The 71,277-nt window shown below is 35.9% G+C and overlaps 6 protein-coding genes, 3 non-coding genes and 2 pseudogenes across 10 annotated transcripts; 5 read left to right on the plus strand and 6 right to left on the minus strand.

Moving 5' to 3' along the window:
- Window positions 1-9,223: 9,223 nt before the first annotated feature.
- Window positions 9,224-11,713, minus strand: LOC140176848 (serine/threonine-protein phosphatase 7 long form homolog). Its single transcript, XM_072208402.1, has 4 exons — window positions 11,636-11,713; window positions 10,183-10,604; window positions 9,724-9,814; window positions 9,224-9,604 (listed from the first exon to the last, which is right to left on the minus strand). Exons 1-4 carry the CDS (start codon window positions 11,711-11,713, stop codon window positions 9,224-9,226), a joined length of 972 nt encoding a protein of 323 aa, XP_072064503.1.
- Window positions 11,714-12,995: 1,282 nt separating this feature from the next.
- LOC112728093 (CASP-like protein 4B4) lies at window positions 12,996-15,778 on the plus strand. Its single transcript, XM_025778078.3, has 3 exons — window positions 12,996-13,522; window positions 13,905-14,028; window positions 15,388-15,778. Exons 1-3 carry the CDS (start codon window positions 13,269-13,271, stop codon window positions 15,577-15,579), a joined length of 570 nt encoding a protein of 189 aa, XP_025633863.1. The 5' UTR covers window positions 12,996-13,268; the 3' UTR covers window positions 15,580-15,778.
- Window positions 15,779-19,478: 3,700 nt separating this feature from the next.
- On the plus strand, window positions 19,479-19,687 carry LOC112731777 (small nucleolar RNA U3; annotated as a pseudogene).
- Window positions 19,688-20,284: 597 nt separating this feature from the next.
- Window positions 20,285-20,387, minus strand: LOC112731898 (U6 spliceosomal RNA). Its single transcript, XR_003167648.1, has one exon. It is a non-coding gene; the product is annotated as a U6 spliceosomal RNA (small nuclear RNA).
- Window positions 20,388-23,964: 3,577 nt separating this feature from the next.
- On the minus strand, window positions 23,965-30,118 carry LOC112728094 (WRKY transcription factor SUSIBA2). Its single transcript, XM_025778079.3, has 5 exons — window positions 29,713-30,118; window positions 28,876-28,998; window positions 26,534-27,051; window positions 26,058-26,222; window positions 23,965-24,709 (listed from the first exon to the last, which is right to left on the minus strand). The coding sequence occupies exons 1-5, from the start codon at window positions 30,055-30,057 to the stop codon at window positions 24,334-24,336; spliced, it is 1,527 nt and encodes a 508-aa protein (XP_025633864.1). The 5' UTR covers window positions 30,058-30,118; the 3' UTR covers window positions 23,965-24,333.
- Window positions 30,119-31,916: 1,798 nt separating this feature from the next.
- Window positions 31,917-32,019, plus strand: LOC112731909 (U6 spliceosomal RNA). The gene has a single exon (XR_003167659.1). It is a non-coding gene; the product is annotated as a U6 spliceosomal RNA (small nuclear RNA).
- Window positions 32,020-32,612: 593 nt separating this feature from the next.
- Window positions 32,613-32,822, minus strand: LOC112731776 (small nucleolar RNA U3; annotated as a pseudogene).
- Window positions 32,823-36,620: 3,798 nt separating this feature from the next.
- Window positions 36,621-39,499, plus strand: LOC112728095 (GTP-binding protein BRASSINAZOLE INSENSITIVE PALE GREEN 2, chloroplastic-like). 2 transcript variants are annotated; one of them, XM_029290820.2, is made up of 4 exons: window positions 36,621-37,349; window positions 37,536-37,636; window positions 37,903-38,071; window positions 38,911-39,499. In XM_029290820.2, the coding sequence occupies exons 3-4, from the start codon at window positions 38,012-38,014 to the stop codon at window positions 39,154-39,156; spliced, it is 306 nt and encodes a 101-aa protein (XP_029146653.1). In that variant the 5' UTR covers window positions 36,621-37,349; window positions 37,536-37,636; window positions 37,903-38,011; the 3' UTR covers window positions 39,157-39,499. The 2 variants fall into 2 exon arrangements, with proteins under 2 accessions (XP_029146653.1, XP_072065747.1); XM_072209646.1 differs by having other exon boundaries at window positions 36,733-37,349; window positions 37,536-37,640; window positions 37,907-38,071.
- LOC112731922 (U6 spliceosomal RNA) lies at window positions 37,002-37,104 on the plus strand. The gene has a single exon (XR_003167671.1). It is a non-coding gene; the product is annotated as a U6 spliceosomal RNA (small nuclear RNA).
- Window positions 39,500-53,090: 13,591 nt separating the features above from the next.
- Window positions 53,091-57,269, minus strand: LOC112728096 (F-box/LRR-repeat protein 3). Its single transcript, XM_025778081.3, has 7 exons — window positions 56,278-57,269; window positions 55,637-55,768; window positions 55,411-55,515; window positions 54,797-55,320; window positions 54,187-54,481; window positions 53,840-54,091; window positions 53,091-53,736 (listed from the first exon to the last, which is right to left on the minus strand). The coding sequence occupies exons 1-7, from the start codon at window positions 56,938-56,940 to the stop codon at window positions 53,671-53,673; spliced, it is 2,037 nt and encodes a 678-aa protein (XP_025633866.1). The 5' UTR covers window positions 56,941-57,269; the 3' UTR covers window positions 53,091-53,670.
- An 11,285-nt stretch (window positions 57,270-68,554) lies between these two features.
- LOC140176849 (protein MAIN-LIKE 1-like) lies at window positions 68,555-69,446 on the minus strand. Its single transcript, XM_072208403.1, has 2 exons — window positions 68,743-69,446; window positions 68,555-68,654 (listed from the first exon to the last, which is right to left on the minus strand). The coding sequence occupies exons 1-2, from the start codon at window positions 69,444-69,446 to the stop codon at window positions 68,555-68,557; spliced, it is 804 nt and encodes a 267-aa protein (XP_072064504.1).
- Window positions 69,447-71,277: the final 1,831 nt, after the last annotated feature.

The following is a 71,277-nucleotide window of genomic DNA, read 5'->3' on the forward strand; positions in this document are numbered from 1 at the left end:
ATTTGTTCAAATTTGTTATTATAATTTTGGTTCTAATTTATTATTATGATTGTATTCGTTATTTGATTCTGGTTTATTATTATAATTTTGGTTCTGATTTGTTATTATAAATTTTTCTTCACTATTTGATTCTGATATGTTATTATAAGTTATTATAATTTTGGTACTATTTGTTATTATAATTTTGTGTTTGTTATTTTACTTATGATTTGTTCTGATTTGTTATTATAATTTTGATTTTGATTTGTTTTTATAATTGTTTTAATTATTTGATTCTGATTTGTTATTATAATTTTGGTTCTAATTTATTATTATAGTTGTGTATTCGTTATTTGATCCTGATTTGTTATTATAAATTACTATTATTTTGGTTCTGATTTGTTATTATAATTTTGTATTCTTTATTTTGGTTCTGATTTGTTATTATAGTTGTGTTTGTCATTTGATTCTGATTTATTATTATAAGTTTAGTTCTTATTTGTTTTTATAATTTTGTGTTCGTTATTTGGTCCTAATTTATTCTGATTCTAATTAAAACATGTTTTGAAGTGTTATTGATTAAGTTATTAGTTTGATTATGAACAAATTAAAATACCCAAGTAATTAGGAACTCAACTAATTAGTTAACTGATTAAGTTATTTTGGATATGTTGTGGTTATTTGTAAGTTTTAATTCATGATTAAGGTTAGTTGGATTTGTATGAACTATAAAGATGGATATATGTTAAACATTAGGCACCACAAGAAAAACACTGAGTACCGTCGAAATTACCGTAAAAAAATGAATAAAATAATCTGACGATAAAATATTTACCGTCGGATTTTGTGTCGGTATATATCCAACGAAATAAACCTCATCGGTAACATATTACCGGCGGATTTTTTTGCGTCCGATGGTAATTTTCATCGAATGTAGTGACGGAATATAGATAGTAAGAAAACGGAATCTGTTGATATGTCTCTGCGCCATTTTACTGGCGGATTAATCTAACGGTAATGTCGACGGTAGTCTATTTCATTTTTTAATAATATTTTTTATCTATCTATAATGTACCCTAATAATTAATAATTGAAACAGTGTTTCAAACATGATGTGAAATATCAAATATACAAAGTAAAAGTACGGAATGATGGTAATTGAAATATCTGAAACAATGCTAGTTATCTTACATTCTTCTCAAAGTTTGGTAAAAAAATACATATCATAGAACTATATTTACATTAACCCTATTCAAATTCATCATCTTCTTCCTCTGGTTCACCATCCTCCTCTTCCAAGCTAGTTTCTTTATCATCAAACTCGTCTTCCTCTTCTTTGTCGGCATCGACCCCATCTTCTTCTTGAAGATCGTCGTCCTCTAGTGGTAGTGTGTCGTCATCTATTCCAAGGTCAATGAAAGGGAGATTGAGGTAGCAAACCATGCTGGTGCGTTCACGGTGGTGATAGGGAAAGATGCGAACGATGAAATTTGTGAGCATGTTGCTGAAGGTGGTGCGAAAGTTACTGATGATAAAATGGGTGTTATAGTTGATATTGTTAATAGTTGGGATTTTGATTCTGTCACCAGGGGAGGCGATTATTAAGAAGAACCACTTTTAGAGGGAAGAATATTAACACAGGGAGTGGGAGGGGATTCAATGCACGATGAAGATGACGTGGAAAGGGAGTGGGTGGTGATGGTGGTTTGAACAACAATAAAGGGACCAAGGATAACAAAAATGGTCAGTTTATGAAGTTGGAGGAGCAGATGTATGAAAATTAAAAAGCACGGGATATAATGAAGAGGATGATATCATTGCGATTCTCCAAGCTCAGAATGAAGACATTGCTCAGAAAAGGATATTGGCAAAACAGAAAGAGAAAGTAAGACATTGCAGACCCAAAAATAAAAAAAAGAATGTGTAATAAAATTTTAAAATGTCTTTTAGCTCTCTGAATGTTTAGGGATTGAGGGGTGATAGTAAACCGAGCATGGTGAAAGAACTAAAAAAAAAATATAAATGGAATATGTTAGGTATGATTGAGACTAAAAGACAGGTAGTGACTAAGTTTGATGTAGCACGACTTTAGAGGAGCGATGGTGCAAGCTGGGAATACGTTGGGTCGGATGGTGCTTCGGGTGGCTTGCTGTTAATGTGGGATGAAATGATATTTAAAATGAGTAGTTGTCATAAAGGAGAGAGATGGTTGTATGTTAAAGGAGTATTATTAAAAAAATAATTTCAATTGTGCTTTCTGTTTAGTATATGTGACTCATACAAGGGTTGAAAAGCTTGTTGTGTGGGAGGAGTTGAGTTATATAGCAAGATTATGTCAGACTCTTCTGTTTCATGGGGATTTTAATGAGGTTGTATAGGTGGACGAGAGAAAAGATGCTGACAGATTAACCGCGACTGCGGAAGAGTTCAAGAATCGGATACAAGATATGCAGTTAGTGGATTTACCGCTAAGTGATCGCAAGCTTACGTGGTTCCGAGGCCATTCTTGCAGTCGGATTGATAGAGTTTTAGTTAGTTTGCAATGGTTGTTGGAAGAGTTTTTAGAGATGCCTCTAAAAGGTGGCCCAATGAGATTATCAAACCATTGTCCAATGATTATGGAAGATAGTAAGTTGATTTGTGGACCAAGATCGTTCAGAAGTCTCGACTCTTGGTTTACACATGAAGAATTCTTAAAGATGGTTAAGGAGGAATGGAAAGGTTTTGGTGAGGGGCAATTCATAGATAAACTGAAGGCTTTGATGATTCCGTTAGGGAGATGGCACAAGAACCATTTTGGTGATTTGGATAAGAAGATCAAAAAGTTTGAGGAAGAGATTAAGAAGGTAGATGGTATGGTTAGCAATGGGGTATATGATGCAATGTTGGAGGCAAGAAGAAAGACACTAGTTAGCTCCTGTGAGAAATCGTATGTGAGGAAAGAGATACATTAAAAGCAGATGTCTTGGTCTCGACATGCAAAGGACATGGACAAGAACACTAGATATTTCCATAATATAACTTCGGAAAGAAGGAGAAATAACAGAATTGATGCATTAGTAATTAATGGTAGATTGGTCAGAGATCAAGCTAGGATAAAGATTGTTGTTAGAGAATTCTACAAAGATTTGTATCATTAGGAGTGGTCTTCTATGGTGGATTTCAAAGATGGTTTGGTGAATCGGATAGATGAAGAAGACTCTGTAGCTTTGGATAGGTTGCTGTCAGTTGAGGAGATTAGAGAAGCAGTATGGGACTGTGAATCATCGAAGGCACCAGGAGTGATGGATACAACATGGATTTTATCAAAAAATGTTGGGATGACACTGGGCCGGAGTTCACTACAGTCGTGATAGGTTTCTTTCAGACTTCTAAGTTACCTGCAGATGTGAACATTACCTGGGCTACGTTGGCACTCAAGTTTGTTGGGACTAAGAAGATCAAAGACCTTCGACCGATAAGTATGGTTGGTTGTGTATATAAGGTGATTTCGAAGGTTTTAGTTAGGAGGATGAGGTCAGTGATGCCGGGACTAGTGGGTGTGACTTAGAGTACATTTGTAAAGGGTCGAAAAATACACGATAGAGCTCTCACTACGTGTGAAAATGTCCTGCGGCCTAAGTTGAGGAAAAAAGAAGCAACAATTATCAAACTAGATTTCCAGAAGGCATATGATAAAGTCAAGTGGAGTTTTATGGATATTGTGTTACAAAAGATGGATTTTGGTCGGAGATGGAGCTAATGGGTCATGGAGTGTGTTGGCACAACCTCGATGTCTGTATTGCTAAATGGGTCACCAACTAAATGGTTCAACATGGAAAGGGATTTGCGATAAGGAGATCCACTATCACCATTTTTATTTGTTCTTGTTGTTGATGTGCTGCATAGAATAGTGGGAGAAGCAATTAGGAATAGCCACATATCTCCTTTATTGGTTGCGAAGGTTAATATAGAGTTGTCACATATTCAATTTGCTAATAACACAATATTGTTCTGTCCACCTAACGAAAAGACCATCAGAAATTATAAGAGGCTCCTGTGATGTTTTGAGATGAGGTCGGGGCTTAACGTTAATTTTGATAAGACCAATTTAATATCGGTTAACTGTGAGTAGTAGTAGATTTAGAGTATGTACAGTTTGCTAGGATGTAGGGAGGCTACTCTTCCAGTCAAATACCTTGAAATCTCATTAGGAGCTAACCCGAGACTAGTAAAGACTTGAAAGCTGATAATAGACAAAATGGAGAAAAAGCTCAGCTTATTGAGAGCTAAGGTGCTCAATAAAGCTGGTAAGTTGGTGAGTGTTGAATAGCTTACTGATATATTACTTGAGTTTGTACAAGATGCCAAAGGCTGTTGCAAAGAAGTTGATTTCTTTACAAAAAATATTCCTGTGGAGCAAGAAGCACGGTAGGAATAGTATGACATTGGTTAGATGAGAAGTGGTGCAAGCTCCAAAAAAGCTAGGTGGATTAGGGGTTGGAGATGTGGTGATTCGTAATACAGCACTTTTGTTTAAGTGGTGGTGGTGTTTTTCGAAAGAGGAATGTCCATTATGGAAGAAAGTGGTATACTCTTGTAATAATCTGAACCCTAATGAGATGTTATCCAATCAAATACTATCGACTAGAGGCAGTCTGTAGAAGGATATATGTAACCTACAAATTAAAGAGTAACAAGTTAAGGATAAGATTATAGCTGACCTATCTATAGAGGTAGGTAATGGAAGAAAGAATCGATTCTGGGAGGATGTGTGGTTACAATGTGGATCTTTGAAATCTCAATTTCCGAGACTCTTCTCAGTTTCAAACAAAAAAGGATCTATCATAGGGGATTGTGGGTTTTGGGATGGGTTAGAATAGATTTGAAACTTCTAATGAAGGAGATAGTTATATCAATGGAAATTGAAACTAGTGAATCAACCAAATCATATATTAAGGCTGGTTAAACTAGCATATGATAGAGAGGATAAAGTTGTGCAAAAATTTGACAAAAAAAAGTGTTTATTCTACTAACTCTTTCATGCAGATGTTACAGACAGAGACGCTCTAAGAGGATATAACAAGCTATAGCCTTACTAAAATATTTGGAAGGGGCTAGTTCCACCGAGAGTGGAATTATTTGTTTGGTTTGTTTTGATAGGTAGAGTAAATACTAAGGAAAGATTATGTAGATTAGGAGTGGCTAATCAGGCTTGATAATGTCTGTGTACTATATAAAAAAGATATTGAATGTGTTCACCATTTATTCCTTGATTGTGAGTTTACTTGGTAAGTGTGGTGCGCTTGACTTGTTAATTTTGGCAGACTATGGTCTATTCCTGGCACCTTGAAAGATCATTTTGAGAGCTGAATAGAAAGTCACCATAGGAAGGAGAAGCATAAAAAATGGTTAATGAGCTTTTTTACGGTTATTTAAAACGTCTGGTTGAAAAGAAATAGAAGAATATTTTAAAACAAGGAATTAGGTGTTGAGGAAATCATCAACGCATCATTACAGAGTTTCAAGGAGCGAAAGGGAGTGGATCCTTTTTGTTGTTAATAGTAATGCTTTATTCCTGGCGCCTTGACTTATTGGTTCTTGCTCCACTTGTTGTGTTGAACTCCTTTGTTTCAAAAAAAAAATTTCATAACACATAATTAATGCAATTATAGACACAATTTGTTTTAAATTGAAATTTTAATACTGAAAGAAAATAATTAAAAATAAATGAAAATTATTTTTAAAACTCCTTCCTATCTTAATTTGATTAATCAATCATACTTGAATTTTTAAAACTCCTTCCTTCATGTTTTCTTAATTTGATTTGCATACAAAAGTGCTTTCAATAGGTATTAAACCTAATTTTCTACAAAATAAAAATTAAATATTCAAATTAATCTCAAACCTTGATTTTATGACTTATGATATTTAAGATAAAAAACTAAAAAAATTTTTTTGATAAACATCAACTCAAACATTAATGTAACAATAAATTGAATTAAATAACGTATATTTAATCTAATTAAATTAAATAATTAATATAAAAAGTTAATTATAATTATTTGGCTCAATAAAGTAAGTTAGATAAATAAAAAATATTATAAATATGCCATGTAAAAATTACAATATTTTTAAAATTAGTAATCAAAATACAAAAGATGAAAAAATTAATACAAATTAAAATAGAATAAATTTAATTATTCCAGTCAAATTAAATAATTAATATAATTGATTAGTTATAGTTAATGTGGTCAAACAAAATATTAAATAATTTGATATTTATCTCGATCAAATAAAAACATAAGATGAAAAATTAATATAAATTAAAACAAAATTAATTCATTTATTTTAATCCACTCAAATAATCAATATAATTGACTAGTTATGGTTAATGTGATTAAATAAAATATTAAATAATTTAAAATTTATTCCAATCAAATCAAATAAATGATTAATTAATTAACACATTTAAATAAATTAAATAAAATAAATAAAAAATACATTTAAAAATATGTCACGTCAATTATGCTATTAATTGCATAAATTCAATTTTAATAATATATAATAGATATAAAAGATGAAAGACAAAAATCAAAATATATTTTTATTAACAAATTTCAAGAAGAATTTATTAATCAGATTTTACAAAAATATTATAAAAAATTTGAAACATTAGTAAACAAAATAATAACCTTCTTAAGAATTATTAATAAAAAAATATATACAAATAATATAAAATAAAATCATAAAAAATTTTGGAAAAATAAAGATAAACAAAATTAAAAATAAAAAAATTATAAAAATTATAACTGAAATACAAAAGATATGACCATATTTCGATTTCATATATATAGAAAATAATAAAAGAGTAAATTAAATTAAATTGATTTATTTTATTTTTTTATTTATTAAATAATTTAATATTTTTTTGGTCAAATCAAATAATTAAATATTTTATTAGTTATAATTAATATTATTCACTTTAGTAATATAAGAAAAACATGTTGAAATATTAAGAATAAAATTAAAATTAAATGTTAAAACAAAATTGAAACAAAATAATATTTCCTATCTTAATGCAGCTCAATTTTATGGAAATGGAAGGTATATGTGTGCTATTTTTCGATATGGATTCATGGGGACTAGACATATATGTAGGACAATTTTTTGGCAGTGTGAGGTAAAAGAACTGAGACCGTGTGAGTTCTTTGGTTTTAAACTTTTGCATAACAAAACGCACGATCCAATTTGTATGGTAAGAGAATTTAAATTTCGGAAGGTTGAAATCGGATCCTCCGTGTTGCTTAAGCTTGGTTTTTTAATATGGAATGGGGCATCAAATCGCATGGTCCGAGTTCCATGCTGAGAAATTGAATTTGGGAAGATTGAACTCGGACCCTCTGTTTTGCGTGAGCTTGACAATTTTTTATATGAACTGGTAGATGAAATCGCATGGTCCGATTTTATTTTTTAATAATTTTTTTTGAATCAGGTTAACCTAGTCGAAGGGTGCGAGTTGATTAAAGAGGCCTATATAAAAGTGTGAAGTGAACTGGTGGGAGCTTACTTGCGTCTTCTTCCACTTCTTGAATGGCTGCTTCTTCTGTTTCTTCTTTCTGGTTTCTTCATTTCTTGTTTTGAACCTGAAAATCTAGTAGCTAAAGCTATGCTTCTTTTTTGGTGATTGAGAAAAATGAGTGACAGAGTGTTACTAAAAGTGTATTATTTTGGTCAGATTTTGTTACAAACGTCTGAAGGAGTAAAATTTATTTGTGAAAATCCGCTAGATGTTGTTATTCCTTTTATCATCTCATTTGAAGAGCTCAAAGGTGTGATCTGTGAAAAGATTGATTCTAAGAGGGCAAAAAAATATCATGTATTCTATATAGATATCCCATACCGGTGTTTGGTGGATTCGTCCAGTATCAAACTAAATATGTGACGGACGAAGCGAGCATACAAGAGATGTTTTCAATGTATATTGAAAATCGGGCTCAGATCTCGTTCATCGAGTTGTATGTTGAGTTTGAACAATCTGAGGCCGACCGGAATATTCTACGGAAAGATTATAATAGTGACAGTGAAGAAGAGTTCGAAAGCAACTACGAATTTGTTGGTCCAGATGGAGATGAAGATCACGGTGAAGGAACTATGGCTCCAGATGTGACAGGGGTGACAAATGCGCTCGCAAACGAAGTGCCGTTTGAGGAGCCATCATTCATGCAAGTTTTGGACTTGGATGCCATGCATGTTCCGGAGTTTTCAGAATATATGACTGTAGGTATGTAATTCGTCGTATTAGTTTTTTTAGTTAGTTATTGATTTAGTTATGAATAAATTAGTATTTATTTACCATAATTTAATCATGCGTTGATGTGCAAGTTGTCAGGATCGAACCGGTGCTCGAACGGTTCAGGTGACTGGGTCACTGGTTCAACTGTTGGGTAAGTGGTTGAACCGGTTGACCCGGTCCTATGTAAATAAAAAATAAAAAATAGTACGAATGTTAAATAAGAAACTTCAAAATGTATGTGTTTGCTAACATTTTAAAAATATGAAGTTATTTTAAACCAATATGAAACATGAACAATAAATGTTTTATTTTTTTTACTGTTATATACTACAAGTATTTATTAGAAAATAATAATAAAATTCTCTACAATATGATTATTAAAAATTACGTGAGTTTGTAATTATTATTTGCACTGGTTCGATGCCTTGTACGGTTCAAATCCAATGAACCGAACCAGTTAAGGTCCGGTTCAATGGGTTTGACGGTCGAACCTGTCGGTCCGGTCCAATTTTTACATCTGAAGCTGATGTTCTTATTTTGTTTAGAGTGACATAATAACATGATGTAACTGGCCACCGATAAGGTATGGCCCGGATACCTCGCATCCAACGAATACCTACCTGCCATGAACTCAGGCTGATGGCCATATTGTGGTTGTCCTGCATCTGTAGCCATGAACTCAAGTAACTGGCTAAAAGAACCTCCTTATCCTGTTTCAAACTGTGACATACCCCAATATTGTTGATGTATTGAAAATGATGGGGTGAACTGTGTCTGAGGTACATACTGGCTTGAGGACTGAGGTTGTTCATGTGGAAGCGGATTTGGAGGTGATATATGCGGTGAATGTGGCTCCTGTTCTTCATTGTCATCATCCATATCCTGACTACCCTCAACGGTATCCTGATTACCCTCATCCATATCCTGATTACCTTCATCATTCTCTTGACCCATAAGATTCGACAAGTTCTAGCGGTCCCCAAATTTTGATCGGTACCAGTACATGTAACTATCCAATGGATGCTGTGAAGGCATCGGAAGCTCAGAAAGAATGTAGTTATACCTGTTTGTCCAATTCATCACCCAAATTGAATGATTCGGTGTCGTGGCCCAGTTAAGATTCTTAGGACCAGTTAGGACTTCTCCATGCGCCTTGTCCAGATTCCGCTCCTGATTAGGTACTCCCTGAACAAAACCGAACTGTCGCCTAAACCTATCGGTAGCATGCCACTCGATGCATTCAAATAACACCAACGGAACTGTAGCACTCCAAACAACCGACTGCATGTAGATTTCAGCAGGAATTATATTCGGATCCACGCGATCCACAGCATAATCAACCCACACAAACTGGGAAAAATAAAGGAAACTCATGATTACAACCCACAATACCAATAACAATAACAATGCTTCATAATTTTGTCCCAGACCCTAAACGCGAAACTAATACTTCTTTAATTAAAACATACCTGGCCTTCCTGAAGTTCATCAAGGGCCTTCCTAAAGTGAGCTAGATTCAGATATCTATATTGTCGGTCACCACGCTCCCAGTTACGCCACCTAATATGATATATTCAATTAGCTCAACTGAATATTAAATATCAAGATACGGGTATATTGTAACATAATATTACCTGTTTGCTAGCGAAAAACTGCGGGGTTCCCTAGGAAGCGGCAATAGATATGGCAGTCGGATCCAAGTCCAACCGAGCAGAAGTGTTAGTGGACCATCTATTTCCTTACAGTTAAAACGAGATGCTTTGCATAACGCCCTGTAGAGGTGTGCTAGGCATGCCGATCCCCAGCTATACTGTCAAATACTAACAAAATCACAAAGCAATGGTAGAAATTTTCAGTGCACACGTGCCCTAGACTTATCCCCAAACAAGATCGTCCCGATCAGCAACATAATGTGGCACCTCACATACCTCTGTATACTAATTTCATCAGTCAACTCTAAATTTTCTTTTAGATCCCGCAGCCAGGTCAGTTTTATGCAGCTACCTCTACAGCCCGACTTACGCGGTGCAACTCCAAATTGAAGCAAACACTCTGCCTCCAAAGCTTCAAAACTACTCATTGTCATCCCTGTGACTGGAAGACCATCTGTCGGAAGACCAAGAATTAGAGCCACATCTTCAAGAGTCACGATACATTCACCAATGGGAAGGTGAAACGTATGTGTATCTGGGTGCCACCGTTCGATTAGAGCATTCACGAGTGCTTTCTGACATTGTACTACACCAATCTGAGATGCATGATAAAACCCAGTAACTCGTAAATGCTCATCCACCCTATCGTTGTACCGATCCGGAAGAACTGGATGGTCACATGTCAACATTCTTAATTTCTACAAAAAACATAATAAATTATTAGTCAACTCATTCATTAACTATTACTAACTTACTACTAAAAGGTAAGAATTTTTTAACTACAGCAACTCATTAACAAAATTTGCACAACTAACTCAACAACACATATTACTTGAAACAACACAACTGTCATAAATTATTTGACTAAATCCAATTAAAACAAATAATTATAACTTCTAAAATGAAATGAATTATTAATCCTTAAAATTTTTCAAAACTAACTATTAATAACGTTAACTAATATATACATTCCTAATCAATTCTCAAGAATGTTACAACATTAGAGATGCTGTTTATTTATTTGTGGTAGAAAATTTTTTTTCTAATATATAACATTATAATTTAAAATATTAATTATCTATTAACTATTACTTAAGTAAAATTAAACACATATTTCTAAATTTTAAAAAATACTAATAATCATTCTTATTATCTTCCTAAATTCATTTTCTAATAACAATAATAATTAACTTCCTAACAATGATAATTATAATTAACAAAAATAAACTAACGTACTTTTAAAAATTAATACTAACCATTCAGTTTTTATTCCTAAATTCAATTACTCACAACCACAATAATATTTAATTTCCTAACAATTATAACTAAAAATTTAAAAAAGATTTTAAAAAATAAACGTTGTATAAAAAAATTAATAATAATTCGGTTTACATTTTATAATTAATTTTCTAAATATTAATAATTCACTTCCTAACACTAATAATTATAATAAAAAATATTAAACAAAATTAAAAAAATATTACATCATTCTATTTACATTTTCAGATTCAATGTCTAACAACAATAATAATAATTAATCCCCTAACAATAATATTTTTTATAAAAAAATAGTGAAAAAATTTCAGAAAAAAATTAAAAACGTTGAAGAATAGTCCTAACCATTCTATATATATTTTTAAGTTCAGATCCTAACAACAATAAGAATAATTAAATTTCTAACAATAATAATTATAATTATAAAAATTAAAAAAATTTAAAACAAACTTACATAATCAGAATGACTGAGATAGTGTATAATATGAAGCTCAGGGCGATCAACATCTTTAATTTTATATTTCTTTGACATTTTCCTTTTTTTTTCACCATGCACACCACTAGCAGCAGAGGAATGAAGAAGAATGGAGTTTTGAGGTTGAGAGTGAATGCTAAAAGTGATAACCCGAATGATGAGAGTCCTTATTGCATGGTCAATGTTGATATTCAGGGCACCATTTGAGAAGTGAGCTTTGCGTGACGCGTGTCCAGCATACCACAAAACGGACCGTCCGTTTTGGTAGCTACTTCTCGGACCGTTCGTGTTGCAACTTGGATGTCGCACGGTCCGATTTTCTTCGGCACCTGACACCACACTAATGTGCAGCCCCCTCCTTCCCCTAATCGGGTGCAACACCAGCCAAGCTTTCATATACAAATTAAAAAGTGTCTTAATGCATAAGGTATAGGGTGAACAAATTTGGTATAAAAATGTAAATAATCTCCAATTTGTATTTAAAAAAAAACCAAAAAAAAAAAAAAACACAAATAGTAAACAAACAAAACGTACGTACTTGCTTGAGAAAACCCAAAAAGAAGATGCGTAGAACCAGAAGTCTTGAGAGAAAGCATTGAATATTCGGCGACACCACCAACCAGGCTTACTGCCAAGTGCCAACCCTCATCTTACTTTTTCAGATTCAATTTTATATCTTTTAGCTATTAATTATTAACATTTAATCACCTCTTTTATTTACTTAAACTGTACGAAAAATTTATAAGAAAAGAAATTATCGTACAAATTAAATTCATTTTAACTTCCTTTTACATTTTCATTCAGTTTTTATACATAGGGTTGTAACTTTATGTCTTAGATGAAAAAATAAAAAAGAAGATTATATAACGAATAAAATTTATCTCTAATATTTTTAAAATAAAATAAAAATTTAATTTTAATTTATTTATTATGTAAAAAATTTTATACAATCATTTAATTATAATTTTTTAAGAATTTAGTTAACATGTATCTTTTTTTTTTACCAAAGATAAGAGATTCAAACCCACAACCTTCTAATTGAGTATAAAGAGATTATGTCATTTGAGTTATATCTCATTTGGCAATTAACATGTGTCTTTAGGACAAACGATAAATTTATTATTAATAAAAAAATTTTAAATTTTTTATTTAATAGATATAAAATAAATATATTAAAAATTAAAAATTTTTGTATTTTTAATAAAAAAATTTTAATTTATAATTTTAACATATATTTTTAAAGAACAAGATAATCATTTCTCGTGCTTATCTCTGCCCGCCATTTTTACATCCACGCCACGCTATTAAAAAGCTCGTGCCGCTCACGCGTCCTCTGATTGGTCCTTACTCTTACTCTAGAAGCTTCGTTAACTTCTATAACGATTCTGCATACACCACCTTAAAAGCTGCTACAAACATAAAATCTTAAATCTAAATCTAATTCAAACTAAAAAAAAAAGGAAAAAAAAAAATTTACATCGCATACCTCATTTGTCTTTGTCTTAGTCTTGTATAAAGCTCATCATCTGTTTTCTTTTTTCTTCATGAGCTAATCTTTTTTTTCACTTCACTCTTGTCAAAATTGGAATTTCTCAAATAAAATTCAGACAAAATGGCGGCTTCTAATGACTCAGAGACAAAGATAAATGTTCAGTCCGTGCCGGCAAGCACGGAGGAAAGAAGTGGTGGCGGCGGTGGAGATGGCATTGCAGGGATACTACAGCGTTATAGGAGGGAGGACTTGGTTGAGAGAGGGTCTTTGTGGTTGAGAAGGGTTGCTTTTGTTTTCTCTTTTATTTCTTTCTTCGTTGTGGTCACCAATGAACATGGCGATTGGAAAGAGTTTCACAAGTATCAGGAGTACAGGTGTGGATGCATAACCTCTTTTTTAGTCAATTTCATTGTTAATTTCAAGAGTATTTTTGAGAATTTTGAATAAAGGATAACAGGTTTTAATGAAAATTTGATTTTAAAACATATTATTTGTAAATTATTTAAGTTGATCGAGTATTCAATTAGAATCCTGCTTTATATATGTAGCAATTTATTGACAAGTAAAAATCCATAAATTTAAATTAACTTAGATTTAGATGCTATTTAAATTTGTTCAATGGGTGAAGAAACTGAATGATTGATGGGAGAATTTTGAATAAAGAATGATGGGTTTTAATCAAAATTTGAGCTTTGTTCATTTGGGATTTTGAAATTAAATTTGAATTTGTTGTTATTTGGATAATAATATATATAGGTATTTGTTGGCCGTAGCAATTCTTTCTAGTTTGTACACTGGAATCCAATGTTTTCGCCAAGTTATGGGGAAAAATATGATTCAACCAAATATTGCAGTTCTTGTTGATTTCTTTGGAGATCAGGTTAGACCTTTTTTTTTGTAATATTAATTTCTATGATGCTCTTATTGTTAATCCAATAATCAAGTTGAGTAATGAAATTGATAAGGTTGTGTAACTGTGCCTTTAAGGTTTCTTAAATGATTACTTAAATTAAATTTGGATGGACATATAATTAATTTTCAATGTATCATTTTATTTAAATAGATAGTTATTTTGAAGGAAAAAAAAAATACTAAAATTTTACCCATAGTAACTTCATTCTTCAGCCACAAATCTTGGTAAACAAGAGTGTATTATTCTATTTAAAGAGAGAGAACTTTCAAGTTCGTTCTGAAAGCTTCTACAACATTAACATAATAATCATGAGAAAAAGAGAATATTTATTGACTTCTTTAGGGTGTCTGAATATTTATTGGCTTTAAACCTTTAACCTAGTTTTTCACTAACCAAGTGGGTCCAAATTTGTGTAAACATAACAAATAAAAAACGTGTCCAATACAATAATTTATTTTTTAAATGCATATTATATCGGTATATTGCATAAATAATGTAGATCTGCAAAGTATAATAATAACATATGGATTAGGATATTTTGGTGGAAGTGAAAAGTATATTTTGGTGGGGTCGAAAATAGAGCATTTCAGCGAAAGCGAAAAAAGAGTATAATTTTGATCAACTTTTTTTTTTTTTTTTTTTTTTTTTTTTACAAAAATATTACTCTCTGTGTTAAAATGTTTAAATTTAACAAAATATCTCTATAATTTGTAAGGCTTTTTGTCCGATTAAAAAAACTTTTTACCTCCCCTAAAATTGTATACTCTCGTATACACGTAAATTATACAGTTAAAACCATTTATTTTATATACATCCAAAACTTTTTATATTTAAATTTTTTAGGATAAAATATATTTTTTATTTTTAAAATTTATTAAAAATTTTAAAAATATTTCTTATTATTTTGTTTTAATTTTATCTTAAAAGTTTTCGATTTGTATCAAATATATTTCTAATTACTATTTTTTAAAAAAATTTAAAATTAATCAACAACAATTTTATAAGAACAACACAAGTTAGTTAGACATAGTTATCATACATTATTGTTAATTTAGTTTTAAATTTTTTAAAAATTTAATTGTCAAAAATATATTTGATGTAAATAAAAAATTTTAATGACAAAATTAAAATAAAATAAAATTTTAAAATATTTTTAAAATTTTTGATAAATTTAAAAGATAAAAAATATATTCTATCGATTTTTTTAATCGTAGAATACAAGATCATCTAAGTTTAATTTTAAAAGGAAGTATGTATAGTTTACTTGTAATAAATTGATTTGAATTAGATTGAGTGAAGCTAGTTTTAAAATCTTTGTGGGTACAGATAATGGCATACCTGTTAATATCATCAGCATCAGCAGCAATTCCAATAACAAACAGAATGAGAGAAGGAGCAGACAATGCATTCACAGACACATCAACCGCCGCAATTAGCTTGTCCTTCTTTGCATTTTTGTGCTTAGCACTCTCAGCCATCATTTCTGGATACAAATTATCAACTCAAACTAATATATAAAATTCCCATAGAATTTTCCCTATTAATTAATTGTTTCATATATACATTTTCATTTATTTCTCTTTAAAATAATAAAATTTCTCTGTAAATTGATGGTTCAAGGAGTGCGTGTGTACCAATTGTATAGAAAAAGTGAAATATGAGATTGTACCAATTTTATAGACAAATATAAAATAGTTAGTATTTTTTTAAAGTTAAATATATTTGTGTACTTTCTCTTCTTCTTCCTCTATTGAAAATTTTGACAGAGGAGGGTGGAGTAGGCTAGAAAATTATTATTTTTTAATATTTTTATGAACAATACATATTATAATTGTAAATTAAATTATTTTACATTAAATAATTTATATAATAAAAATTTTATTTATTATTATAAATACTGAATAAAATAATTTATTATTATTTTTAATTTAGAATTAAATAAAAATAAAATTAGAGATACTATTTTATTTAAGTTTTAGGGTTTAATACGTGGTACACTCAAATATAAATAGTAATTTTAGAATTTTGGCCTCTAATACTTTAAAATCATTTCTATAATTCTTTTTCTATTAAAAAAATTACAATTTAGCCCTATCAAAAATTAAAAAAAACTTTGATTAAAAAAGATAAAAAAAATCAAACTCTTCTGATTATGCACATGAATTTAGATAGATTTCTGCATTCAAATATTTATTTTTAAATAATTTAACATAGATGATCTTAGGATTAAAGAAACCAAAAATTTTCAATAGAATGATAATTGATTAAGGTATTATTCTAGTGCAATTTAAAGAAGCAAACAATAGATAGGATAAGCTTATATATATTTTTTTTAATATATATTCAAATAGGTCCTAAGAAATTTTGCATCGGACATTTTTATCTCTAAAAAAATTTTATCACATAGAAGTCCTAGAATTATATAAAAGTAAGATATATAGATCTCTTTGTCACACTTTTAAAGATCTATCTGTCCAAATAAAAACAATATGCTTGATTAAGATAGAGACTTATATGTTCTATTTTTGTAAAGTTTATGGATCTCAATATAATAAAATTTTTTCAAAAACAAAAATATCGACGTAAAATTCTTTAGGGACCTATTTAAATATATACTCTATTTTTTTAATAATAATAATAAGTTAATTACTCTAATAATAATAAGGGTTAACTACAAAAAAAATATACCCGAATATTTTTATCATTAACAAAAATATACCCAAAATTTATTATCAACAAAAATATTCTTAAAGGATTTAAAAATACAATAAAATATCCAAAAAAAATATCATTTTTTTTCTAAGTGACAAACCATTTTTATATTTGACAAAAAGAAGGACTCGCTGCGGCCTTATGCTACCAGAGCAGCTTAGAGCAATTTCAATAGTAATTATCCCAAGTTCCTTCTCTGACACAAGGGCACTTTTGTCCGTTGGAGTGTGAACTCAAATGAGTTCCTTCACATGGATCGATGAGGAGAGTTCCTGCTCAGAGGAACTCTCAGCCTCCAACAAAAATTTGACACATGGAATGTCAATAAATAAAATTAAATTAAAACATATACATAAAATGATAATTGTATTATATACATATATATTATAACTGTTGCATGTTACATATAAATGAATTAAAAAATGTTATATATAAATAAATTAAAATATATATTACATACCTATTATATGTATGTTAATTAATTTTGTAAATTAGTTTAATTATATTTTTATATTAAGTAATTTTATAAATTAGCTTAAATTAATTAATAATTATAATAATTAAATAGGCAGTAGTATAGACAGTTAAAAGAGAATTTGTTGAACATATATGGCAATTTTATAATGTTTGTCGTCAACTATAAAATTTAACTATATTTTTCTTTGTATTAAGTAATTTTACAAATTAGTATAATCTCGAATTATATATTTTGTATTATTGTTATATATGAATTTATTTAATATTAGTATCTTTTAACTGTAAATTATTTTTAAATTTATAAATTTAAATTATATTATTGAAAAAAATAAATTATATTTATTTTAAGTATTTTAATTAATTAATTAAGTGGGACCATAACAGGAACTAAAGTTAGTTCCTCCTAATGGAAAAGAGAGATGTTTTGAGTATGACGTAAAAGCTGATGTGGAGTTACTTTTTATGACAGGTGGGCCATAAACAGGAACTGGGATGAGTTCCCTACTGGAGATGGTCTTATAAAACACATAGAAGCACGAGGTTGTGTGTTTGAATGGAGAGACAAAGTATTTCAGGTATATCCATTTCTGGTCTCTGTCTTAAGACTTGGAGAAAATACTAATTTAGTTAAGCAAGAGTATTGATCACTGAGGTTTTTATCATATATCATGGACAGGCCAAATTGGATCCCAAGTGTTGGAAATTACAGGTAGAAGATATAATGCCACATGATTTTCACTGATGATTTGAAGTTTGAGGGAGAAGACACTTGCATATGGCGTTTGATATGCGAGTTTGCAAAGAATTTCACATGTTGCTCAGTCTTGGATGATTAGCAGAACTCAACCATTTCCTCCTCGTCCCTGGGACCTCCACCTCCACCACAGAGTGAAATGGAAAAAAAGAAAGTGTGAATTTGTTTTGTCCATTGGAGGCTAGACATCCCCTAAGGAGGGAGGTTCAGATAGAAGCTTGAATTTTTTTAGGTCACAAGACTGGGGGTGGAACTGGGCTACACGACGGTCTGAAAGTGCAAAGGGTTCTTGGTAGATTCACTAGATTGTTGAAGAAAAAGGACAATCCTCCCTTTTTTTCCCGAGGCAGCAGGTTAATTAATGTGTAAAAAAACTGTTGTAAGTTGTAACCTCTTTCTTTAGTTTTTGTAGTAGTAGTCCTATTGAAAATGTTTGCATGATTGCAGGGCAATCCTTTTTTTCCCTCCAATTTTGGGTAATAATTAAATACTTTATGTCCTGTTAGTAGCAACATGAGAAATCAAATGTGTAAAAACATTGTAACTACTTTTCAACCTTCGAGTTTCAACCATTGTTTTGGGGGAAATGTTGTGCTCTTATTCTTTCTTGTAAATTTAGTGAATGACTTCGGCAACATAACTTTCATGAACTTATATCTGGAATACTTTCATTCTAACAAATTTGGTTAACATTTATCTGGAGACATAAATAAAAAACAATTATCATAAAACAGACACACAGAATCATAGAAAAAGGAGCGTCATGTTATGAAAAGGACTATACTATACAAGAGCCAAATTGAGTGTTTTTGAACCACCTTGTTTAATTGGGATAAACTACAATGAACAAACTATGCCACAAAGGGTACTAGTAGTTCAATAATAATGGCAACATTAGCATTAAAAGATATGAATAAATAAAATTGGTGGATCAGGATCAGGATGAGAATCAAAACTGAAAACTAATCAAATAGCATTTAGCTACTTTAGTCTTCCATCTCGTAATGTAAAATGGCAATGTCCTTGTCCACAATTTACGTTTATCCTCTCTGTCATAAACTCTTTTGACTTGTTCTTCACACAAAGTTTTGCTCTTTCCAAGTCGCTTTCAGCCATTTGAAACAAATGACAGATCAGTTTTAATAACACATCATTTTGGAAGACCTAAGAGGCAACATAACTTAACCCAAATACAAGACCAATTATTCATTTCCCTAAACAGATACACACCTACACTCGGCAATGGCTAATCTCATGTGTTGTTCACTTCATGAAGCAACAATGCTGTTCGGTGTTATCACCATCATTATACAGAACATATCTTCTCTGAGCCCAATTTATTTCGGACTAGAGGACTAAACACGTGGTTAAATTTTAAGATTTTCTGAATTTCGTAAACGTAAACTTAGTCACACATCGGCTGGCTTCACAAAAGAAAAGCATTTTTTATAATCAAACACAAAGAACACAGTGCACGACCTTACTTGAACAGGATCTGTTCTATAGGCTCGTACATCTGTATCCTTGAGTTCTAAGGAGACAGGATCTAAGGTCTGGTGGATGAATTAGGACCGTGCGATCAGATCGTGATTAACCGGTTTGTGGTGCATGCCATCTGAACGGTGGAGGATCGTTCTCGCTGCATCCTTGTAGTCGAGATGGTCGCAGGTGTTCTGACAGACTCAATTTTTTTTCCTTGGCCATTTAATTAGTTATTTTCTCTAAATATGGAACACCCAACCCAGATAAAAATATAAGGCACAAAAAGTGTCGTTCAATATTCCCTACCTGAAAATAAAGGAAATTTTTTGGTTTGCAACAACTTTCTTTCTGGACAACAAAACACAGACCCAGGTAAGAAAAGAAATTACAAATTAAAATTGAAGGCAGAAACAAGCAATGGAGACGTTCCTTTTTTGGTACCACAATCACAGAAACAAGAAAGTTTAGCCTCTGAGAGGTCAAAATCCACTGAAGAAGAATGCAAAGAAGAGGAGGACTAAAAAGTGTCGTTCAATATTTCTTACCTGAAAATAAAGGAATTTTTTTTGGCTTGCACCAACTTTCTTATTCGACAACAAAATACAGACCCAGGTAAGAAAAACAATTACAAAATAAAATTGAAGGCAGAAACAAGCAATGGAGACGTTACTTTTTTGGTACGACAATCACAGAAAGAAGGAAGTCTAGCCCCAAAAAGAGGACAAATATCCATTGAAGAAAAATGAAAATTGCAAAGAGGAGGAGGAGAAATCAGAAATCCATTGAAGAACAGCGAAAAAAAATTTGGACCATTTCTCGATTTGTGCGTGTCATCCTTGCGCAGGGGCCATGCTAATCTTCTCTGTATCGTTCCAATTTTATCGGATGTCCCCGAAGGGACGAGCCTTTCAATGCACCTCTTGTATATAAGACACGTGTTTTTTAAAACTTCAACCGATGTGAGACTTCTTTGCCATTGAAACCAGAAGCAGAATAGTGGAATACCAAGAAGTTCTCACTTCTCAGTTCTCACCCTCGCTTGATGAAAAATGAAGGGGAGGAACATTTTTTTTTGTTTTCATTGGCAGTTTGGCTAAATGGTCATTAACGAGGTGCTTCTGGCTTCAACGTGCATAGATCATAGGCCTTTTAGCCTTTTCAGGCTCTTCTCTTGTCTAGGCCTGCCATGACTTGACAATCAAATGATAATAGAAAAGAGTGGAGCAGGTATATTTAATACCAACATCCGCACTGAATATTAACTACTTGCTCCAATACACGTTTTATTACCGACTGATATTTTATTTATCATCCAGAACTCAAACCGGCAAATACCCCACACACACACACACACACATATATATATATATACTTAAATTTGTTTAATAATTAAATTAGTTTTTAAAAAATAAAATATTTTTTAGATTTGTCTCTCTAAAAGATTTTTTAATCAAATTGATCATTCAAATTTCAAAGATTGCAAATTAATCATATATGTTCTTTAGTTACTTTATTCACAATTTTTGTCAACGATTAATGATGTAAAATATTAATTGATAATATACATAACACATAACATATTTAATTAGACGTTAACTAAATATGTTTACGAAAATCTATCAATTTAATCACTAGATCATATTAAGAATAGAATTTTTTTAATTGAAAAAAATGACTAAATTAATAAATTTTCTTAAACATATTTGGTCAATATCCAATTAAACATATTAGGTATTATATATGTTATCAATTAACATTTTACAATATTAATCTTTGAAAAAAATTATTAATGGAATGACTGGAGGACAAATATAATTAATTCACAATTTTTGGAGAATCAATTTGATTGAAAAAATCTTTCAAAGATAAATTTAAAGAATATTTTATCTTTCATAAACTAATTTAATAATTAATCCGATCTATACCTACCTCACTCGAACGGCAATTTCTTCGATCTAAAATATAATCTATAACTTATAAATGCAAAATATTAAAAAGATCATGTAAGTTACAAATATAATTAAGACATCACATTGTAAATTTTAAATAATTTAAAAATAATTGTTCATCAAATTAAATTCATCAAATCTCATACTTTATTTTAAGATTAAATTTTTAAAATAGTCTATGAAGATTACAATTTTTATCATTTTAATTTCTTAAATTTAAAGTTTACTATACTATTCTTTGATATTTATTTTTGGACACCATATTAGTCCCACTAATATTTTAATTTGTTCCACCAATATTGAATCAATAAACAAAATGTTGAATTGTTTTTGACTTTGTTACGCTAAACACAAAGCTAAATAATATCATTTATTTTGATATTTAAACAAGACAAAAACAAAAAATGAAAAAAACTTATATGATATTCAAATCATTTTATTTCCTCTCTTTCTCCAAAACGATTTTGTTTTTGTCTTATTTAAAAGCTAAAACGAAACAATATTGTTTAGCTCTCTGTGCTAATCTAACAAGTCAAAGTCAGCAGAATACTCTGTTCATTGACTCAATATCAAAAAGTGTTCAAAAATTAATATGATGCTTGAAGCTAGATTTTAAAAATTAGTATAATAAATTTTAAATTTAAATGATAAAAATTGTAAATTTCAAAAACCAAAACTTTAGTTCTATTTGAAACATTCATATTATATATGTTCTAAGTAAGTATTGAATGAGATGATTATTATCCATATACCCTCTCATATCCAAACAATTATCATTAAATATGTACTCGTATTTACCCAAGAATTCAATCAACAATTAAAAAATTTATCCTATTCAAGCCAGAAACTCAACTCAAATTGTCATATGTAAGTTCGTTTGTTAGTTCATTTATCTCAATATAGAAATCAAAGTCTACCATATATAACAAACACACAAAGTTGAAAAGACCATATTATTAACATCATATCAAGAAGTAATAAATTAGGAAAAAATTACTATTTTTATTCACGAAAATTCTAAATATTGACAAATTTATTCACGAAACGAAAAAATTAAAGTTATATCCATAAAAGACGAATTCGGTACAATAAAATTATCTAAACTCTAAAAATTATCTAAAAGTTACAAATTTTCTTATTTAGTATTAATTAATTATCGCAACAATTAATGAATGCTAAATAAGGCAAGTTATGACTGTTTTTGGCTGATTTTCTTTGGTTACCAAACATTTTCGCTCAGTCTAACCTAATCCGTAACCCCTTTTATGGCTCTATCACCACTAAATTCTTCCTCTCCAACTCTCATCCACATCAACCACAACCGCCAGTATTACCGTCACCCCAGCCACAACCCTCGTCGCCTCTTTTTTCTTACCACCACCATCCTCCTAACAAACAACTAGATTAAGAGGTCAAAAGTTGGATAGAACTATAGCAACACCATAAAATCATAATCAAATACCAGTCACTGCCACCATCACAAAAACCACGATCTTTAATGCTGCCATCTCCATCGCCACTGTTTTTGTTATATCCACCTTCACAATGGCCATTACCGTAGCGAAATTCACCATCACCACCACCACCAGCATATTCACTATTGTTTGACATTGCCTCCAGCGGCGAGCTTCATCGACGATGACAACAGACGCAGCGGTGACGAAACGGTTCCTCCTCCATTGCATTCCTCCTCTTTTTCTTTGACTAACTCGTGCTCTCCCTCTCTTTGTTTTATGCGTCTCCAACTACGACGGCAACGACAAAGTCCTCCTCCAGTGACAACTCTGACAGTCGCGACTTAGAGGAAAGTTTTGACAGTGACAATACATCTCTTCCTTCTTCTCCCCGCGTTTTGTCGTTTTCTCTCTATTTCTGACTTTTTTTCTCTCACTCTTCCTCCCGATAATGACGGTCGCTCCCAGTCCCGTCAGCATCCCCTCTCTACTCTCGCTCCTAATCTGACAATTTTAGAAAAATGTGTTGCTGACGATATTTGCAGTAAGAATAGAAAGAAGGATAAAAAGTGAGAAAATAGAATTAGAAGAGGGATAATTTAAAATTTTTGAATAACTTTTTAGTATTTGAATAATTTTGTCATAGGTACCATCTTTGGATACATCTTCAATGAATAGATTTATTTGCATTTAAAACTATCGTTGATAAAAATAATATTTTATCCCAATAAACAATATTCAAAGAGAAACAATTTTCTTTTGTCCAAAATAATACCGAAAAGATAAAATATACTTTTTGTCTCTAAAATTTGACAAAAATTTTAAAAATATTCATAAATTTTATTTTATTTCAATTTTATCCTAAAAATTTCCTATAGACAAAAATAAAACCAATTCAACTGTCTCAATTTTTTTTAATTTTACTGTCAAAAATATATTTGATACAAATTAAAAATTTTTGAGATAAAATTAAAACAAAATAAAATTTAAAGATATTTTTAAAACTTTTGCCAAAATTTTTAGAAAAAAAAAATATATTTTACCCTATCCCCCAAAAAAAAAAAAAAGGCTAGAATTCATCAGTCAAATTGCCTTCAGCATCTGCAACTCTTAAATTAGAAGTTGACGCAAGTCCTACATTCTTGCCAAGCACAAGATTCCTACAGTTCTAGTCTACAATAATCTCACTGAGCTAACCAAAATGTCCATGACATTTTCTTTTATTCTATTCTAATATGAAAACAACCAAGTTCCTATGTGTTATTTCCAAAATATTGTCACTTTGAAAATCTAATACATTTATAATTCAATGTATCTTTATACGATTATATCAAGATAAATTGAATTATTACTGTACTAAATTTTAAGAATGACAAATATTTTATAGCAGAAACAACGCGACTTTATAACATATCTGAAATCCTACCAAACCTGAATTGAGTCACTAATCCTTCTTCTCTTCATTGTTTGAGCTTGGTCCCTCATTGGCATATGAAGTACCAATCAATGACCTACCGAAATTTGGAATTCCAACAATGAAGGGAAGAGTAGTAAGTTCTTGACTTGCTTGATTTTCATTGTTGGCCCTTGGTGAAGATAGTGATAGGCTTGTGTCATGAAGAGGAAGTGATGATGATGATGATGGGGTTGCAAAGTTGTTGGTGAGTGATGCTATGCGAGATGCAAAGGATGATCTTTCTTGAGGAACATCATGGTTGTGTTTGCCTTCATAGGTTGTCATCACAGACTTTATGTCATCTGCAGCTCTCTCCACATGTTTCTTCACGTTACAACCTGGACTCACACACTTATAGTAGTTCCTACACATATTTTGAACTATTTAGAACACAAGATACTAGCCAAGACATCGATGTTGTGTTTGACTTTTATTTCTAAGATGAAAAATACAACAATAGAGACAATAACAGGAATTTGGGACAAAAAATTGTGTCTCTGTCTATGTCTTCCAAAGAGTAAATATTCAGATTGATCCTAAACTTATATTCGTACTTCAATATGCTCTCAAAGTTTCAATTTATTTAATTAGATCCCCTAACTTAACATATGTGGCTCACATTAGTCCCTGGTGCTATTTTTGCACCAGAACTGTTATATGCTCAAATAGACTAATGGCTGCCATGCTGGACTCCTTGACGACTATTTGATGTAGTAATTAAAATATTTTACCTCAATTTGCTTCCTAAGAAGTTTTTAAAACTCTCAAGTGAAATTAGGATTACGATTTTAAAGAATTCGTAGGAAGAAAATTGAGGTAAACAAGTTTCAATTATTACATTAAATAGCTTTTAGAAAATCTAGCATGCCAGCCATCAATCCGTCGGAGTACGTCATTAACAATTCTGTGGAAAAAAACAAGGTCAGAGATGTGTATCACAAATGCTAAATTGAGAGATTAAATTAAGTAAATCAAAATTTCGATAACCAAATTGAAGTATGAGTATAACTTCAGAGACTAATCTACCAATTAACTTGTCTTCCAAATCAAATAAGTATATGTGTAGCTGCTGTTTACTTGTTTCTATATTTTTGTCTCATGGAAAAAATCTAATGGTAACTTGAGACAATAAAAAAAGATGTAATTAAAAAATCTTTCTCAAAACTATGATATTTTTGCATGTTTCCAAGCTGTCTATTTTTTTTTAAAGATTTTTTGTCTCAATTCTTTGTATTTTTATACAAAAATAATCTTCAAGGTGTGAAAAGTAAAACATATAACAAGATATTAATTTTAATACAATAACAATATATGAAAAAATTAGAGTGTGTTGGTTTGCATTTTTATTTTTTATTTTCAAAATGTTAGAAGAAATATAACCACGTGTATTTTCTCCTATCAGCTTAAACTTTTAGAAAAAGTGATATTATGACATAGTATTAGAACATGTATAAAAGATTTAGAGTTCGATCCTTATTGAATTACAGAAGAAAGAATTTTACCAAAAGACGAATAAAAAAAAAACCTATACAAAAGAAATAAAAAATAAATCACCCAAACGAATACAAAAGAATAGGAAGAGAAAACATAAAACAATAATGCAAACCAAACACCCCTTACATTGCCAAGAACTATATGTTTTAAGGTTGTAAGATTTTCAAATTAGTGAATGTTTGAGCCAAGTGGTTCTGCTAATTTTGAAAGTAATTTACCTTGGGTTTGGGTTTCCCTTAACAACTTTCTGGCCATATTTCCTCCACTTATAGCCATCGTCAAGAATGTCAATTTCAGTTGTAGTTTGAACTACAACTCTGGGTTCCTTTATAGCTTTGCCCCCACTCGGAAACAAATAGCTATAGATTCCATTCCCTCCTTTCCTTCAATAACAATCATAATTAGTTATAGTCAACTCAAGCTCACATTTTAATTTAGTTTCATATTATTTTTTATTTGGATAACTAACACTAATCTACTTACAAGTTTTATGATCAACACACAACATTTTGTATGTGTCTTGTAAAATCCGAAACCATTTTCTTTTTCTTTTTTAGAAGACTTGAAATCAAGACATTGGTAAAGACATATAGGTGGCAAACTATTTTTATAAACCTTTTTTTTCAATCACAATTCAATTTGATTTTAACAATGCAAATGGGGCACTAGAGTGAATATATACTATTGAGCTTACAATCTTTTGGTGTGTGCTCCAAGTTGATTTTCAACACCTCCTCCAACAGATTGTCGATTCAAATTCACCGAGTCAGTGTATGATGATGCATAAAGTTCATTAACTAATGGAAAATTTGCACTTCCAACAGGTTTAGAAGGCTTGGGATGGTTGTGATTTCCCTTGTACATAATGGCAATGATTTTTCCATCCAAGTTTCTCCCAACTTTCTTCTTCATCGTGCAATTTGGTTCTGCGCACCTATAATAACTCCGGGGATTTTCGCCTCCTTTCGTCCGTTTCTCTCCATATTTCCTCCAATTGTATCCATCTCCGTCCTCATCTTCATTAATAGATTTATGACAATTTAGTTGAGGAGCTAAAGTGCTATGTATTTCGGGAACGGCTAAGGCCATTTCAGAGAAGTTGCGGAGATACGGATCTTGAAAATTTGTTGTATTCGTCATCGGCGATGAAAAATCAACAAGCATGCCAGATTCAAGGATTGTAAATGTGTCCTGCTTTCTTTGTGGGTCTCCCTGTTCAAATTTAAACAGTATTAAAAACAAAACCTAAGCAATTGCAATTTAGAACTTCCAAATCATCAATGAATTATAGCTTGTTTATTGTGACTATGTAGTTTGACAATCATAGGAATAAGTTTGGGATTGTCAAGAATCCAAAACATAGAAATTAAATACAATTTCATTAGTTCAATTAGACCAAGTTTCGCATCATCCGACGGGTATCTAGATGTTTGATATGAAAATTTCATAAAAATTATGCATAAACTTATCAAAGAAAAGTTTACATAATAAAAATTCATAATACTACAATTAAAGAAAAAAAATTCAAATTTATTGGGCAAAAACTACTTAAGTAAAGAGCTAGAAACACGAAAGATAAAGATGTAAAAGAAGAGTTAAGAGACCGAAAGACTCATATCGTTGTCAATTGCTAGCAGCCGCCACCGTCTTCACTCTGTTCACTAAAGACTAGGCAACCTTTGTTAGTCACGGTTGACCATGAGAAAAGGTGAAATAGGACAATAAAGTTAAAGTGATAAAATGACATATTTTGGCATGAATACGATGTACTTATTTAAAGACAGTATTGAGTAAACTTATTAAGGAAAATTTACTTTATATAATAAAATACCATAATACTACAATTAGAGAGAAAACATTCAAATTTATTGGTCAAAACTACTCAAGTAAAGAGAAACTCAAAAGATAAAGATGTAAAATAGCAGAGTCAAAGACCGAAAGACCCATATCATTATCAATTGCTAATAGCCGCCATTGTCTTCACTCTATTCGCTAAAGACTAGGTCATGGGTTGTAACTTGTTGGCCGCCGTTTGAAATGAGAAAAAATGGAAAGCGATAAATTTAAGGCAATAAATTTAAATGACATATTTTGTTATGAATAGAATGTAGCTGTCTAAAGACTGTATTGAGTTGTACTTACGCGATTTTTAATAATAAATTATTACTAATAACAATAAACTTCTATACTTTGATCATGTCCAATTGTACTTCCATGTGTTGTAAAGCTAATTTATTTTATCACACTACTTAAGGCACATGTATAAACATAAAAAGCCTGTTTTAAATGATCTAAATGAGTGTATCCATGCTTCAAACCCCTTATGGTAAGAATTAATTATATAATTAATTTTAATCATATCAACTTTCCAATTGATAATAATTCCTATTTCACAAAGGCGCGCTCTATATATCCAAGCAAATATAAGTAGCCAAAACAATTATAAGAAGTCTAAGAAATATATCTCTAACTCACTTAAGTCTTTAACAAAGTATACTTGCAATGTTACACATCTAAGTCTTTTTATGAACTAAGTTCAACAAAGTTAAACAATAAGACTTAAAATAATACTAGTCATACTGATTTTTATTATGTTAGATCATTTTAATTAGACTTAGTTAACAAAAAAACTTGAATGTGTAACATTATTTTTTTTACAGATGTGTATTTCAAAATCAACGCAAATTCTAAATTAAAAGTAAAATATACACAATAGGCGGCCCAAGAAACTGTATTGGACCAAAAACTTGTTCTGTGACCAAAAAGATTGTCGTCCAAATCTATTTATACTTATTATTTTCTTCTTTTTTTTTTTTGATAAATGCTAGAAAAGAAAGAAATTATTCTATAGGGAAGATAGAAAACATCTCGTCTTTTCTAGTGTCCTTGTTTTATTACTTAAATTTAGATGCATTTATATAATTGTACACTTAATTTACCTTTATTAAAAAGTACACATTAAAAGAAATTGCTTAGTGATCAAATTATAGATAATCGATAAAACAGACAACCTAAAAAGAGGAAAGATTAAGTTACCTCTTCAAAAATGTTTGAGGAGGATTGTAAGAGAGACACATCAATAGAGGGGTCAGAGTAGTACTTTTCATCCTCTTCCTTACTTTGTTGATTCTCACTTGAACTGTTTCTCCAGTTTAAACTCTGGCCAAAAGAATACACATATGCATTTTAATTTAGTAATGAGACCTAAAATGGTATTCTTATATTAATCTAGTTTGAATTAATCAAGGGGATATGATCATTTTAGTATTAATAACTCGAGGAACAAGGGATGAATTACATGAATTAATTTAGGTGGTAATTTATCATATTATATATATCAATATATTATTTTTTTTTTACTTTACTAGTTCACTTATACTAAATCTGTTATAACTTGCATCTAAATAAAGGCTACAGAAATTAAAGGATAAATTCAACATCCTTATACATACAATTTTAAATTACAATTTGCTCCCTGAATTTTAACTCAGTTTTTTTCAAAGATAAGACTTGAAACTTAGACCTGTAGGTAAGAACGGGAAGATTATGGCATCTAAACTATAGTTCGTTGGCTTTAACTCATATAATTTACTTACTATTAAAATTTGCAATTTGATCAATAGAAATTACTCCAAAATAGACCTTATTTTACTAAATTTTGTACCATCTAATACCTTCATGTATGCGGTCAAATTATATATTATAAACCCTGAGGGTAAAACGCATTTTTTCCCTAATATTAATTATGAACATACACAATTTTTTTTTTTTTTAAATAAGCTTCATATACATCATTAGAGTATACAATAGCTATAAAAAAAAAAAAAGTATACAAAACAAGATATTGGACTAATATTTGGTTTGTAAACTTACATTTGATTCAGAAAGAAATGCATCCAAGAACTCATTGGGATTGAAACCAGGTGGGAAATCAGAGTAAGAAGGGTAAATTATTGATGAAAAAAATTCACCATGATTATCATCACTACCAGTTCTAGGTATAGAAGTTTCCCAACAATTATCAACCATGCTGATGTTGTTGTACCTTCTTGAAAGTAAGCCACTGAAAGTAGTGAAAGACATGTTCCTTTCTTTTTTGAGAAAGTGATGCATATTTTGTGAGCATATATATATGTGAATTGAAGTAAGAGCATGCATGCATGTGTTAGGAAGTTGCTTCTGAGAAGTTGAAGATTCATTTTCTTGAATATTGACCATGGAAATAAAAAACAAGGGAAAAAAGGAAGATAGGTCAAGGGTTGTGGGTTTGACTTGACTTAAACATAAAGCTAGTACGATATGATATATTTGTCTTATTTAATTTAATTTAATTTAATTTAATAGTTGAAGGAGTGCATAGAGCATAGAGCATAGAGCATAGGACATGTAATGTTGAACGAGGTTCTATATGTAGCCACGTGTCTCATTAAGTCATTACGTGGCTACCATTTTGATTCGGTGTCTCTATATATAGAAGTCGAAAATGAGTTGAATGTGTACTACTCTCTCTAGTTGTAAACAAGTGCCCCATGCACTAAATTAGAGGACGTCTCAGAATAAAAAATAAAACAGCATATATATATGCTTACGATATCTCTTAATTCCACACGTCATTGCAAATGAAAATTCTATTTAACAATTTATTATCACACAATGAGTTATTATATATATATATATATATATATATATATATATATATATAAAATAAAATTTAAATTTCGATATTTATTTAAAAAAATTATTAAATTAATCATTAAATCAATCTAAATTAATTAAATATATATATATATATTTTAATATATTAAAATATTCTCTTTCATCAAAATAACTAGCTATAAAAATGCAAAACGAAACCGCACATACATAAGAACAAGAAAATTTTAATAATATATAGTATTATTATATAAGTCAATAAAAGGATTGTACTATACGTAATTAATCATTTTTAAATGTCATTAAAACTAAAATTATGATTAAAATACACAATAATTATTTTCTTCATATTAAACATTGATAAAATTTTGATAGTAAATATTTCAGACTAAATTATAAAGTCTTTTCGATATCAGGAAACGAGCAGGTTAAATTTGGGCTTCTAGTTTTGTACATCTGAAAATTCAAATTAATTTTTTTTATGTATCTTTCAGCAAGACAAACTATGAATTAATATATTGTTGATCAATAAATTACTATATATATATAAAGTGGAATATTTTTTTTTTAAATGAATTAGTAAATTAATCACTAAATCAATTTAAATTGATTAAATTCAAACTTATTTTTTTTGGGTTATTAAGCGGGGGCAAATCCAAACCAAGTTTTCGTTTTTATCTTTTTGGGTGTGGGCTTGTGGCGGTCCAAGCGATGTGCATACCAACAACCCTACCATGCAATTTCACTCTACTTGGGAAGTGAAACAAATAATAAACCAAGTGAAAGTAGAATGTAATGAGTCCTTTTTGTTTTGGTAACTAGAATGTAGTGAGTCTTAACTCTTATGACACTACCAATGTTATTTTCAACTTACTATAGTGATTGTGATATTAGGTCAATCAAGTGGTGAGAATTTGTGTTGTCACTCCTGTAAAATGAAGAGACTTCCATAAAGAGCATGTCATGTCATGATTAGTCGCGTAAACATTGCAAAGTGATTAATCACTATTGTTACTTATTTATCTTGTTTATTCATACAAATTGAGAGCAGTAAGAATAAAAGAAGCATAAGTAAATCCTACTAGTAAATAGTAATGAATAATCCATGAGGTGTGAATAGTGATGTGTCAAGTCATGGCAGGCCTAGACAAGAGAAGAGTCCGAAAAGGCTAAAAGGCCTATGATCTATGCACGTTGAAGCCAGAAGCTCCTCGTTAATGACCATTTAGCCACACCGCCAATGAAAACAAAAAAAAAAATGTTTCTTCTCCTTCATTTTCCATCAAGCGAGGGTGAGAACTGAGAAGTGAGAACTTGTTGGTATTCCACTATTCTTCATCTGGTTTCAATGGCAAAGAAGTCTCACATCGGTTGAAGTTTTAAAAAACAAGTGTCTTATATACGAGAGGTGCATTGAAAGGCTCGTCCCTTCGGGGACATCCGATAAAATTGGAACGATACAGAGAAGATTAGCATGGCCCCTGCGCAAGGATGACACGCACAAATCGAGAAATGGTCCAAATTTTTTTCGCTATTCTTCAATGGATTTCTGATTTCTCCTCCTCTTTGTAATTTTCATTCTTCTTCAATGGATATTTGTCCTCTTTTTGGGGCTAGACTTCCTTCTTTCTGTGATTGTCGTACCAAAAAGTAACGTCTCCATTGCTTGTTTCTGGCTTCAATTTTATTTTGTAATTGTTTTTCTTTCATGGGTCTGTATTTTGTTGTCAAATAAGAAAGTTGGTGCAAGCCAAAAAAAAATTCCTTTATTTTCAGGTAAGAAATATTGAACGACACTTTTCAGTCCTCCTCTTCTTTGCATTCTTCTTCAGTGGATTTTGACCTTCTGAGGCTAAACTTTCTTGTTTCTGTGATTGTGGTACCAAAAAAGTAACGTCTCCATTGCTTGTTTCTGCCTTCAATTTTAATTTGTAATTTCTTTTCTTACCTGGGTCTGTGTTTTGTTGTCCAAAAAGAAAGTTGTTGCAAACCAAAAAATTTCCTTTATTTTCAGGTGGGGAATATTGAACGACACTTTTTGTGCCTTATATTTTTATCTGGGTTGGGTGTTCCATATTTAGAGAAAATAACTAATTAAATGGCCAAGTTAAAAAGATTTGAGTTTGTCAGAACACCGTGCAACCATCTCGACCACAAGGATGCAGCGAGAACGATCCTCCACCGTTCAAATGGCATGCACCACGAAACGGTTAATCACGCTCCGATCGCACGGTCCTAGTTCATCCACCAAACTTTGGTTCCTGTCTCCTTAGAACTCAAGGATACAGATGTACAAACCTATAGAACAGATCCTGTTCGAGTAAGGTCGTGTACTTTGTTCTTTGTGTTTAGTTATAAAAAATGCTTTTGTTTTTTGAACCCTGCCGATGTGAGACTAATTTTACGTTTACGAAATTCAGAAAATCTTAAAATTGAACGACGTGTTTAGTCCTCTAGTCTGAAATAACTTGGGCTCAGAGAAGATATGTTCTGTATAATGATGGGGATAACACCGAACAGCATTGTTGCTTCATGAAGTGAACAACACATGAGATTAGCCATTGCCGAGTGTAGGTGTGTATCTGTTTAGGGAAATGAATAATTGGTCTTGTATTTGGGTAAGTTATGTTGCCTCTTAGGTCTTCCAAAATGATGTGTTATTAAAACTGATCTGTCATTTGTTTCAAATGGCTGAAAGCGACTTGGAAAGAGCAAAACTTTGTGTGAAGAACAAATAGAGGATAAACGTAATTATTGAACTACTAGTACCCTTTGTGGCATAGTTTGTTCATTGTAGTTTATCCCAATTAAAAACAAGGCGGTTCAAAAACACTCATTTTGGCTCTTGTATAGTATAGTTCTCGAATGGCCCTTAATCCAGCACAGGTCTAATACGATTGATTGCAAGTAATTTACCTTGTGTTTGGGTTTCCCTTGACAACTTTCTGGCCATATTTCAAGAACGTCAATTTCAGTTGTAGTTTGAACTACAACTCTGGGTTCCTTTATAGCTTTGCCCCCACTCGGATTAAACAAATAGCTGTACAAGTTATATGATCCTATACACCACATTCTGTATTTGTCTTTTGTAAAATTCGAAATCATTTTCTTTTTCTTTTTTAGAAGACTTGAAATCAAGACAAACTATTTTAATAATCACAATTTAATTTAATTTTAACAATGCAAATGGGGCACTAGAGTGAATATATACTATTGAGCTTACAATCTTTTGCTGGTGTGTGCTCCAAGTTGATTTTCAACACCTCCTCAAACAGATTGTTGATTCAAATTCCCCGAGTTGGTGTATGATGATGCATAAAGTTCATTAACTAATGAAAAATTTGCACTTCCGACAGGCTTATAAGACTTGGGATGGTTGTGATTTCCCTTGTACATAATGTCAATGATTTTTCCATCCAAGTTTCTCCCAACTTTTTTTTTTCATCGTGCAATTTGGTTCTGCACACCTGTATTGAGTTGTATTTATGCTGTTTTTAATGATAACAATAAGCTTCTATACTTTGATTATATTCAATTGTACTTCCTTGTGTTATAAAGCTAGTTTATTTTATCACACTACTTAAGGACCATGTATGAACATAAAAAGCCTATGTTTTAATGATCTAAATGAGTGCATCCATGCTTCAAAGCCCTTTTGGTAAGCGTTAATTATATAATTAATTTTAATCATATCAACTTTTCAATTGATAATTCCTGTTTCACAAAGGGGCTTTCTCTCTCTTTCTAGAAAATGTATAGATAAATAATTTTTAACCAACCAACTTTAAACAACTATAATTAATAATAATTGATGTTGTGTTTTTTAAAAGATAAAATTTAAATAATTACTAATTAATAATAATTTAAAAAATTAGGATCACTAATTAATAATAAATTGGCTAGTAGTTGAAACGTTGAGTGTTAATTACCTAACTGAATTCGATATTCAAGCAAATACAAATGGCCAAAACAATTATAAGAAATCTAAGAGATATATCTCACTTAAATTTCTAAGTATATTCGGTTGGATTGTAATTCTAGTCAAGTTTTGTACAGTAAAAAATTTTACAATTGTGTATTTTATTTTTTGGAACAATACAATTATGTATTTTAAGATCAACATAAATTCTAAATTAAAAACAAAAACATATGAAAGGTTTCGTTTCATGGAAACGACTGCGTTTTTTGAGGATGTAAATTAAGGCAATTTACCATAATAAATAAACTGGCATCCAATATTACTAGATTATACAAAATGTAAAATAGATACCAAAATGCATTTTTTCATAATCTATGTAAACGCGAGAGGGATCCCGCAGTTTACGAATACACGTAATCCACTAAGGGGTGTCGCAAATTACGTTCTAGGAAAAATAAGCATGATCTGTGACAGGGGTGTCTCGGTTTATGTGTGAATGACGAGACTGCATAAACCGCGACAGAAGTCTAACGGTTTATGCGTTAGTATAAATACGGTTTAGGGGTTTCGCGGATTACATTTGTGGTGGTTGTAAGGTTTTTTAGAGAGAGAAGGAGAGATTTTCTAGAGAGAGAAAAAGAGAGAAAAGTGTAGGTTAGTTGAGTTGAGATGGCAGAGGCACCCAGTCTTTAGAGGTTCAACGGCATTGCTCACGTTGCTGGCAGCATAAACGAAGATGTTAGTTTGGTTATTTTTAGTTAATGTATTTCATATAATATTTTTCCAATGATTGTGATTTAGGTATTTAAATTTAGATTAATGTCTTGAATCGTTTATGCCTTTCATTGAATTTTGTGATTAGAAAATAGGAACTGTATGTTACCTGTTTAAATTTTAATATTGTATTTTTTGTGTTAGATTACTTTAAATTAGTGTTGAATTTTTTATATGTTTGGTTTCTTCTGTCACATGCTCCAGCCGATTGGGTGTATTTATAGTGTCCGGAGGCAACAGAACATGCCTCTGCATGACAGGATCGTACCCTATTTAGAGAGGGCTGATTTGTACCACCTGGCGAAACTCAACGCCAAGTGATTCTGGTTGGACGAGTCTTTAGTCAGCGTTTTCATTAATAGGTAGCGTTCTGAGATGCATACCTTTCATATGCTTTTTTTGAAAAGTGTACTATCACGCTGCACGGTGTAGCATACCAGTTGGGTCTGTCCGTGGATGATTTACGTGTATTCGGGTGCCTTATAGATTTTGAGAAGCTTATGGACAAATGCAAAACGAAACCACACATACATAAGAACAAGAAAATTTTAATAATAAATAGTATTATACAAGTCAATAAAAGGATTGTACTATACGTGATTAATCATTTTTAAATGTCATTAAAACTAAAATTATGATTAAAATACACAATAATTATTTTCTTCATATTAAACATTGATAAAACTTTGATAGTAAATATTTCAGACAAAAAAATACTGATATTTCGAATAATGAGACAGAGCAAAACCTAATTTCGCTTTTCTTCTTTACATGTATGTCACTAAAATTTCTCTAGTCGGATTTGAGTGTTGTTTATGAAGTCTTTCCAATAAATAACTTCAAAATTTTTTAAACAAATGTGGATATCCAATTATTAGCAGCATAAAATTCATGAAAGTTCCTGGTAAAGTTTTGAAAAAGAACCCAAAAAGTAAACGAGCAGGTCAAACTTGGTTCCATGTAGTGGTTAGCACTCTGGACTTTCAATCCAGCGACCTGGGTTCGACTCCGATTGGACCTTTTTTTCTTAATTCTTCTTGGGCTTTTGGTTGTGGGCTTGTGGCGGTCCAAGCAATGTGCATACCAACAACCCTACCATGCAATTTCACTCTACTTGGGAAGTGAAACAAATAATAAACCAAGTGAAAGTAGAATGTAATGAGTCTTTTTTTTTTTTCGTAACTAGAATGTAGAGAGTCTAATGACACTATGAATGTTATTTTCAACTTACTATAGTCAGGTTAATGTAACAGTAAAACTAGTGATTGTGGTATTTGGTCCTTTAATCAAGGGGTGAGAATTTGTGTTGTCACTCCTGCAAATGAAGAGACTTCCATAAAGAGCATGTCATGTCATGACTAGTCGCGTAAACATTGCAAAGTGATTAATCACTATTGTTACTTATTTATCTTGTTTATTCATACAAATTGAGAGCAGGAAGAATAAAAGAAGCATAAGTAAATATTACTAGTAAATAGTAATGAATAATCCATGAGGTGTGAATAGTGATATGTCAAGTCAAGTCATGGCAGGCCTAGACAAGAGAAGAGTCTGAAAAGGCTAAAAGGCCTATGATCTATGCACGTTGAAGCCAGAAGTTCCTCGTTAATGACCATTTAGCCACACCGCCAAAGAAAACAATAAAAAAAAATGTTTCTTCTCCTTCATTTTCCATCAAGCGAGGGTGAGAACTGAGAAGTGAGAACTTGTTGGTATTCCACTATTCTTCATCTGGTTTCAATGGCAAAGAAGTCTCACATCGGCTGAAGATTTAAGAAACACGTGTGTTATATACGAGAGGTGCAACCAAAGGCTTGTCCCTTCGGGGACATCTGATAAAATTGGAACGATACAGAGAAGACTAGCATGGCCCCTGCGCAAGGATGACACGCACAAATCGAGAAATGGTCCAAATTTTTTTCGCTATTCTTCCGCGGATTTCTGATTTCTTCACCTCCTCTTTGCAATTTTCATCCTTCTTCAATGGATATTTGTCCTCTTTTTGGGGCTATCGGCGATACGGATCTTAAAAATTTGCGGACATACGGATCTTAAAAATTTGTTGTATTTGTCATCGGCGATGAAAATCAACTAGCATGCCAGATTCAAGGATTGTAAATGTGTCCTGCTTCCTTTGTGGTTCTCCCTGTTCAAAGTTAAACAAGTATGAAAAACAAGATCTAGGCAATTGCAATTTAGAACTTCCAAATCATCCATGAATTAAAGCTTTTTCATTGTGACTATGTAGTTTGATAATCATAGGAATAAGTTTAGGGTTCGTCAAGAATCCAAAACATAGAACTTGAATACAATTTTTTGTCAGCTAAGACTAAGATGTTTGACACTCCAGGGCTCCTGCATCCCTATTTAATGTCGATGAGATTGAACAGGGAAGAGCAAAAGATGGTTGAGATACGAAAGGAACTTCGGCCTCGATCATATAGAATCAAGGCAAGTTATTTAATGGCTTACTGCTATTGCTTCTCTCTAAGTTGTCATTAAGCCTTTTTTATTATGTAGATTATATGTATCCTTTATGCACATTGTTTATCCATTAAGGGCTATCAGAAATGGACAATAGTTTTGTTTTCTTTATTTCCCCTAATAAATGGAAACTCCAGTTAATAAATCGAGATAGCAATTTCTTTGGTGTCGGTATGTAAATTTCAGAAATAAAGATGTGGTTTGGAACTTTACATACTGGTTTTAACTTACAGGTAGGGCAGGCAGTGCACATTGGTGGCTTGACAAGAATTGACTTTATTAAAGCCTCTATTGAAACAATATATGTAACAGTTTGGGCATCACCAAAATGTTTCTCTTCACATGGGAAAAGTAGAAAATGCTGAAGAGGTTTGGGGTAATCATGTTGGTGTCAGGTTGCAGGTAAGCATTTTCTTTTTTTTTTCCACAAATCTAAACATGACTATATAAATCATTTTAGTATTAAGGTTTAAATTTGCATTTTACCTGAGCTTCAAATATGTTTTTCATTTGATTAATTGCTCTTTTATGTTACTTTTCAGTTGATTTTGTTAGATTATAAAAAGGAAAGGTAGAGAGACATTTTGACTTTATTTGTCAAAGAAATGTACTTTATAATCCAGAAACAACCCTTTGGTTAGAAACGGGATGAAAAGCTACCATATTTGTTGTAGTGTGGAATCGGATTTGATAATGGGACTTGATAGATCGAAATAATAATCAATTAGTTGGAAAAGAGTGTGTTGAAGATGAAGAAAAGTCTCACTTGAGAATTTAAAAATTTAGAGTTACGAAGCAAATAATCTATGGAAACATACCTAATTCTATATATCAAATTCTTTTGGAAATAAAACAGCATTTCATGTGCATAGTATATCCATTACGTTGTTTCCTTCTTTATATCAATGTATGTAGATATAATTTGCATTTAAATACATTTTTGTCCAAACATGTAACAAAAACAAGGGTAATATCCTAAATCAATGTTCAAAGAATTTTTATATCTTATTAAATAATGATAGGGATTTATACAAAATCGGACAGGTGAGTAAGTTGTCTAACAAAACAAAAGGTTGAGATCTGATATGGTAACTAAAATTTGTTAGGAGCTAAAGTGTTCGTCTAGAAATTACTTGGAGACTGATTTGAGGTATTACTAAATATAATCTATTCTCTCTTCCCCTAAAATACATGATATCTAATTTTGCTCTAACATCATTTCTATTTGCATCTTATTTCAGCCTCCCATTGGCAATAAACGCGCTGCTGACTTAGGCACATGGCAAGAAATGGAAATTAAGGTATCTGGAACTAGTTGGGAGGTCAACAGTATTGACATAGCGATAGCTGGCTTAGGTTGGTATTCTCTGTGCCTCAAAGGGGAAGCAACCATGAAACTGTGGACCTTTGATGGTGTTGAAGTAACCTTAAGAGAGCCATTGGTCCTTGACCAGGCCCGGTCCCTCGAGAAACCTGGTTTTGGTTAACAAGAGCCATCTCTGATGCTATTGGCAACCAAACCAAACTTGAAGCTCAAAAAAAGACAAAAACTTGATGATCAAGATACAGATTTTGTGGGGGCAGGTTTCGAACTATCACCTTGAGCAGAAATTTTTAATATCATTGCAAGAGTACTTTCAGGTGAAAATAGAAGATGTAACTGAATTTGACATGTTGCAGAGACAATAACATGTTTTTAGCTAGAAGTTTTTTGTGCCGGTCTTCTCTTTGCTAGTTGGTGTGAGAACCAACTTCCAATTTATAAATAGAGAAAGTAGAGATAAATGTAACCCTTCTTGTTTAAATGTTATGTTAATTGATTTTGTAGTATGTATGTAGTTTGTATGTAGGGGTGCCCTTCCAATTTATAGATAGAAAGTAGAGATAAATGTAACCCTTGTTTAAGTGTTACATTTATTGATTTTGTAGTATGTATGAAGTTTGTATGTAAGGGGTGTTTAGTTTGCGATTTGGTTTCTTTTTTTATGAAACCATCTGTTACGGCCTGGCCCAAAACTCGCGCGGGTCAACCCGACCCGAGTTCTCGCCGGCCCAGTGGTGCGTCCTCCACCCGACCCGGACACGCGTCCCGTACGGCTCGCACACAGCCGTGGGACAACACCTTTGAGGGTATGGGCCTGCCCACTGGAAGGGCCCACTACTGACATGTATATAAGGGGGAGGTTGGCTCTCCCCCCAAGGTACGTCACATTCTTACACCACCTCCTTTCCGCCTGCACATATTCTGACAAGAGCGTCGGAGTGTCTTTGCAGGTGGCACCCCCCTCTCCGTACAAAGTGCTCGGGATCTCGCCCACTCGGGACCAGGAAACCACGACCAGACGAGCCCCTCCACCATCCGAAACGTTGACCTCAGGGTCTTAACCCGAACCGTCCGGTACCCGGCCTACCGAACATTGGCGCCGTCTGTGGGGACTCGGACTCGTCCATGGACTTCGTGCTGGTCCAGACTGGGACAGGTTCCGAGGTAGCGCCTCCCGCGCTCGGGGGAGGCGCCGTCGCGATGGAATCCCGGCGACAGCAACGGTCGCCCCCGAGGGATGCAACGCAGACTCACGAAAGACGCCCCTTCGGGGGGACGGGTGATAACCATGCCAGGATAATGCAGGAACTACGCCACAGAATGCAGGACTTAGAGCGTAGGCTAGCAGAAAGAGAGCGCGACCAACGCTCCCCAGAGCGGAGCCCCACCCGTTCCCGCTCAAGGAGCCGCTCGAGGCGCACGCCGAGCCCCCAACACGAGTCGGAGAGCACTGAGGAACGGGTACGCCCCAGAAGAAGAAGTCGCGACCCCATTATCTACGCCCGACACGAAAGGCGGCGCGCGTCCAACAGAGGCGACGAGGAAGCCCACCGCGAGAACAATGAGTCGAGAAGAAATGCCCGAGGACCCGTCATAATAGGAGCGACCCCTTTCCACCGCTCTGTACTCGAGGTCCGACTACCAAAACACTTCGACAAGCCGACAGACATGAAGTATGACGGAACGCAAGACCCCCTGGAACACTTGACGGCCTTTGAGGCCAGGATGAACCTAGAAGGGGTGGGAGATGAGGTCAGATGTCGCGCTTTCCCCGTCACCTTAGCGGGCCCAGCAATACGGTGGTTTAACAACCTCCCACAAGGCTCAGTGACCCAATTTTCCGACATCAGCCACGCCTTCTTGGCTCAGTTCACAACCAGGATTGTCAAAGCCAAACACCCAATCAATTTACTGGGGGTGACCCAGAGACCCGGAGAGCCGACCAGGAAGTACCTGGACCGTTTTAACGACGAGTGCTTGGAAATTGACGGTCTGACGGACTCAGTGGCAAGTTTGTGCTTAACGAACGGGCTCTCGAATGAGGATTTCAGGAAACACCTCACCACGAAGCCCGTCTGGACAATGCAAGAGATCCAGGGCGTGGCCAAAGAATACATTAATGACGAGGAAGTCAGCCGGGTTGTGGCTGCCAATAAACGGCAGCCCGCCTACAACCAACCCCGGCACTTCGAAGCCAGAGAAAGACCAAAGGAACACGCCAAGGACGGCGGTCCGAGTAAACCATCCAAACCATTCCCCCGAGTTGGGAAGTTCACCAACTACACCCCCCTCACGGCATCGATCACTGAAGTTTTCCAACAGATAGCAGAAAAGGGGATACTGTCGAAGCCCCGACCACTGAAGGACAGGACGGGAGGAAACAAGAACCTCTACTGCGAGTACCACAAGGGTTACGGGCACAAGACCCAAGACTGCTTTGACCTAAAGAATGCCCTCGAGCAAGCTATCAGGGACGGCAAACTCGCCGACTTCTCCCACCTTATAAGGGAACCAAGGAGACGCAACCGGGACAACGACAACGAGGATAGACCCCGACCAACAAGACGACGACAGGAGCCAGAGGGTGACGATCACGGTCTCACAGTGGTAAACGTGGTGACGGCCAGGAATACCGCCCGAGGTCGAAATCGGCGCAGAAGAAAGATGCCAAGGTCTTAGCGGTCTCCACCCCACCTGTTAGAAGTCTTAAGGGTCTCCCACCTATCTCTTTCGGCCCGGAGGACCAATGGTTTGACGAAGTCCCGGAAAGTCCGCCCATGGTCATCACGGCTAGGGTCGGAACTGGCCTCGTCAAACGAATCCTGGTAGACACGGGGGCAGACTCAAACATCATGTTCCGAAACGTTTTCGATGCCCTGGGACTGAGAGATTCCGACCTGACGACCCACCAGCACGGTGTGGTAGGGTTAGGAGACCACTTCATCAAGCCAGACGGAATCATCACACTCCCGACCTCTGTGGGACAAGGGCAGAGACGAAGGACAATCATGGCAGACTTTGTAATATTACGAGATTCGACGGCCTATAACATCATCCTGGGGAGAAAGACCATTAACGACCTGGGGGCAGCTATCAGTACGAAACTACTGGTGATGAAGTTCATCACCGATGACGGATCCGTGGGATCCCTCCGGGGCGACTTGGAAACGGCGGTCGCTTGCGACCATGCCAGCCTTTCTCTCAGGAAAAAATCCAAGGAGGCGTCAGGGGTTTTCCTGGCCGACCTGGACGCCAGGGTAGACGACAAACCCAGACCAGAGCCAGAAGGAGACTTGGAAAAGTTCAGAGTCGGCGAGGAGCACGATAAGTTCACATTCATAAACAGAAACCTCCCGCACGAAATAAAGGAGCCTTTGATGGAGATGATCAGGGCTAACGCCGACCTCTTTGCCTGGACGCCTGCCGACATGCCGGGGATAGACCCCCAGCTCATGTCGCATCACCTGGCCGTAAAGGCAGGAGCCAAACCAGTGGCCCAGAGAAGGAGGAAAATGTCGCAGGAAAGGGCAGACGAGGTAGCCAAGCAAACGGCCAGCCTCTTAGAAGCAGGATTCATCCGGGAATTGGATTACTCGACTTGGTTGTCGAATGTGGTTCTGGTTAAAAAACACAACGGGAGGTGGAGAATGTGCGTAGACTACTCTGACCTCAACAAGGCTTGTCCCAAGGACTGCTACCCCCTACCTAATATTGATACGCTCGTCGACGCAGCGGCAGGGTACAGATATCTGAGTTTCATGGACGCCTATTCAGGGTACAATCAGATACCGATGCACCGACCCGACGAGGAAAAAACGGCGTTCATAACGCCATGGGGCATCTATTGTTACAAGGTAATGCCATTTGGCCTAAAAAACGCAGGAGCCACATACCAAAGGTTGATGAATAAGATATTCATCGAACTCCTGGGCAAAACAGTGGAAGTTTATGTAGATGACATACTCGCAAAGACCGCCCGACCTGACGATCTCCTGAGTGACCTTAACGACGTTTTCTCGTCCCTACGACAACACGGCATGAGGCTTAATCCACTCAAATGCGCGTTCGCCATGGAGGCCGGAAAGTTCCTAGGCTTTATGATCACCCAAAGAGGAGTGGAAGCCAATCCCGAAAAATGCCAAGCGGTCCTTCAAATGAAGAGTCCGGGTTGCATCAAAGACGTCCAGAGACTTGCTGGGAGATTGACAGCTTTGTCCCGTTTCCTCGGCGCATCGGCGGCAAGGGCCATACCTTTCTTCAACTTAATGAGAAAGGGAATGACGTTCGAATGGACACCAGCGTGCGAAGAGGCATTCAACCACTTCAAGCAAATCTTGGCGGCACCACCAGTCCTCGGGAAACCCAGAGCCGGAGAACCGCTCTACCTCTATCTATCAGTAACCGAGGAAGCGCTTGCCGCGGTCCTTGTTACAGAAGAAGCAAGGACACAACAGCCCGTCTACTTCGTGAGCAGGGCACTCCAAGGACCAGAGCTGAGGTACAGTAAACTGGAAAGACTGGCGCTGGCGCTCCTAGTATCCTCCCGAAGGTTAAGACAATACTTCCAGAGTCATCGTATAGTCGTGAGGACAGATCAGGCGATTCGGCAAATACTACAAAAACCTGATTTGGCTGGTAGGATGATGACCTGGGCCATCGAGCTCTCACAATATGACCTACAGTACGAGCCGCGACACGCAATTAAGGCCCAAGCGATGGCAGACTTCTTGGTGGAAGTAACAAGCGACCCTCCCGAGGAAGCGGGCACACGGTGGAGGCTTCATGTGGACGGAGCCTCCAACCAAACGTCCGGGGGAGCAGGGGTCATCTTGGAAAGCCCAGCAGGGGTCATCTATGAGCAATCGACCAAGTTCGAGTTCCCCGTGTCGAACAACCAAGCAGAATACGAGGCTCTCCTAGGCGGACTAATGCTGGCTCGGGAAGTCGGGGCGACGAGAGTCGAAGTATGCAGCGACTCCCAAGTCGTCACCTCGCAGATAAACGGGAGCTACCAAGCCCGGGACCCCCTCCTCCAAAAGTACTTGGAAAAGGTTAAGCAAATGACAAGCCAGTTCCAGGAGGTCATTATCCAGCACGTTCCAAGAGAAAAGAACACACGAGCAGACCTTTTGTCGAAGCTCGCGAGCACAAAGCCAGGATCGGGTAACCGGTCGCTCATCCAGGGCATGGTGAAGGAACCGACGGTCGCCCTCCACCTGACGGAGTCGAGCCCCTCATGGCTGGACCCCATTACCAACTTCCTGGAACTCGGCAAGTTGCCTGAAGATGAGAAGGCGGCCAAAGCTTTAAGAAGGGAGGCGGCCAGATACGCAATCATACAGGGACAATTATTCAAAAAGGGACTCAGCCAGCCCCTATTGAAGTGTCTGCACCCCGACCAAACGGACTACGTGCTTAGAGAAGTCCACGAAGGGTGTTGCGGACATCACATCGGGGGCAAAGCCCTGGCAAGGAAGCTCATCCGAGCAGGATACTACTGGCCAACAATGATGAAGGACTCGAAGGAATTTGTCACAAAATGCACAAAGTGTCAACAAAACGCCAACTTCCACAAGGCGCCAGCCTCCGAGCTAAGCTCGCTAACGACTACACGTCCTTTTTCACAATGGGGAGTCGACCTCCTGGGACCCTTTCCAGTCGGCCCAGGACAAGTCAAATACCTCATTGTAGCCATTGACTACTATACCAAATGGGTAGAGGCTGAACCACTAGCCACGATATCGTCCTCCAACTGCCGGAAGTTCATGTGGAGGCAGGTGATAACCCGTTTCGGCATCCCAGAGGTCGTTATCTCGGACAATGGGACCCATTTCACCGACAAGAAGTTCATGGAATTTCTCTCCGGCCTGGGGATAAAGCAAAAGTTCTCCTCAGTAGAACACCCCCAAACAAACGGGCAGGTAGAGGCCGCAAACAAAGTCATCCTTCTTGGTCTAAAGAAGCGCCTAGACAGTAAGAAGGAAAACTGGGCCGACGAACTCCCCTCCGTCTTATGGTCCTACCGGACAACCGAGCAAAGCGCCACGGGGGAAACCCCCTTTCGCCTAACCTACGGGGTCGACGCGGTAATACCAGTCGAAATCGGCGAACCAAGCCCCCGACTACTCCTCGCGGGCATGAGCGAAGCGATTGAGAAAGACCTGATCGAAGAAACAAGGGAGATGGCTCACCTAACAGAAACGGCGCTGAAACAAAGAATAGCCCTACGTTACAACGCAAAAGTCCTCAAACGAGACTTCGAAGAAAGGGACCTCGTCCTGCGACGCAGCGACATCGGCGTCCCGACCCCAGGAGAAGGCAAGCTGGCGGCAAATTGGGAAGGTCCCTACAGGGTAAGGGAGGCACTCGGCAAGGGCGCTTACAAACTCGAAAAACTTGACGGCAAGGAAATACCCAGAACATGGAACGCAAGTAACCTAAAGAGGTTCTACTCCTGACACACCGGCTCACCGACCAGGGAGCCTAGCCAGATAGTTAGTATTCGCCCCATCCACATGTTAATTCAACTTGTTTATTTACTTTGTCAAATACTTACCCAACTGACGAGTAATTTTCACTTGTTCAAATTTTTTACTTGTTAAAACTTTCTTACTTCATATCTGCTCCTCGTGACCAAAATCTAAAACGGCACCCCGGGACTGATCACCCCGGGAGCCAGACGGCTCATAGGCCTCAACCAGTTCGACGACTACGCGACCGAATCGGTCCGAACTGCTACCAAATGCGAAAACGGCAAGACGGGCACAAGATATAAGCCCGCCCAGAATAAACGGTAACACGAAAACGACAACACGACAAAATAATGAAACAAGCAAAAATTGTAGCAATCAAACGACGATAGATTATAAAGCGTCAAAATACGGAACGGACAAGTAAAATTGTTCAAGGCAAACAAAACGACAAAGTATCAACAAGTTGTTCAACAAATGCATTACAAAATATCCTAAGTTACGAGACTTCACTTCCTCGGCATATCGACAATTTTCCCGTCCTGGATAGTCTTGAAAACACCAATTGACGACGTCTCGAAATCAGGAGCAGCAATCTTCAGCTGGGCCTTCAGGGCATCTTCGGTCATCAAGATGGCATTCTTCCCTTGCTCCTTGGCCACCTTAAGCTTCTTCCTAATATCAACGGCCTCTGCCTTAGCGGCTTTCGCCTCCGAGATGGCCTGCTCCCGCTCCTTTTCCAAAGCGACAACTCGACCCTAAGCGGCGTTCAGTTGACCTTCCAATGTCATCTCACGCTCAAGAAGCCGAGCCACGGTCTCATCGGACGCCTTTAGCCTCTCCGCAACAAACGACGACTTCTCCTCAGCAGCATTAAGCTTTCCCCCCATCTCGGACAGCTGACCCTGGAGGAGCTCAACTTGAGCCTTAAAGTCATTATTCGCCTTAACAGAAGACTCAAGCTTCCTCCGAAGCGCCTCCATACCAGATAGCTCAAACTCGGCCTTCCGAGCTATCACGGCCCCGCGAAGCAAGGTGCGATACATCCACCTCGCCTGCCCGGACAGCTCGGTTGCATGAAAATGCTCTTCTGTCCCAGGTATCAGCTGGGAGTCAATGAACTTGGAAGCATCAAAATTCCTCTCCATTACGGTTAGGACCCCCTCCGGGCTGGAAGACATCTTTCGTTTCTTAGGGGTGTGGATAAGCTCCACGTCGCTATCCGGATGAGGGGAGAGGGTCGCCTTCCCGTCAGCAGGTCCTTCCTCATGGGCAGGGGAAGCCGGACCCCCTAAGCCCTGCTTTCCCGACGTCTCGGTATCCTGGGCAGGGGAAGCCTGGCCCTCTTTTTCCCCTGACGGACCCTCCGACTTGCCGGCGTCCTTCTCCTCGGCATTCTCATCATCACTAGCCTCAAAGAAGGTCTTCATCAGATCTAGACCGGTCACGGTGGCAGACATTTCCACTGCGAATAAACAACAAGAACGTTAGTCGTCAAACCGGAAATAAGAAGAACAACGACAAAGAAACATAGACAAATAAGAAAAGTAACTCACGAATATAGCTCCGGCCGGCCTCCCGTTCACCCATAAGAAGGTGGGGATTCACAGGATTCTTTTCAAAGATAGCAAGAAGAACGTTCGCTATATTCTTATCTACAGCCGACAACCTCTTGTACGATACTTTCACAAAAGGATTCGACCCCGCGCCGAAGCTCCAGTAAGTCTGGATAAGGCGCTCCCCCTCTAACGACAACCAGAAGGGGTGGCGACCCTTGACGGGACGAACCTTGAAATACTTATCCTTAAAACCATGGTAGGAATCCTCAAAAAGGCTAAAAATCTTCCTACCCTGGGCAGCACGGAAAGAAAGAAACCCTTTTCTTGCTTTCCCCTGTTTGGAGGGGTTGGTAAGGTTGAAATAAAAGAGAAAAACGTCCACCGACGCCGGTAGCTCTAAGTACTCGCAGACCATCTCGAAACAGCGGATCGAAGCCCAGCTGTTCGGATGAAGTTGAGACGGGGGGACGGATATCCGGTTCAGCAGCGCCATTTGAAAATCGGAGAACGGTATCCGAACACCAACTTGTGTGAACATGGATTTATAAAACCAGATCCAATCGGGGACGCGAGGAGAATGAAAATTGAGCTCGTAAATACGCTCATGAGGAAGCGGGACAATGGCCTCATAGTTGGCCTCCTCATCAGTACCCCCACACAAGTAGCCGGCTTGCCGGAACTCCGTCAGCTCCCCCAAGTCCATCTGGTTGGGTGAACTCCTTATATCGTCGGTCACCCAAGCATACGGGTCGTAAGCCGCAGCAGATCCGGAAGACCGGGAGACAACGCGAGGCATACCTACAGCGGGGTACCACTCCGTTAGTCTATGAGGCCGGGAGCCCGAAAAATTCTCAGAAACTATACCTTTTCAACTCAATCATAACCATATACGACTAGAAACTACACCTACCTCACAAAATCACCCAAAAAGGCCTATCCTGGAATGGTACCCCTTCCCTAACTCACCTATCCCAACACTACAAAAACCTCTTAACAAAAATAAAACCAGCCATGCAGTAGATGCAAACAACAAATCACACAACAACAGAGCATAACGCAGATACCAGAAGAGAGAAACCAGAAGATTACCTGGAACGATGAAGGAGATCTGGGCTGGAAGTTGAAGCAGGAAGGAGTTCGCGCAGGAAGCTTTGGATGATTAGGGAGAGAAGGAGTTGGAAATGATAGGAGTGGGAGGTGGATAGGGAGAAAACTGTTTAAAAACCACCCCCAAAAGCGCGAAAGGGAGCAGGGGCAAGATAGTCTTTGCGCACGGATTTTTTCAAATCATTATGAGCATTAAATGCCCAGCGCGGAGAACGAAACGGCAAACAGATGCCACAGCAGATCAAGAGACACGCGCACAAGAGACGCGTCCCTTCCACGATCAGCCGACCCAACGACAACGCACGAGTGTAAACATCACGCGCCACCAATGGCCTCCACGGCCATCGCTGACGCGTCGGGGGCACTGTTACGGCCTGGCCCAAAACTCGCGCGGGTCAATCCGACCCGAGTTCTCGCCGGCCCAGTGGTGCGTCCTCCACCCGACCCGGACACGCGTCCCGTACGGCTCGCACACAGCCGTGGGACAACACCTTTGAGGGTATGGGCTTGCCCACTGGAAGGGCCCACTACTGACATGTATATAAGGGGGAGGTTGGCTCTCCCCCCAAGGTACGTCACATTCTTACACCACCTCCTTTCCGCCTGCACATATTCTGACAAGAGCGTCGGAGTGTCTTTGCAGGTGGCACCCCCCTCTCCGTACAAAGTGCTCGGGATCTCGCCCACTCGGGACCAGGAAACCACGACCAGACGAGCCCCTCCACCATCCGAAACGTTGACCTCAGGGTCTTAACCCGAACCGTCCGGTACCCGGCCTACCGAACACCATCCAAACCAAACCAATTGTAATTTGGTTCGATTTTTCGCTTTTTACAGTGAAAAGAACCAGTATTATGCAGTGAAAAGAACTTGTATATATTTTTATGCATCTTATACTACCATGATAAAATAAAAATCAACGAAAGGATTTAGCTTTTATTCAAAAAACAAGACAACATAAAATTAAGCCATCCTTGCCTAACAAAATTAAGACATAAATTAGAACAATAAATTTAAAACAACATAAATTAGAACATCATACCACAAACTCAAATTAAATTATTAAAACAGTGAACATTAAAAAATTAGATAATTAAAACAACACTCAACAAATTTCAAACAAAAATTTTCAAATAGAGTCACAAATTTTCAAAGTAGACAACCACAACTTATCAAAGTTGCAAGAACAAATTAGAAAGAATAGTCTTAATCTTGCATGAAGACCCCACAACCAGGGCAAATTGGTCCACGACTCTCATCCTCGTCTCTCCACTCACTCAAAAATGGGTTCCTACCCTCTTTCCTTGGCGTGTTTCTTTTTTGTGTCGTTTGAATGGCGTAGTTGTCGTTTATTGCAAGAGCAATCAAGTAAGGAACTTTTCTAGTCCGAACACAATTATCTACACTCCATTAATGTAAAATGACGCTTTAGCTAAATAAGTATAAAAAATCGAAGAGCACAGTGCGATAAACTCTTAAGTGGTTGATGAAGTGCGTTGTTAAAGAAGAAAAATTTGGATGTAGGAAAATAAGGATCTACAGAGAAAAATATTGCCATGGCTTCCAATGCATGAAGCGAAGTAGAGAGAAACACTGGTTCAAGTTATGCAGTTGAGGGAATGAAGAAGAAGGACAGGATTATAACGATGTGAAGAAGAAAAGAAGAAAAAAAAAGAAAGAAGAGTAAAATTGTTGGGCCTGTTTGGACTTCGGCCCGTTACTGACAAAAAAAGTTTGTTTAACTTATGACCACGAAAATGCCACCTCGTTTGACTATATGAACTACCATCTCGGTCCTCTCTATTTTTCAAAGTGACAACACATTCTTTAAGATAAAAACGATACACTTTAGTCTCTGTCCTCTATTTTTATGACACAATGCGATCCTTATGAGTATTTTTCGAGTTAAACACCAAAGTAGTCCATGAGATTCACAAAATGCACCGATTTGATTCCTGACTTTCCAATTACACTATTTATGTCCTCGACTTTGGAAAAAAATGCATCTAGTTAGTCCCTTCCTCTTTTTCCGTCGAAACTCCTTCCCGGCGGCAGTGATTTGACAATTTTTTGCCATGCTGGAGTTAGAATTGCAGTAGAAGGAATTGGGTTTGCAGTTGATTGATTTGGAATTGGGTTTGTAGTTGATTTGTCATCTGGGGTTTGATTTGAGCTATTCATAGGTGTTTTCTTGTTAGTCTGTAAGTCACCATGGCAAACCTCTTGTGCTTCATAATCAAGTAACATCACAGCCCCTTTCCCTTCCATCAGTTCAGGTGTGGAAACTCCATGTTCAAAGTAAACATCAACTACTCCATCATTTCTCTCTGCATGGAAGCACATCTCCCTTAGTTCATCATCACTGGTCAGAGCTCTCAGTCCCACCTCCAAGCTCCTGCCGAGAACCAGCCACCAGCACTCAACTACCTTGTCATACCCCAGCTCCTTGAAATAGTTTCTCACGAAAAAAACATCAAGTGTATCTTCATCTAAATCTCCTAAGCAACTTCAGTTGTTAGGTGAGTAAACCAATTTTCTATCATCATTCTTCTTAAACGTCCCACCATGGTGAAACATGATATCCAGCAATTTTTCTATCTACACTGAAAAACAGGTATAACAATTTATCTAATGTATGCTACTGATAATACAATCAAGAAACCACAGTAGAAAATATTCTAATATTGTTTAAAAACAGATACTTCATCACATTACCATTTAGAAACACCCTCATTTTCTGTGTGAAAACAGAGCATTCACAAAATCCAAACCCACACCACCCAGTGCAAGAAACCCTACCTAATAATATAGGATTCAATGATTTTTCATCAATCAACACAAAATTTCCAACTCAAACTCACAACAATGGATACCTTAACACTATAAAAAATAAATAAAAAAAATATTTTATTCACTGCATGCCTACCGTGTCAGGGGGCTTTACGAAGAAGTTTTGCTCCTTCCTTCTCCAATTTTGAACGACCGATTAGCAGGTTTCGACCTTATCCAATTTGCGTCACCACATAAAACCTCAGCAGGACTAGCGAACCACGGGGTATGAAGCTTTCGGTTCGAACGAGATGAAGAAAATGAAGTGGCAAAGTAATCTCTTTGAATATGGAGGTTTTAACTTTCGGTAATTCTTCCTTCTTGAAGCGGCGTCGTTTTCATTTTTTAGCGCCAAATCCTAATGCGACGCCGTTTTCCATAGTCCAACATGGCAAAAACATTGCCACATCACTGCCGCTGGGAAGGAGTTTCGACGGAAATGGGGGAAAGGACTAGCTAGGTGCATTTTTTCCAAAGTCGAGGACATAAATAGTGCAATTCGAAAGTCAGAGACCAAATCGGTGCATTTTGTAAATCTCAGGGACTACTTTAGTGTTTAACTCGTATTTTTCTATCAACTCTGAACAAAAAACGCATGTCAGAATTTAGAAATGGACAAAACCTAATTGTCTCTAAATTAAATTGGTTAGAAGTTTATTTGTCCTTCTTCTTTAAATAATCTTTTTCAAATTATTTTTTTATTCATTATAATAATATTTTTTTCAATAAATTATTGAATATATGATATAATACTAATTAATAAATTATTCAAATTTAAAAATATCATTCATTATGAAATTAAATAAATAATTCTCAAAGATAATTTTTAAATATATAAATAATAAATATTGAAATACGGTTAATACATTAATAATAATAATAATCCTATGATATACTATTAGTATTATGATTTAGATAATTTTCACAATAAAACAAAAATTAATAAACACATTATTTGATATATAGTAAAATTTTTTGAGTAATAATAAATTTAATTTTTTCTCTCTTTAAATTAAATTAATAATTCTATTTGATATCTTTACACTAAAATACACTATGAGTAGACAACTAATACTAAATGAAATAAAACATAATATATATATTATGAAAACCATTTATAAACTCAACAAACCAAAAACATCAATAATATTATTAATCTAGTATTTCTCTATGCTTCGCTTCATGCATTGGAAGTTTGGAACCCATGGCAATATTCTTCTCTTTAGCTCCTTTTAATTTTCCTGCGTACAAATTTTTCTTCTTTAACAACGTACCTGATCAACCACTTAAAAGTTTGCACCATTTCATAGGTAAGAACCTAGAACCTCACTTCATGTTGTTTTAACACCGTGCTCTTCGATTTTTTATACTCATTTTGTTGAAGCGTCATTTTACTTTAACGGAATGTAGACAATTATGTTCGGATTAGAAAAGCTCCTTGCTTTATTGCTTTTGCGATAAACGGCAGCTCTGTCGTTCAAACGACACAGAAAAGAAACACGCCAAAGAAAGTGGGTAGGAACCCGTTTTTAAGTCAGGAGAGATTAGGATGAGAGTCGTGGATTGACCTGGTTGTGGGGTCTTTTTGCATGATGAAGATTCTAACCTTCTTGGGTATTATCAACAAAAGAACGTGAAATCGAAGATGAACTATTAGATGAGGATAATGATGTTTTTTATGATGATGGTGTAGAAGACGACGAAAAAGAAGATGAAAATAATGATGATGATGATGATGATGAAAATGACAGTGATGGTGATGATGATATGGGATTTCTGGATGGCATTGAAATTAAATTTGGAGGTATTGAAGTATTACCGGATCATTTTGATAGATTCTAATGAATGGGAAGCTAGTTTGTTTATTTGTTCATTATAGTTTATCCCAATTAAACAAGGCGGTTTAAAAACACTCAATTTGGCTCTTGTATAGTATAGTCCTTTTTCATAAAATGACACTCCCTTTTCTATGATTTTGTATTTTTGTGTCTGTTTTATGATAATTCTTTCTTATGTCTCCAGATAAATGTAAAACAAATTTGTTAGAATGAAAGTATTCCAGATATAAGTTCATGAAAGTTATGTTGCCGAAGTCATTCACTAAATTTACAAGAAAGAATAAGCACACAATATTTCCCCCAAAACAATGGTTGAAACTTGAAAGTTGAAAAGTAGTTACAATGTTTTTACACATTTGATTTCTCATGTTGCTACTAACAGGACATAAAATATTTAATTATTACCCAAAATTGAAGGGAAAAAAAGGATTGCCCCTGCAATCATGCAAACATTTCCAATAGGACTACTACTACAAAAATAAAAGAAAGAAGTTACAACTTACAACAGTTTTTTTACACATTGATTAACCTGCTGCCTGGGGAAAAAAAAGGGAGGATTGTCCCTTTGCTTCAACAATCTAGTGAATCTACCAAGAGCCCTTTTCACTTTCAGACCGTCATGTAGCCCAGTTCCATCCCTAGTCTTGCGACCTAAAAAAAATTCAAGCTTCTATCTGAACCTCCCTCCTTGGACGTCTAGCCTCCAATGGACGAAACAAATTCACACTTTTTTTATCCATTTCACTCTGTGGTGGAGGTGGAGGCCCAGGGACGAGGAGGAAATGGTTGAGTTCTGCTAATCATCCAAGACTGAGCAAAATGTGAAATTCTTCGCAAACTCACATATCAAACGCCATATGCAAACTTCAAATCATCAGTGAAAATCATGTGGCATTATATCTTCTACCTGTAATTTCCAACACTTGGGATCCAATTCGGCCTGTCCATGATATATGATAAAAACCTCAGTGATCAATACTCTTGCTTAACTAAATTAGTATTTTCTCCAAGTCTCAAGACAGAGATCAGACATGGATATATACCTGAAATACTTTGTCTCTCCATTCAAACACACAACCTCGTGCTTCTATGTGTTTTATAAGCTGCTCTGGTAGCATAAATCTTGTCGAACTATGGAGCTTTACTTTTGTGAGCCCTCCGCATGTCAACAAGGCCGCAGCAAGTCCTCCTGGAGCCAGGCCCTGCTGGTGAAGCAGGACAAAACTTTGTAGGGAACTGATACTAGCAAGTGACAGCAGCCCGACATCTGTAACCGAACTATACGACAAATTAATCTGCAAGACCAGCAATGCACATAACGTTAGAATCTTCAGGTGTGATTTTCCAGCATCTCTATGAGTCATAGAGAAGTGAGAAACAAGGAAAATACCTGTCTTAGATTTTGGGAGAAATGAGCCAGCTGAATCATCCCGCTATCATCAATGTTGTAACACTTCTTGATGTCTACCCGGCGTAGTTGTCTGCAACTCATTGCAATAACTGTTAGACCTAGCGATGTAACAAGAACACATCCACGAATTTCAAGGGTCTTCAAATTCGGACATTTAGACAAGGAGATCAATGCACTATCACTGATACTAGTACAATAGGCTGCATTTATTGTCTCAAGGCGAGGGCAACCGTGAGCAATTGCTGAAATGCCCAAATCTGTTATTCCTGTGGACCTGAGAAGGAGAAGAAAAAATTAAAATAAATCCCTGGTGACAACTCATGGTGATCTTTCAGTTAACTGTTCAATTGATAAAATTGATTCTAGATTTATTTAACCAATGAGCAACCCGTAAAATTTATTGAAGCCAGTTCTGCTAGATCTTATGTGATTTCAATGTAGTGCATATTTTCAACCTAATTCAATTTCACTTGATGCAAAAGAATGATGTTTAAATTAAAAGCAAAACATAAAATTGAAATTGTCATATAACACCAAGGATGCATACATTATACATTAAATCTAAAGCCTATAAATTTGAATCACAAACCTGTAGAGATCCAGCTCCTTTAAATTTGAGCAGCACATGCCGACATAGGCGAGTCCTCTGTCCGTTATGTTCAAGCAAATTCCTACTTTCAGGACGGAGAGTCTTGAACAACGAGAAATGGACTTAAGACCTTCATCGTCAATTTCATTATCTGTTAGGTCAAGCTCCTGAAGTGAATGGCACTTCTGTCCAATCAAGATAAATGCTTCTTGTGAAACTAGAGTGCACGACTCCATTCTGAGAGATGTGAGATTAGTGCAAGAATTCGCAATGCTGGCAATGGAGACGTCAGTTATCTTGCGGCAGCACGTGATATCAAGCTTCCTCAAATCTCTGTGTTTAGACACGAGAAATGAGAGAGCTTCATCCGTCACTCCCATGCATTTGCTTAGACTTAGTTCCCGAAGTGAAATGCACAAATTTCCAATGGCCCTTAATCCAGCACAGGTAACCAGGCAGCCGTCTAATACAATTGATTGCAACATGGAGAGTTTACTCAAACCATCAGCAAGAGCAACAGTCACCTGGAAAATCAAATAACAACAATTAGCAACAATTGAAACCATCGAGCCCAAGTACTGAAAACAAAAAATTTACCAAGATATAACAATTACAGGAGAGCCATCTGCCAGGATGAGTTGCTCCATGCATCCAGAAATACTTGTTAACTTGGCCAGACCAACATGACTAATATTTTGACAACCTTTGATATCAAGTTTCTGCAGAAGGCAGCAGGTAGCAAGTTAGATCAAGAAAACAAGTGCATAGTTGAAGAGAAGGAAAAATCAATAGTACACCAATTGATGCAAACAAATGTTCCATCTAAAAGAAAATACATACCTTTAGCGTCCTGCACCCTTGTTTGAAGACATCGTCTGCAAGGCTGTCATCATCAATGCCATAGCATCCTTCAAGGACCAAATCTTCAAGATGTTGCAACTTAAATATTGATTGCAGGCATTTGTCTGTGATCTGCACAACACAATAAACAAATTAGACAAACAACATCAACCAGATCTTTCTAAAAACCTATAACTCAATAGGAAAAACCGACCCTACATTCAAACAGTAATAAGTAAATTTAATATCAAAAGAACAGCTCAAACGCTATATACTATTGATGGTATCTAATGTTGTTGTTTCTCATAGTAAACCAATAAAAAACTAACTGGAAAACCAATTCATTATTTTTGCTTTTCATCACTAACTTATCCTCACTTGAGCTGCTTCAGTTTCAAATACACTTGGTAACACCATCAACAATTATTAACAAGTAATAGTAATAATTCACGGATTCCAATTCCAAATATACATAAAAATAAATAAATCAAAATATCAAACATGTGGAGGTCATTAATCCAACCCGTAATTTCAATCACCAACCAATTTTCCATTTTTGTTTCAAAAAACAAATAAAGACGACACATCATAATACTAACTATTGAACCAAATTAGAGACAAGAACAAGAACAAGAACTCACAGGCAAATAGGAGAGATCCAAACTCTGAAGGTCCTTGCACTTGATCGCAAGCAACTCAACCCCCAAATCACCAACACCAACGCACCATTTCAAGCTTATCAACTTCAGCTTCCTGCAACCCACCGCTATACACCCGATCCCCATGTCCGTAACGAGCTTACACCTAGCCAGCCACAGCTTCTCTAAATTCTTCGCACGCGCCACCGCCGCCGCCGCCGCGTCCCTCAGTTCCGTCGCGTTCGACAAATCCAGCTCCGCCAAGTTCGGGCAGTTGACAACCACGCTCGTCAGCCCCGCGGCGGTGAAGAATCTCGACCTGGAGAGATCAAGTCGGCGGAGCGCGTGGCCGCACGCGCCGGCTAGCGAGTTGAGCGTCGGATCAGTGACGCGCGGGCAGAGGGTTAGGTCGAGGTTGGAGAGGTTCGGGTAGCGCGTGAGGAGGCGCGTGAGGTTGTGGTGGTCGGAGCGCAGTGGTCGGAGGTTGCGGCGGTGGCGGGATTCAAGTGAGTGGAAAGAGCGGCAAACAAGAGCGAACGATTTGAGCGAAGATGGTTGGTTTTCGAGGAAATCGAGGATTATGAAGATGAGTTCTTCCGATAACGCATCGAAGGGGTTGTTTCTACCGTGGTCCATAGTTGGGTGGAGTAGTTTCTGCTTCTTCATTATTTGTTTTTTTTTTTTTTTCTCTTTTGGTCCTCCAAAGAAGAAAAGAGAAGAGGAAGAGGAAGAGGAAAAGAGTGAGTTGTTTTTGTTATAACGGTTTAACAGAAGATTTATTGCTTGATGATTGATTTATTGGAGACGAGAGAGGAAGATGGGTGAGGTGTTTTGTTATAAGGACTAAAATGCCCCTATCAATCACTTGTCATCTTTTATATTTAAGACTAAATAGAGCGTTGTGTACCTGCCGGGCTTATCTATCTACACTTTCAAATGACAAAAAAGTCCCTTGTTCCCTTCTATTCCTTTTCAACTTGTGTTGCTCCAACCCCCAAGTCAGGTGCTAGGTACAACCTAGTTTATTATGTAACATTCATTTCAAGGATAATTGCTAATAATTAACTTTCATATGTTTTAATTTTTTATAACAATTAATATAGGTTGGATTTATTTATTAAAAAAGTATATACATATCAAAAATTAATTATCGTGTCAATCGATATATTTATGTATAAATATATATTATTTAAATTATTTTTAATATATATTTTATATTTTAATATATATTTTATATTAATAATTAATTTAATGTTTAATTTTTTGTATACACCGTATATGTAGTATAATTATTAATTATAGTATTTTTAAAAAAAATTAATATTTTTTATAATTGTGAAGAAGAACTCAAAATTGATTTTAAGTAGCAAATTTTTTTAATTTTATTCTAAAATAAATCTATCCGATAAATAACAAAATGTTTACTTTCTATTTAAAAATAAAATTAAATTTTACTCATACAAATAATAAATATATACCAAAGAATATATATTTAAATAATATTTTGTTTGATAAAACAAAAGAAAGAAAAAGTGGCAGTACGATATATAGAACGTTAATAACTAGAGGAAGGGTGTTTTGGTCAGATATGGAAGATAAAAGCAGCCGTACGGAGAAGGACAGGTATGAACGGAAATAATAAGTGGAAAAGCGGGAGGGTAAGAAGGTAATTTAGGGGCTAGTGAGTGGCTTTCATTATCTGATGCAGATGACATATGGTGGAGGACTATATGAGGAAGGACAGATTCAAGTGCGGCCAGTACGATGGCCAGGACCATTCCTTGCCCCATAATTCACACTAACCTTTTTTCTACTTTTCTTGCTTAAATTAATTATTTATTTTTAAAACAACTTTTTCTTCTTCTTGTTATCTTTCTTATATTCTATTATATATATAAAATTTCTTACATGTTGTAAAATAAAATTATATCATTTTATTAACAAAATTTGTATTTTTTTAGAAAAATAATAACTTTTAAATAATTAATTAAAATTTAATGAAAAATTGTTCAATCAATATTTTAAATAATAAAAGTTGTCTTTGAAATTAGGTTTTGACAACATCAATATACACAAATTTTATTACAAAATTTAATTATCATTAATTTAAATAATTATCTATGACATATTAAATTAATAATTATATACTACTTACAAATTTAGATAACATGTATGAAATTACAGTCCAAATCTAAGGGCGGTCCGATGAGAGATAAACAGATTTAAAAGAAATTATATATATAGAGCAGAATTTTCTTATTGATTGTAAGAAATGTTATTATATAAAAGATTTTTAAATAAAGAAAGAGAAAAGGTTGCGAAAAGTCCAAAGTTTGAAAATAAAAAAGAATTGCCGTACTTATAGGTGGCCTTGCATAGTACCTGCCTGACTCAGATAAGAACAGTTGGAGGGGGAAAAAAAACTTTGGTGGTGGGTGGTGCCATGATTATGAGAGAGAGAGAGTCAAAATTCCACAACAAACATAGATCAGAATTTTAGGTCAGGGATGTTGTGGCTCATAAACGCACTAACCTGCTCCAATTTATTTTCTACTTATTTTTTTATGCTTAATCTATTTTTTGAAAAAATAAATTTATGCTGTACAGTACTACACTTTTTTTTTGTTGATAATGTGAGTTTGTGGTGATGGATGTGATAGTAATATTTAGATGACCTAATATTATTGATTTAACCCCGGACCGTACATATTGCTACTTTGGGTATTTATCTTCCATAAATAGCAGGTATGACTCTCTTGGGTTAAAAATAATTTATATGGTATAAAATTGAGTGAAATTCTCAAAATGGTTTTTTTTTTTTTAATATGGATAGGGAATTTGAAACTAAGGATGTCATTGATTTTTACTCTTATGTTTGATATTTTTGTTTATACAATTTTAACGAAAAATAAAAAAGTGTATTTATTAATAAAATCAATCTTTCAAGTGGATAATTATCAAGTTTTCATAAATATTTGTATAACATCGACCATTAATTACTAACAAACCAATACTTCGAGGATCAAAATGGTAGTTAATTAACTAATTTTTTGTAATAACTATTCTTAAATGGCTAAAAGAATTTATTACACAATATTTAAAGATAAATAAGATAAAATGAAACAAATCAGTTATTTTGAATATTTTTTATGTTCTTCAATATGTATTTTTAAACAATTTATTTGTAAAATTTAACTCAAAAATATTATGTTGCACATTAAAAAATCAATCACTAAATTAGTCATTATATATTTATGTATAAATATATATATTATTTAACTCATTTTTTATTTTTATTTTATATTTTAATATATATTTTATACTAATAATTAATTTAATAATTTAATAATTAATTTTTTATATATACATAACTATGAATCTAATTATATATCCCTTCTATTTTAAAATAACTATTATTTACTACCGTAAAAAGGTAGAAATTATTTTTTATATAAAAAAATAAGTGGTGTTTTTGCATAATATTATTATTTGGGGTTTTCTTAATATTATAGATGTGCTAAAAAATTGTGTAACACGTCTCTATGTACACATTAATACTCCTACATATTGAATAGAAAAATGACATGTGTCTAACACGTATTTTTTGTGTCAAATAAAAAAAAATACGTGTCCAACACACACTTTATTTATGTAAAATCGAAGGGAGTAATATGATCAATATTTGTTTGTTTTTTTTTTTTTTTTTACCGAATATATGAAAACTCGAACTCGTAACCTCTTAATTGAGTATGGAGAAACTATATCATTTGAGCTATTGCTTTTTGGCGATCAATATTTGTTTGTTACTATTACATAATTGATTGAGAATATAAAAGAATCGCATTATACAAAAAATCCAAGAACAACCAGGGAGTGCGAATATGAGAGGGGAGGTTATAACTAATAATTCATATACAATTCTTTCGTAGTTAACTAGTTGCACAATTATACGTTTTCTGAACAAAAATAATAATAATAAAATAAAAGGAATACTAAGGAATTAATAAATTTTATTATTTGTAGTCGTTAATTAATTATTATTAATATTTTAAATAATATAAAATTATATTTAATAATATAAAATTATTTTTTTATTTTATTAATTAAGTACTAATTAAATTTTAATAAAACTGCTAACTTTTTAGACTTTCTCATCAAATAAAATCAGAAAGATATAATTAGTATTGATATATAATATAGTATTTTGATAATATCTATATGTGGGAAGACACGCTAAATCTTTTCTACATTATTAATATCAAATATTTGTGGATGCTATATAATGATATCTAACACTTGTGAACATGTGATCAAGATCTCTTCATCCAAAATAGGATGTTTGGGTGGAAAAAGTTAGGTACGAATTTTAATATCTTATATAACATGATGTACACTATATATGATTTGGGAATACATTTGATTTTGGCATCAAAATTAATTAGCAAATTATAAACCAAAGTTTGTTAATATATAACTTACATAAGGTGCCTTTGCTTTTTGGTGCTAAAAATTCACAAAGTCAGTTTATTCAATTATCTTGAAAATCTGTTTTGGAAAGCTAAAAATTAAACTACATATTGTATGTATAAAAAAAATGCATCCTTAGAAAAAAAAAACTGAAATGATTAACATTAAATTTAAGAATTTAATTTTAATATACTGATAGTATAAAATATTTTACACAATTATCTAATTATATTCATTTTTTTAATTAATTATTCATGTAGTTAATAAAAAAAATAATTATTTTTATTAATATGATATTATATATATATATATATATATAAAATTATTTTACATTGACAAGATATCAAAATTAAATTATAATTTTAATAGTCACTTTTTATGTAATCGATAATATCAAAATAATAAGTTTATTTTTGAATATTTTGGTAAAAATGATTTTTAAAACAGTAGTACATGGTTAAGTTGTCTTGAAATAATGTTACTTACAATTATAAAAAAAAAAAACTAAAATTGTTAATTTTAAAATATAATTTATTTATATCATTTTGTTTAATCAACTTGGTAGCTTGAGCTTTAAAAAACAACTTCTTCCTCTCTTTTTTTAATGTATGGAGGGGGAAAAAAAAAACTGTTTTGGGGCAGTTGCCAATCAAATGAACCGAGTCTCAACTCTGAAGTACTAGAAAGTATACCTTTTGAAAATTCCGGTAATTATTAGTGGCAAATACTATTCATCTAAACTATATACACCATTAGTGAAGATTAATGTTTAAATATATATATCAGTGTTTGATTGATTAAAATTGATAGATATTTTAATCTCTTTCACATAATTATAAAACAGAAAAAATTAGATATAAAAATATAAATTAAACAAGCCTTAAATTTTATTTTTAATAACAATATTATTCTGCCCATAATTTTTATATTATATTTTTATGAATTTATTAAAAATGAAAAATATATATTTTCGGAAATTACATTAGTCAAATTTTTAACCAATTAAAGAACTCATAAGCTTCACCCGGAAAAGTAAATAACATTAATAAATTAGTGTTTGAATGTGGGGACTAATGATAGACGCAAAAATCTATGGTCAACAAAATTGTTCTATGTTCTGTACCCAATGGCTCGTACTACGGATATATACTGCATACATCACGAATAAGAATAATTAAAGCAACTACATAAGAAAGTTCTCGATCGGCACCAAAGTCAAAGACTCACTCAACTCTATACTTTTTTCCCACTTGCCTTTTGTTGCAATGTTATCGTTAATTGATTGGTTGATTTGGTTAAAAGTATTTAATAATAAAATAGAATAAACTATTAAAATGATTCCTGAAAATTTACCATAAAAATAATTTTAAAAATGTTAACGATAAATAAAATTAAGAGTAAAATGATAACTTAGTCCCAAAAATATTTGTGTTGTTGGCCGTAATTATTTCTGAAGAACCAAAATTATTACTTAAATTTTTGACAATTGTTTTCGTTGAACACGTTAAATTTTTCTGTCAAAAATCACTTGATGTCGTTAATGAAAGGGAAAAACAATTTCTCTAATTTTAAAATTTTGAAAGACTAATTTGTCTTTGATTTTTTAAAAATTTAAAAGATTAACATATGTAATAATTAAATAATGTTCAAAACCACTCGATCAATAATAATTTACCTATTAATTTTAATGTATTAATTGGTCTTGTAGATATTCCTAAACAAGTTAGATATAAATTTAGAGTTTATGCTATGAATACTATAGTTATCAAACTTGATTCGATTCGACCGGTTCGATTAAAAATTCGGTCACTTAACCAGACCGAGCTACTAATTAGACCGTTCAAGCATAAGATTTTGTAAAAACTGATTCGATCCAAACGACTTTCAAAAAAATCGATAATCCAAACGGTTTATATGACCTAGACCAGGTCATGTTTTTTTTTTTTTAAATGAAAATGACGTCGCTAAACACCCCCACCTCCCAAGTTGCTCTAAAGCGGATCATCCCATCCCTAAGCTCGTTCAATATCTCTCTTATTTTTCGAGTCTTATCTCTTTTCTCATCACTGATTCCTTCACCTTTAAGCTCTTGCACAGTTGCGTTCACTGTTTCGGACTCAAACTTGTCGTCGCAGCCAATGTCGTCACTGTTTCGCATTCAGTTACGTATTACAAGAAAAAATAATATTTGTAATAAAAAAATTGTTACAAAAAACTGAAATTTTAAAACAAAAGAAATTTGTAACAAAAAAAGATTGTTGCAGTATGTCCCGTTACAAAAAAATTTTGTAATAAAAAATGGAACGGTTACAATTCAAAGTAATATTTTGTAACAAAATTTTTTTTATACAAAAACCGAAATTCGTTATAAAAGTGATAACAAATTTTTATCTTCAAGATATTTTTGTGACAATACTTTTTTTTATCATAAAATTTTGTTACAAAATATAATTTGATTTTGTAACTTTTTTTAGTTACAAAAGCACAATATTTATTTTGCAACAATTTTTTTTAATACAAATTACATGCATAATTTACTAAATTATTTTTTTAATTAACTGATATATTAACTACTTCACTAAGCAAGTCAATATTTATATAATATGTAAAAATATAGATAATTCAAACATGCTTTATTTAACTAAAATTATTTTAAAATAAAATAACATAAGTGACTACATTGATTTATTCTACAAGTTATATTTCTTACACAAGTTCAACCAAAAGTTAAAAGTATAACATATATTAGTGTCTCTATGAATCAAAATGTTCTTGAATCCCTTAGGTAGCATGTTGTCACCATTTTAGTACTCCTGGAAATGAGAAAAACCGAAACAAAAAAAATTAGAAATAAGATATAACACCAATTATAATTTTTTCCATTAACTTTTATCCAAAATTTTTAGAAAAATTTTGGCATAACCTTCCTTAAAACTTGGATATTTCCACCGTCTACGGTTCTATCAAAAACAACCAATTAATTACTTACTTCTCAACCAATACACAACTAAATTTATCAAACCAAATAATAGGACATTATCCATATAGAATTAAACTATACTAATAATATAGGGCAAAAAACCAGAATAAACCATGGGAAGTTGAAAATTACTTAAATAAGCCAAACTGAAATTCGTTTCTGCAATGAGCCAAACCCTATATTTATATAATTCGAACCAGTGTGGTTCGAACTCAATTCATTAGTAATTCGAACCAGAGTGGTTCGAATTATGAAGAGGGAAATTTGTTCAAGTAAATCGAACCAGGGTGGTTCAAATTACTTGGGAAGAAAACATATCACATAATTCGAACCACACTGGTTCGAATTATATAGGGAGAAGCTGCATCAAGTAATTCGAACCAGGCTGGTTCGAATTACACAATTTGAATTCGAACCAGTCCGGTTCGAATTAGTGGTAGACAGTGCAGTATATATATGGTTCTAAACGTGAGTTGCTCTCATAGAGGGTGTAATATGGCTAGTGAGGAGAGTTTTGGGGTTTTGGTTCACCATAGAGGATCCATTAAGAGAAAAACTCGCTCTGGTGTGAAGTTCACAGATAAGGATCCTCTCTGTATCGTGGTGAAACCAACGACGAGCTATGATGATCTTGTTAGATCCGTGCTGATGAAACTCGGTCTGGAAGGTGCGAAGCGAGTGAAGAAGTTTTTCTATCGCATTCCAATCACTGTCTTGCAGGATACGGTGAAGTATGATTGCTTCACGATTGGTAGTGATGAGGACCTGCAAGTCATGTTTCTATGTCGGAGGCAGTTTCCCGAGGTTAGGACACCAGAGTTGTTGGCAAAGTTGGTTGATGTGGTATCCAGCTCAGGGGGTTCGAACCGGAATGCCACCACTGAAGCAGCGGCAGCCGGTTCGAGTTCAAGGCCTGCCGTTGCTTCTTCGTCCGTCCCTGTGTACGAGCCAGCGGTCGAACCAGTCGCCTCCCCGTCTTTTGCTGTTGATCTGAATGATGGAGTAGGCGATGTGGTAGGATCAGTTGATATACTGCCGAACGCTTTACAGGGAGTTCCACCGGTTGGCGTCGGTGACGGAGTGTTGGGTGATGTAGAGGAGGACGACGTCGAGCCGGATATGATTGAGGATGACAGCGGCGACGAGGTTGGAGCGACTGAGGCTGCATTGGTAGTCGGTGGTTCTAGTTCTGGCACACAGCAGTATCCACCACATTTTTCCTCTTTGGACCTAGATGCCATGAGGCAAGAGGGTGTATCAGGGCACTCTGTTGGATTCGGAGCTAGAGATGCTGAAGGGACTGCTGGTTTGACAGAGTTCCAGGTTGGTCAGCAGTTTCAGGATAAAGACGAGGCCCTATTAAGTGTGAAGACTTACAGCATCCGACGAGGGGTACAGTACAAGGTTGTGGAGTCTGATCATCGCCGTTATGTGGGCAAGTGTTCTGAGTTTGGGAATGGGTGCACATGGTTGATTCGACTGAGCCTGCGGAAGCGCAAGGGCATTTGGGAGGTGAAGCGGTACAATGGACCTCACACTTGTCTTGCGACCTCCATCTCGAGTGACCACAGGAGCTTGGATTATCATGTGATTTCCGCGTTCGTTATGCCAATGGTTAGGGCCGATGCATCCGTCAGCATCAAGGTGCTCCTAAATGCGACGGCAGCACACTTCGGGTTTAGGCCGACTTACAGGAGGGTCTGGATGGCGAAGCAGAGACAATTGCCCTCGTATATGGTGACTGGGATGAGTCATACAACGAGCTCCCCAGGTGGGTTTTGGGAGTCCAAATGACGATGCCCGGTACTGTTGCAATCCTACGGACGAGCCCCGTTCGAGTTAGTGGACAAGTAGACGAGTCTCAAGCTTTTTTTCACAGACTTTTCTGGACGTTTCCACCGCTCATCCAGGCATTTCGCCATTGCAAGCCTTTAGTTAGCATTGATGGGACCCATCTGTATGGGAAGTACGGGGGTACTTTGCTCATCGCGATTGCACAGGACGGGAACTCCAACATTCTACCCGTTGCATTCGCACTGGTAGAAGGTGAGAATGCAGAGTCTTGGTCATTCTTTCTCTCCCACCTTAGACAGCACGTGACACCGCAGCCCGGTCTTCTGGTTATATCGGACAGGCATAACGGCATAAAGGCTGCGCTTGAGGCTCCGGACGGGGGTTGGTTACCTCCATCTGCATACCGTGCATTCTGCATTCGACACGTAGCGGCTAATTTTGCCCTTACCTTCAAGGGCAAGGATGCACGTAGGCTTCTAGTGAATGCCGCATATGCCAAGACCGAGGTTGAGTTTGATTACTGGTTTGATATTCTTCGGTCTGAAGACCCGGCGATGTGTGAGTGGGCGAACCGGATTGATTATTCCTTATGGACTCAGCATCGTGACGACGGATGGAGATTCGGTCACATGACGACGAATATCTCGGAGTGTGTGAACTCAATCCTAAAGGGTGTCATAAACCTCCCTGTTTGCTCTTTGGTGAAGGCAACATATGGAAGGCTTGCGGAACTCTTTGTTCGCAAGGGTAGAGAGGCTGAGGCCCAGATGGGAACCGGACAGCAATTCAGTCAGTACTTGGTGAAGTGTATAGAGGCCAACTTGAAGAATTCGAGGTGCTTCACGGTGACTTTGTATGACCGGGATAACTCCGAGTTCACCGTAGCCGAGACCACCCCGACGGGCTCTTTCTCATTGGGTACCTACAGAGTATCGCTTGCCTCCAGGACCTGTGACTGCGGGTACTTCCAGGCACTTCATTTCCCGTGCCAGCACGCACTTGCATGCTGCGCCTACTCACGGGTTACCTGGTCCTCTTATGTTCACAGCGTGTATCAGATTAGTTCAGTGTTCCGTGTGTACCAGATGGGATTCACACCGCCGATACCGGAGGGATTCTGGCCACCTTACGACGGGCCAACCGTGATCCCGGACCCTGCCAAGAGGCGGGCAAGAGAGGGTCGTCCGAGATCCACTAGGATACGGACGAACATGGACGAGGCAGATCCGAACCGGCCAAAGAGGTGTGGCCTTTGTCGCCAACCCGGACACACCCGCAGGAGTTGCCCACAGCTTGGAGGACCATCTCACACGGGGGGCCAGTAGTAGCGATCTTGTTATTGTTAGTGTTTATTGATTTTATTTTTCATGTTACTTGTTATTTAAGATGATTTGTGTTATCTGTTTATCCTTTTACCTTCTAGTAATGAAAAAGTTGCATCTGAATTTGAATTTGGTTAGAAATCCCATGACTGCAAAAGTTGATAACTACAGTGTCATATGATTCAATGATAATACATAGTCACTAATCCACTAGGTAAATAACAGATTTTTAAGTACAATAAAATGAGCATACAACAAGGAAAAATAGATCTAAAGTAAATCATCTAAAATACATGAGTGAACCCTAACGTCCAAAATACATGAAATGTAAATCATCTAAACAAGTGGGAGCCTGTCCCACAACGACGGGGAACCCGTGGCCTCTGACCTCTGCGGATGAACGGCTCCTCATCCTCTATCTCATCTGCGTCCTCATGAGGGGTAGGCTGTGCAGGTGGCGTAAAATGGAGTGGTGCGACAGACGGCCCGGCGACAGACTGTGATGCAGCGGTGTAAGCGGAATGTGGGGTACCTCCCAAAGCAAACTGGTCACCAACAGGAGTCGTAGCAGGCTCGTTCAGATCAACATCTATGGGTGCCTGCGTGGCAGGGGTCTGAGGACGCCTCCTGCCCGGCTCGTCCTCCTGCATGATAGCCGAAATCTCCGCCAGAAACCGTGGACTGCCGAAGTCCGGATCGAGCGTATCTGCCCCAAGGAAGTCCTGCCACTGTGATCCGGGAATAACCCATGGAGTACCGTCCTGCTGAGGCTGGTCGTCGGTGGGTACTCCAACAAAGTAATGTCCAAAAGAACCGGACCCAAGTCCAGCGTCACTAGGCTCAGCCCCGTCACCCATCCCGGAGCCATACCACTCACCTCCGTGAACCCCATCCTGGGTACTACCACCAGCAACTGAGGCCGCCCCTGCACCATCCCCGCCCTCAGGCCCATGCTGATCATCGTCATCGTCCTGAGGGTCAGGTGCAGCGGCATGAACCGCAGCACGCCCTCTACCTCTGCCAGGATGATGTCGTCGTCGACCCCTAGCGGGGCCGGCCTCCTCGCCAGCCTCCATAGCACGCTCAAGCCAACCCCAGTCACGCTGGCTACGACGTGTGCCCACGCGAGCTCTCCTATCAACCCGCCTCCTATCCGGCACGTCGTCAGGCCGATCCATCTCAGGTACTTGCCCAGCTCCCCGCTGTGAGGCCTCAACAGGAATAGCAGCGGCTCTCGGATCGCCCAACTGCGGATCCGGAGACAAAAACCTCTTCCCGTGCTGCCTCCACCAATCCAAGAACAGATGCGACGGACCAGGGTCAGCGACAACATCGAATCTCAGCACGCTCTCCGTACCGTCCTCCCAATACTGATGCCACTTCTGCAAATGGGACGGGAACCATCGATCGCCGCCTCTGCCGTCCTTCGACATCAGAAAGTCGATGTTCAGGGCGGCCTGTGGACGGGGCTGCACCCCTCCAAACTGCGGAAGAACTCTGTCTACCTGATGCCACTCTATGACGGCAAAGTAGATAAGCGATGTAACAGACCGCCACAGCACCATATGTCGAGGCTCCAAAACCTCGGGATGCACGACCTGAAGTACGTCAGGGCTACTATACGGCATCCAGATAAACTGCACGCAGAACGATACAATGTCAGGGCAACTCGTGATGCCAACTCGTAAATTGTGGTTAAATAAAAAAACTTATTAAGTTACATACTGACCTCTCTATCCTGCAACCGGTCTATCCATAGCCTCCAAGTCTGAACTCTAGGGCCCTTCTCGCTACTGGAAGGGATGTAACCTGACCACCTGCAACATGCACATGTGTTACCGCTACTTATATGTGTGCTTAGGGTATCCAATAGTAAATTGAAATAGACAAAGATTAGGGAAGTACCTCGAGGCCAGTGGCCAGCTAAACGTCTCAAATCCTGCAGGCCTAAACCGAGGAAATCGCCAGAAAATCCATGACTGAAGTAGCTGAAGTGGGCCCGCTAGCTTGATAACATTTCTGTTCGCCACACGGCACATGCACCGGTACAACCATGCCAGTGCTGCAGAACCCCAGCTGTAGGTCCCCATCTCCTCCAGCCTAGCTACAAACGGAAGCCATCTGATGTGAACGCGGTTACCCGACTTGTCCGCAAAAAACTGCGTGCCCAACAACATCATGATGTACGCACGGGCATAACGACGCACAGTATCCTCATCAGCTCCCTCCGGGCACTCACCAAACGTCTCCTGAAACCAGCTGCAGTTGACCGCGTACTTCTGAACCTGGCTAGGAGGAGGTACCACTCCAAACAACTCCTCGAACCAAACCCAGGCTGGACGGCCACCCTCGATGTATATATGGAACTCTGATAGGCAGCCGCTGACGTAATGCCCGTCCACTGGCAAACCCAGCTGGTATGCCACGTCCTGCAGTGTGATAGTGCACTCTCCGAACGGCATGTGAAACGTGTGAGTCTCCGGACGCCATCGCTCAACAAACGCACTCACAAGGGCCTCGTCCAACCGGAACCATCTATCGTTCAACCTTGCAAGATGGTAAAGACCAGCCATCTGCAGGTACGGAACGTATCTGTCATCCAGGACCATGCCCTGCTGCCGCCGCATGCTCCTGATGCATCGCTGAGGCTGCGGAAGAAATGAGCCGCATTCTTAGAACCAGCTTAATTACCGGTGACAAACATAACCAACACGATAATTGATAAACCAAAAAATCTTACTATGTATAGACGCTTAAAAATACCAAGAACGAGAACAATTTGCATAAGAAACTTAAATTAGAAACCCCCATAGGCTACTGACATGAAAAATCTAACATTATAAAACCACAACTAAACCGCCTACATAAACCACTACTAGAAACCACTAACGTAAACCGTTAACGTAAACCGCTTACATAAACCACATACATAAACCAGTAACATAATCCACTAACATAAACCACTAACATAAACCACTAAGATAAACCACCAACATAAACCACTAACAAAAACCACTAACGTAAACCGTTAACGTAAACCGCTTACATAAACCACATACATAAACCACATACATAAACCACTAACATAAACCACTAACATAAACCACTAACATAAACCACTAACATAAACCACTAAGATAAACCACTAACATAAACCACCAACATAAACCGCTAACAAAAACCACAAACGTAAACCGTTAACGTAAACCGCTAACATAAACCACATACCTAAACCACTAAGATAAACCACTAACATAAACCACTAAGATAAACCACTAAGATAAACCACCAACATAAATCACTTACAAAAACCACTAACATAAACCATTTACAGAAATCACTAACATAAACCACTAAAATAAACCACCAACTAAACCAATATCTTACTCGCATGCCAAAGCAAAAACTCACATGTACCGGTAAAACAAAGTTATTTCCGTACTAACCTCTTCGTTGATGACCCCAGCTATATGGGCGACTCCGTCCAAGCGATATAACCGCGCCGGATCGTCTTCCATGAGCAGAATATTGCGTTCAGGTCTTTCGCGGACAGAATCTGGGTCGTTTTCTCTGAGATTTGGTGGGGCAGGGGAAGGTGAGAATGGTTCGAATGAGCCTGATTCGAACTTCTTATATAGCCAATTCCCTAGTAATTCGAACCAGGGTGGTTCGAATTACTCCCAACCTTGCTTAAGCGTAATTCGAACCAGGGTGGTTCGAATTACATGAAGAACACATTTCCCCCTAATTCGAACTGGAGTGGTTCGAATTACTTGCATAGGTAGTTCGAACCAGTCTGGTTCGATTTACATTCAATTTTTTCTTCGAAATTCGAACTGGTCTGGTTCGAATTATTTGAGGATGAAGTTCGAACTACCCTGGTTCGAATTACATAAAAATATGATCTGGCTCATTGCTGTATCGATTTTCAGTTTGGCTCATATAGGTAAATTTGGATTGATGTTGGCTTATTGTAGTGTTTTGCCCAATAATATATGAATCATCTATAAATATGTATTAAAACCATAAGTAATTTTAGGGATACCTTTAATTGTCTAGTTTCTTTCATTGTCAAAGCGCGTTATGAATGAGTTCACAACGGCTTGTTGAGCTTCCAATTGAGTTTTCAGTCGAGCTAATTCTTCCTCTTGCCGTGTTCGTTGCTCTTCAAGTTTTTCTTTGAACACCTCAATATTTGTCACAATGAAAATTCAAACCTGAAAAGAACTTCCAAAATATCAACAACGGCCTTGGATGGTTTCCCTTGCACTGAAATAGGAGAGTAATCCAAAAAAGTTCAATTTTACGCAACGTAAATAGTCCCTTTATGATGTTTGAAAAGATCAATTTGAATTGTATGATCCACAATATAGAATGAGAAATAAATTACTTACCGAAGATTAAAGGGAGGATAAGGAAGCAGACAAGGAAAGCCATGCT

This window comes from Arachis hypogaea, chromosome 12, assembly GCF_003086295.3.
Source record: "Arachis hypogaea cultivar Tifrunner chromosome 12, arahy.Tifrunner.gnm2.J5K5, whole genome shotgun sequence".
Classification (NCBI taxonomy): domain Eukaryota; kingdom Viridiplantae; phylum Streptophyta; class Magnoliopsida; order Fabales; family Fabaceae; genus Arachis; species Arachis hypogaea.

Bases quoted from the DNA above. Each gene is read 5' to 3' on its own strand.
- LOC112728093 (XM_025778078.3), top strand. From the start codon at position 13,269: ATGGCGGCTTCTAATGACTCAGAGACAAAGATAAATGTTCAGTCCGTG. The intron at 13,523-13,904 runs GTGTGGATGCAT...TAATATATATAG, and splicing joins CACAAGTATCAGGAGTACAG to GTATTTGTTGGCCGTAGCAA. The intron at 14,029-15,387 runs GTTAGACCTTTT...TTGTGGGTACAG, and splicing joins TTGATTTCTTTGGAGATCAG to ATAATGGCATACCTGTTAAT.
- LOC112728095 (XM_029290820.2), top strand. From the start codon at position 38,012: ATGGGAAAAGTAGAAAATGCTGAAGAGGTTTGGGGTAATCATGTTGGT. The intron at 38,072-38,910 runs GTAAGCATTTTC...ATCTTATTTCAG, and splicing joins ATGTTGGTGTCAGGTTGCAG to CCTCCCATTGGCAATAAACG.
- LOC112728096 (XM_025778081.3), bottom strand. From the start codon at position 56,940: ATGAAGAAGCAGAAACTACTCCACCCAACTATGGACCACGGTAGAAAC. The intron at 55,321-55,410 runs GTAATTGTTATA...TTGATTTTCCAG, and splicing joins TCCTGGCAGATGGCTCTCCT to GTGACTGTTGCTCTTGCTGA. The intron at 54,092-54,186 runs GTATTTTCCTTG...CTGGTCTTGCAG, and splicing joins TCTCCCAAAATCTAAGACAG to ATTAATTTGTCGTATAGTTC.
- LOC140176848 (XM_072208402.1), bottom strand. From the start codon at position 11,713: ATGTCAAAGAAATATAAAATTAAAGATGTTGATCGCCCTGAGCTTCAT. The intron at 10,605-11,635 runs GTAAGTTTGTTT...TGTTTTTTGTAG, and splicing joins ATCTCAGTCATTCTGATTAT to AAATTAAGAATGTTGACATG. The intron at 9,605-9,723 runs GTATGTTTTAAT...TATTTTTCCCAG, and splicing joins ATGAACTTCAGGAAGGCCAG to TTTGTGTGGGTTGATTATGC.
- LOC140176849 (XM_072208403.1), bottom strand. From the start codon at position 69,446: ATGGTCCTGGATGACAGATACGTTCCGTACCTGCAGATGGCTGGTCTT. The intron at 68,655-68,742 runs GTACTTCCCTAA...TGCATGTTGCAG, and splicing joins AGCTGGCCACTGGCCTCGAG to GTGGTCAGGTTACATCCCTT.
- LOC112728094 (XM_025778079.3), bottom strand. From the start codon at position 30,057: ATGGTCAATATTCAAGAAAATGAATCTTCAACTTCTCAGAAGCAACTT. The intron at 28,999-29,712 runs GTAAGTTTACAA...TCTTTTGGCCAG, and splicing joins CATTTCTTTCTGAATCAAAT to AGTTTAAACTGGAGAAACAG. The intron at 26,223-26,533 runs GTAAGCTCAATA...TTGTTATTGAAG, and splicing joins GGAGCACACACCAAAAGATT to GAAAGGAGGGAATGGAATCT.